At 39.5% G+C, this 61952-nt stretch overlaps 3 protein-coding genes across 5 annotated transcripts; 2 read left to right on the plus strand and 1 right to left on the minus strand.

Moving 5' to 3' along the window:
* Positions 1-23033: 23033 nt before the first annotated feature.
* On the plus strand, positions 23034-26347 carry LOC111565959 (UDP-glucuronosyltransferase 1-2-like). The gene is made up of 4 exons (XM_023266299.3): positions 23034-23141; positions 23388-23686; positions 23794-24507; positions 25615-26347. Exons 1-4 carry the CDS (start codon positions 23132-23134, stop codon positions 26197-26199), a joined length of 1608 nt encoding a protein of 535 aa, XP_023122067.1. The 5' UTR covers positions 23034-23131; the 3' UTR covers positions 26200-26347.
* A 692-nt stretch (positions 26348-27039) lies between these two features.
* LOC111565989 (UDP-glucuronosyltransferase 2C1-like) lies at positions 27040-31423 on the plus strand. The gene is made up of 4 exons (XM_023266329.3): positions 27040-27268; positions 28656-28954; positions 29067-29777; positions 30425-31423. The coding sequence occupies exons 1-4, from the start codon at positions 27265-27267 to the stop codon at positions 31007-31009; spliced, it is 1599 nt and encodes a 532-aa protein (XP_023122097.1). The 5' UTR covers positions 27040-27264; the 3' UTR covers positions 31010-31423.
* Positions 31424-40301: 8878 nt separating this feature from the next.
* On the minus strand, positions 40302-59436 carry LOC111566038 (periostin). 3 transcript variants are annotated; one of them, XM_055017209.1, is made up of 24 exons: positions 59174-59436; positions 58362-58460; positions 53400-53464; positions 53119-53276; positions 52789-52953; positions 52538-52684; positions 52273-52414; positions 50357-50569; positions 50132-50266; positions 49805-49953; positions 49122-49258; positions 47429-47559; positions 47022-47152; positions 45952-46054; positions 45794-45861; positions 45634-45679; positions 45515-45547; positions 43671-43726; positions 43385-43598; positions 43249-43284; positions 41546-41590; positions 41242-41328; positions 41126-41161; positions 40302-40864 (listed from the first exon to the last, which is right to left on the minus strand). In XM_055017209.1, the coding sequence occupies exons 1-24, from the start codon at positions 59290-59292 to the stop codon at positions 40809-40811; spliced, it is 2571 nt and encodes an 856-aa protein (XP_054873184.1). In that variant the 5' UTR covers positions 59293-59436; the 3' UTR covers positions 40302-40808. The 3 variants fall into 3 exon arrangements, with proteins under 3 accessions (XP_054873184.1, XP_023122177.1, XP_023122184.1); XM_023266409.3 differs by having other exon boundaries at positions 43385-43726; positions 59174-59432; XM_023266416.3 differs by lacking the exon at positions 41546-41590 and having other exon boundaries at positions 43385-43726; positions 59174-59429.
* Positions 59437-61952: the final 2516 nt, after the last annotated feature.

Genomic DNA, 61952 nt, shown 5'->3' on the forward strand with positions numbered 1-61952 from the left:
AGCGAGATATAAATGGAATAGATACAAAACACAAAACATGAGCCTAACAATTTGGATTATTATTAGACTGTAAAACACAATTTGCATCATAAACCCCAATTCAAACCGCAGTTTATCAAACTCAGAATGAAGGAATAAAGTTTATTTTTAGAGCATTTTTCATGCACATAAGGCTGCTCAAAGTGTTTTACAGCTCAGTAGCAAAAATAAGTGAGAAGAAATAGTTAAATTAAAAAGTTACATTTTAGGATCTTTAAAATTGTCCACTGAGCTAGCAAGTCTAATAGCAGAGATCTACATATTTTCAGGTGTGTTAGCTAAAACTCTATCACTGTGAGGACCTTGGGAATGATTGAAAGTGCAGCTGTGGAGGAACGATGTGAACAACAATGTGAAAACAGTGTGAAACTTGTACTTCATAATGAAGAGCATACAAACCTACAGAGAATTATCACATGAATCTGCAGCTTCTCTCAGCTTTCTACACCTTCATGCTGGATTGTAACTCATTGTGTAGCTGTGTGCCCAGCGGTTTAGATTCACACTTATGACCATGTTGTTGCCCCCAGCAGCTGTTTTCAGTGAAAAATGTAACAGCACCCAGACACAGTTTAATGACTTTCTAACTAGTAGCAGCTGAAAGGCAGATAAAGAGCCTGATATTTTTCCTTGGAAGTCAGTAAAAACCAAAAAAGACCTAAAAAATTAGTTAATGTTGGACTTAAGTACACAACAATGACTTCAAATTATTTTTTTCAGCCTGCTTGTGATTGTTGATGTGATCAGTTGCAGGCCTACTACTGAGCTTATTACGTTTCTCTTTAAAATGTTACACAAAAGTTTCTAACATAGCATAATTTTAAACAGGAATGTGATCATGATGAAAAAAATTTGCATTCTAATCAAAATGTGCATGTGGCCACAAGGTATATATACTGGTGAAGAGCACATGCTGGCTACAGTTTTCATATCAAGGTTGTTTCAGTTCAACAAGCATAACATTTTTACCCTCACTCAGGCCACACAGAGGTAATGTAAGGAACACTGACCTATGAAGCTTCATGTATCACTGCAGCTGAGTTTCCTGGCAAACGTTTTGTGAGGCAGATCTGAGTTGAAGGTTATACAAGGAGAACTCTAGGTGGAGAGCGCTGGGTTTCCTCCATTTATCTGCAGAAGACATGTAGGTCAGATCTTGTTGGGTGACTGATCTACAGCCGTCCAAGGCTGCTGGAAGCCTCGGATTTCCTTACACCCAAACTTCATAACTACTCTGTGAAATCATCGCTTTGACCCCCCTCTTGCCATAAGTTTGTTGCCTTGATGTTTCGCCCAGGAGATCAGTTGGCCTGCTGATTTATGGATGTGTGATAAGATCACGAATGTAAAGGAGCTTTTAGACCACAGTGAAGTGAGTCACAGTTATCACAAGTTTATTTCAAGCAGGACAAATGTTACTCAAATCTGACTAGATTTAGATTTTTTTAAATGCTATGTTTAATCCTCCTAAATGCTTTTGTCTTTGAGTGTCTGTATGTAAATGTCCAACCTAAAACCCCTCATCAGTACTAGACAGTATCAGACTACAAATGCCAGAGTGGATAAAAGCACAGCACTCACAATGTCAAAACCATACTGAGCCAACTCTTCTTTAAACAATAGTCAATGGCACTTGATCTCATTTTGTTTAATAGTTTGATATTACTTTTAAATTTAGGTTTCCAACACTCCTCTGATGGCCTTGGCTGCACTGTGCTCTTCTTTAGGAGATGGAGGTGGAGGCCAGATTGCCGCTGCAGGATTTAAATATATCTATCATTGGTGTGAGCGTACTTTCCAGCTCCTTTCATCACAATAATGAATACTGCCTTAGAGGAAAGTGTTAAAATGATGGAATGACACACATGCGTGCATAAATACGTCCCCGTGGATGGTCCAAATGCGCATATTCAGTTCCATGTAAAACACATGATGCTTTAAACACACTGCCAAAGTCATTGATTGTCTGCTATCCTGTATGGAAAGAGGATTCTGTCATTTGGACACTGAAAGATTTTACTGGAGTAAACAGTGAATTATCTTTAATAGCGAGTGGGAAGGACATACAGAAACTGGAAAATGGAAACAGCTCACAGAGAGATCTCCTAAACTATGATTGATTTATAAGTGTAAATGGGCTGGTTATGGTTAACCCATGACCAGAGTGTAGAAGGAATGACCTCAAAAGGATGTGTTAATTAGCATTTGTTTGTTCAAACTTTGACATCCTTCTGAGAACAAAGACACATTTGGCCTAAAAAAAAAACTGATCCTACACATGGGGAAGAAAATCTATGCTGAGTTGTAACTCCAGTCTGATTCTTAATACAGCAAAAGCTATTCAGACTGGTAAAAGTAATGCATTAACTTGGATGCTGTAATGGTTCAATGAGGGATTAACATTTTGTAAGTTCTGTTTTATATGTTTCAGGGGGAAATACAGTAGACTGACTCGCCGGTGAATTTGCAGAACACACTTACAAGCTCGACAAAATTTGGCCAAAACAGCACTAAAATGTGTCACAGAGGTTAATGCACCAATTCTTTAAAATAGCAGTTTTGTTTTTGATTCTTCCGGTGCACTAAATTTTATGAATAATTCTCAGTGTTTTCTTCATTTAAGAGTAGCAATGTTGAGGTATGTTAAGGTCACATTAAGTGATCTGTGAAACCTTGATATACTCATTGAGCTACATTTTACACAGTGCTGTAACCTGGACTGACCATTTTTCACCTCAGTTTGGATATTTTTAGAAATAAAAGCAACTTGGTAAGGTCAAGGAAAAAGATCTGGGTTTGTGTTAAAAAAGAAGCTCTTCATCATCATGGTTACAATAATAAACGCATGCCGAAGGTTTTGGAAGAGTTGTGGTTAAAATACACAATGACTTTCATTTGTCAAATGGGAAAGAAACACTGTCATGGTGGCAATGAGAAACATAAGGTTAAGGTCATGGAACAGGCTTGGTTGGCTATTGCTTTGAAACAGTAAATGAATGGTAATCCACCTTTTAAAATGTTTTCTTGACCCTTTCATCCTCTCTGACCTCCTCTTTGCACCAATCCTTGTGACTGTACTTCACGGTTATATAAATGGGGCTGCTTATTTTTTCTTAGTTTTTGTTCACTTTTGCACATAAACTGATACTCTGTTGGATAATTCTGCATCCTGGCATATGGAATAAAGGATAAAGATCAATATGAAGAGATGAAAACCTTGCAAATCTTTTTTTAAAAAGCTAATTCAACTAACAAGCTCCACTCCTGATGAGTAATTACTTCAATTCATCATTCATCTTCTAAAAATGTAAACTAGCTGAGTCAAGTTAACTGAAATTGAGACATTAATTTGAATCATCTGTGTGGGTACTTGTCATCGAGTGAATGACCCGAAAGTAGAAACGCTGAATTCTGCATGACACTGACAAAGAAACAAATCTGGTCACGCTATCTACTTAACAAGATTAGTGAAGACAGGATCGATAAGGACAACAATAAAAGCAGTCAACTTTTACATCATGGGGACATTATGAATAGAATGACAAAAGAATGAGTAATGGTTCCCTTCCTTATGTTTCATTTTAAAAACCCCGTGAGTAATAAAATCCAGGGGACTCAGCAGTTAGAGAATCTCAGCTAGACTATTGTGCTGTGACCTGGTTCACAAAGGCTGTAATGTTGATGATCTTCCATTGTCTTGCATAACCTCGTAATGTTGGATCCACTGGAACAAGTGGAACTGACAGGAAAAGAAGGACAGAGGAAACTGGAACTGAAAAGCAGGTTGCTTTGACAAGGTTTGTTGCATAAATGTAATTTTGTTTTGCCCACTAATCCCTGCTAATATCTTTGCGGGAAAGAGCCACTATCTTGTTTAAAGAACAGTTAATAGAGTGGATGATGCTGTATTTCACAAACGGAGAGTGTACTGTCTTCTGTTTATTGTCTCCAGAGCTCTGGTGTTTAAACAGAATAACTGCTTTATATGATTCTAATGAGCTGAAGTCACAGTTTTTTGGGGTTGCAACACTCAGCAAGTCACTCTGTTTCTTCTCATTTCAACACTTGATCATTTCTCATCTGTTTTTTATTGCATTTTTATTTTACAGTTTGCAAAAGAATAGAAAAAAATGTTTATATGCAAAGTGCAGCCAGACACCCCATGTAGGGCTCGATGCTGCTCTTGTGGGGTGTAAAAATGATTTAGAAGGAATGATGATACTTCAGATAGTGCTGTTGACGGTGCCATTCATATAATAGGATGCAGCTTTAATTTAGAAAACGCCACACTCATGCATGCATGCTCACTCAAACACAGCTTGTCTCAGAGATGATAGAAATTCAGTTTCATTCAAACCCAGTGACACTCCATCAGCATTTAGTTTGTTCTACAGAAAGTACCCATGGAGCTGTTGCACGTTAATTTCATAATCAGTTTCATAACTGCGATTACAGAAACAAGAAACATTCATGGGCACTGAGGAAGAAAATTAAAAAAAATTCAGCTCCTGGCAGAAACTGCCAAGAAAACACAGGATAAATATCTCAAGAAGGCACATCATTTAGGTAAAGAAAAGTTACCATGTTGTGTGCATGTGTGTGTCTCACAAATGTTTACCTCGTGTGCGGTGCAGCGCTCACTACATCAAACAGTAAAAACATGCTGTAGTAATAACAAAGCTCTGTTTGCACAGTAAATAAACCCTGAACCCCTCATTTACACTTTACTTCTGCTGTCACATAACCTCACCATCCAAAAATGTCGTGACTGTTGTCCCACTACCAGCAACAAAACCAGCATGACATGGATGGAGTGGTTCCTAACATGTGCATGTTTGCTTGCACATATTCTGCCGTTTTCAGTGTTTGGTCGGAGCTGGTATGATGTCAGAGCTCAAACAGGGATGATGTAATTTTGCATTGTGCTGGTTAAAGGCTGTTAAAGAACTTTAGTCCTCCTGGTCTGGGAGTGAGAGTAATTAAACAAACAAATGATGTAGGCCTTATATCCATCGCTTTCTTTTTCAGACAGTAATCTGAGCACCGAGGTTTTATTTTATCTGGAGCATCAAAAACTTTTATTGGATTTCTTCCCTTCTGAACTCCACCAAACTCCTTGTTACTGCAGCCATATCTTCATTTCAACAGTTGCTCCCCCTTTCATCTTTGGCAAACCAACCAGTGTTTGCAGGAATGTCGCCACAGAAAGCAAATTTAAAACTCTGGTTTACTGTAAAAGACAATATAGAGGAATTTCCCTGGTTTGGCAAGGGCTTGAATATCATGGATGTTTATTTAAGATCCTGCACCCATATCTTAAGCAAACATTTGATATTTTGGGAAATGCTGCAAAGATTTACACAATTTTAATGCCTGTACAGTAAATGTGGCACTGTAATGAGCAGCTGCTTAGCTTGACTTGGGAGAAAGACATCAGGAAACAGCAACAAAAGTTTCTGTCCAACAGCAACAAAGCTGTCTTACCATTAAAGCGAGCATTCTATTTTCTTTTTCTATCTTTTGCATCTGTGCTTTTATTTGCTCTAGGAGTCAAACAGCACAAATGTAGCACATGCAAACCAGTTTATGGCTTCTGTGCATTTAACATCATTGTAGACATTTGATTGTTTGGGACACACAAGCCATTTCCATTAACTGTAGAGCTAACTTTGCATAGTCTGTGTCAATCTTATTTTTACAGTAGAACTAACTTTTCTTTAAAGCGTGTCATTCTAGCTATTTGAAGCCAATGGATGCCTGAATAAAAGTGGCATGTGGTTCAAAAATGGCTTGGAAATGTAATAATGAGTGTTGCATAAAAATCCAATTTGAAAATGTATACTGTGCTACAAGAGGGTTATTTATTTTTTAAAACTAAAGGTCAAAATAATGCTATTTCAGCTTTACAAACAATGAAAGATGAGACCACAGCAGCAAGTTTCCACTAATGCAATTTTAGATCGTGCATGGACACTTTCACTATTCTTAAATAAACCGGTTCTCTGGAAACCCATACAATTACTGCTTAAAGTCAAATTTGTATGTAAAGAAACAGCTGACACATACACTCCTTGCAATTTTCTGACACCCAGTTTGCCTGCAGCACTGGTTTATTCTAGTTATCATATTTGTGGAAGAACGTATGAAAAGTCTGCTCTTTCTTCAAAATGTATCAGACACTGCATTAATACAGATGTAAAAACTGATATCAGAGATGACAGCAGTGCAAACAGGCAACACTACAATCCTGACAAATACAAGATTTATTCAGGATTATTGAATCAGCCGCATGTAACAGATTTTGCGTAGTGTGTGATTTGACTTAATGCCTTCTCTGGCACTTTCACTTAGTGTCAAAGAGGAGAGAGGTGCAATAGGATAAAAGATTAACGCGTTGTACAAATCCTGTCTGTTAATATGAGTTTGTCCTCTGTGTGAATACACAGTGTGACTGAAGATGTTATTATGAAGTGCTGTGGGCGTAATGCACTTCCTAAGCACTAAGCCAGTGAGCCATTTTGCAAAGATAACTTTTGTAGTGTGAAGAATTTGGCCTGACTGTGACAAGAAAGCTGTGACTGACACAGCACATAAACAGAAGCAGGCCTCCCATCAATCATTCATCAATCATTCATCAACACAACTGAGAGTTAAGGGATTGCTTAACTAGCCAGTTACAGTGAAGCTTAATTGAGCTCTGCATCCTTGTTCGGTGTTTTTCTCTGAAACATTACAAGACAATGTGATACATTATCCATCCAAAACAATGAGGCTGCTCCTCCATCAGCTTCCACACTGAAACTCCAAACACAGAGTCTGGCAAACATTAGTGGTGGTAATTACCTTCATACTTATATTTATTCCTTTTCAGTGCAACGACATCCACAGTCTTCATGAAATATATGATGCACCTCTTGAACTAAGAGCAGATTTGGAGACCAGTCTGGTACATGACCATGAGGAAAATTGTTATTTTTACACTGTAGGTTTTGCACATATCAAACAAATGAGATACAACATGCTACAGTGAGCTTTAGTGGTGCTGGTAGGTGATTTTTGTTACATAAAGACTTGCAGTTTTCCCCTGTTTCCAGTTTTATAAGCTCATTGATGTGAGAACTGTATCAACATTCCCATCGAAGTCTTAGCTAAAGTTTCCATTTGACAAATAACGTTCCATTCTGGATCATCTCCAGACCTCTCTATGCAACGATAGAAAGACGCTCCAGTGAAAACTATCTACAGTGAGGTACTGACCTATCTAAAAATAGCATAAAATAAACCATAATATTCATTGTTACTGAGCTGGCTAAGGAAATCTCATAATCTTATAAACTGAAATTGTCCACATGGCCAGAAACCACAGTGGCATTTGAGAAAAATATAGTATCCTTCTTTACGCTTATAGTAAAATCATCCCCTTAATCAACGTTTAATAGCTCTGCTCAGTTTTACATGTTCAGGTTGATAATTTGTTTTTACTTTTTCAGCCAGAGTCTGTAAATTTGTCATTTATGAGTCATTTAAATAATCTGTCAGTGCGGTTAAATCAGAGCCGGTGTTCTGGTGCATGTTATACCTCATCTAGACTGTAGTGTGTTTACACCAAGCATTTCTCCAAACTCACCCAAACTGTATAAAAGTCAAGATGAGAGTGATTTAAAAGTCGTTTGTCACTTTCTCCACAGCGGCAATTTTTATGTGGACATCCTACACCATAAGTGGTCTCAGCTTTGTATAAATCTGTACTTTTACTGAATACATAAGTAAGTAAATCAGCAACGTGAAAGCTGAGAATATAACATCAGACCGGGGCACATGTGTCGGTTGTTTTCCAGATGGAGACTTGTATGGTTCCCCTTTCTGCTTCATCATTCAGGGCGACTGAGTAATGGAGCTAAGTGGGCCCAGCAGTAGAAGTTCTGGTCTGGGAAAGTCCGTTCTGGCCTTGTGAGCTATGAGCCCCTTTGCCTTACATAATCATTTGCAACTGTACCCAAAGGGAGTTAGTCTTCAAAGGAACAACAGGCCACAGATATATAGACAGGAACAGGCAGGGAAAGGCATGAGGTAGGTTCTGAGCAACTGCTCGACAGTTCTCAGGAAAGTAGGAAAAAAATCCAGCAAGGTCAAAAGGGAATATTTCAGGATTTTAGTGACAGCATATGTAATGTTTGGAAGTTTTTCAGTTTGAGGGGTTATTCAGTTGAAGGTAGTGCTCTCTGCATTGGCAAGTGAGCCACAAAGTTTTGCGAAATGTGTTTTATATATTGTTGCTTCACTTGGATGTTGGACTTTCTCTGGAAAAACAGTGTCCTGTACAGTGTGTGTGAGTTTGACACTGTGGGCTGTTTACACATTCATCTGCAGAAGTGGGAAAGTTTTTCTGTTCTCACTTCAAATCTGTATTTAAGACATGACACAAGTATAATTTTGGGATTTTCCAACCAGTTTTGAACTCAAACGTGACCCAAATGCAACTTAACACAAGTATAGTGATAAAACTCTGGTACACTATGAACGGACCTTTCATTAAAGCAGGAGGCATTTTGTGTTCTGTAGTTAAACTTTTAGAATGAACAATGTTTGCATGCATCTAGTTAGTGAATTTTTTTATAACGGAGGAGTAGTAGCTGCAATTTAAAGCATTTTTACATATGTTATCTGATGTTTTTAGCTGTAGGAGCTCCTTAATTCTGTATTTGACTAGATCATTACAGGTAATGCTAAGCTGCATCTAAATACAAATGTTTTTATATGTTTCCACGACTCTGTTTTACGAGCATGTCTCTGTGTATATGACTGTGTTGTAGCTGCCAATCAAATCCAAAAAATAAGAGCACTGATGAAATTGACTTAATCCAGATGTTCAGTTTCCCTTGGTCCTTGTCTCTGCTCGCTGTGCTGGTCTGCAGAAGACTAAAGCTACAGTGTGTTTCTTGTATCTCCTCCTATAAGCACAGATTTGTCAGTTGCTGCTTTGCACCTGTGGACAAGGAATTTTCTTCTTTGCATTTCATTTTGCTGATGATCACCACTGATTACTTCATTCAGCTGTATAACATTTGAAATGTAAATGTGTATGAGCCTTTATAAAAGTATGACCCACTGGGTGAAAAGTTTATCACGCAGTGGTGAAACGCAGTCTTCTGCACAGAAGAAATCATGTTCACTGGCATTTATGACTTCATCTCCAGACACACTGTATGTGACCACTGGCATGCATCAACTAAGAAGAAAATGTATGTGCCTTTTTGTTCAGGAATGTGAGAAAGCAGCAGTTTTTTGTCCTCGCAGAAATAACTCAGCACTGCAGTATTCTTTCACCATAAAAGACTTAGTATGTTGTTCCTCAATAAAAATGTTTTTACATGTGAAGCGTGTAATAAATATGCTGAAGCAACTACTTTGTATCTGTACAGATATTTTAAATCTGCAGTGTGACTCATCCTCAAACATTACATACCGTGTTTCCACTCTGTTGTGAAGACATCATCTGTCATCACAAACTCTATAGCTACTTATTACATTCCACAATATATAACATTACTATTAACACATCTCTGGTGTTAAATGAACCCCAGTATAATATGTTAACAGAGAAATGTTTGATAGGTAATGTCTCGTGTAGTTTTACGTTACTATATGTTATCACAATGTTCTATGAGAGAGTTTAATAACAGGTGAGGAAACTAGACAGCTTTCTCTCTAATAAATATTTTATCATATTCATCCTGATGGGAGTCATATCTCTGCACAGTTCAGGCACAGCAATGTTTCTGGATGTTTTAAAATGTTGCACAGTCATATTTAATATCGACTCACCATTGTGTTTTAGCACAATCTGAAATGTGGATATTTGTTAGCCTGCCCTGACTCACAAAAAGTTTATTCGTGACTTACAGCTATTACAAGAGGAGTAAGGTCAGTGAAAGGGTTGTTGACTGTGGCAGGGCTGAGTGTGGTGCTGTACTTCAAACAAAACCTCTCTGTTAAAATCACATTTTCTGGTTGGAAGACAGTCCTAAACAGTAGGAAAATATGAATGAACAATAAAACCACGGTGGCCATCCGTTGTATGTTCTTCTATGTCTGCAGCCATTGTTTTGATTCATACAGTATCACAGCCATCCGCCCTCCACAGGAAAAAAATAATCTCTCTGTCAGAGCTCCTCTAGGCACAGTCTTGGAAACATGAATGTGTCTGTCATCACAGCAGAGGTAGGGTGTGCAGTGCAGGGTGTTGGCCATTAGCCAGCTGGCACCTCACCACATTTAGATTGGCAGTTATGAGTTGCAGAGATGGAAAAAAGGTGAGAGTGATGTGTTTAAGAGCATAGATCAGCTTGTGCATTATGCTACTGTGTCCTTTAGGCTGAGCATAGGGCGCAAATGAATTTTGTTTAGCCTGAGTGCAAACTTTGGTTAAGACCTGAATAAACTTGATTGTGCAATATTTGGTTAGTCAAGACACTTTTGACTGTGGAAAAAGTAGCATCACTGGCATAATTGCTTTTTTTGGCATAATCATTGAAGCAAGGAACTCCCTTTTTTTGTTTCCAATCACTTTTTAGGTGACCACTGAACATGCTGTGCTTTAATATCCTGGAAAATGCCAGACATAAAATCAAGGTGGGAAACGGTGCTGAGGCATGTCCTCTTTTTGTTTTATGTTCCATCAGAGGATGGTGCTGAGTGTAATCTGACTCTTTGTTGAGCTGAGTGTCATGTTTGGATGTACAGTGTGTCAGACATTTCAAACCAGCCCTCTGGAGAAAGCCTCAAGAGCTGTCAATCGCTTGGTTTTATCGCAAACCCAACACCAATGAGAGGGATTAATTTTAAATTCCTTACCTTAAAACTACTCAACAAAACTGTCAAATAGATGGGAGGCTGGAAAAACTGAGAGAGGGATGAGAAGCACAAAAGACCAAACAAAGAGAGGGTTGTGCATTATTGTGTGTGTGTGCATCTGTGCACTGACATCACTGTTCAATGTTTGATTATTCTGTCTGCAGACAGAATACTATTCCAGAAACGGCAGATCAGGGGGATTTTCTGTGGGTTTTTTTGAGTCAACTGGCTGTAAAATCAGACTGATACACCACATAAAGTGACTGTGGTAATTTGATAGATGACCAGAAACCACAATAGGTTTATACACTAATGGAGGCCAGAGCCTTATGGAACAATAAGTTTGTCTGCTGTCTAGCTTCCACTCTTAAGAGAAAAATAGAATATAATGCTCTTGTTAAAGACAAATGATAAATAATGATTAGCTGGTTACAAGAAAGAGCCAGAGTTCAACGCAGCCTCTAAGATGCTGTCTGTTTTAAACAAAAAGATATTTACTTACAGCAAACCAAGATTAGTGCTGCAAGGATAGGAAGAATCGAGTTAGAAGTCTCTGTTACTAATGTGGATACAAGTTGTTTCAAGTTGAAGAGTGCCTCCACGGATAAGATAACATCCAGATCCTCAATCTGGTCTGCGTCAAGGAAAAAGTCTAATGTGTCAATCACTGTCCTGAGATCACCATTCCCCTTTGAAAACACTGATTCAGTTACTCCTTTGTCAACTGATAAAGCTTTATAAACTCAGCCTTAAGTCTCTGCTTTTACTCTGAGTGCTACATTACACTGTATGTGTCCATGCATATAAACACGTGTGTTTAAACATGTTTCAGCACAACTGCAAGGCTTTTTTTATTTAGTTATGCATCCCTTACATAAGCAGCTTTTGTTCTGTTTCCTGTTCCGTGTGTTAGGCTTCTAAAAACAAACTTGGGGCCAAAAAAAGGAGACAAAAAAGAAACGAGAAATCTGTATGATACATAACATGAAGTTCACAGACTCAGAGTAAATAGTAGGAGACATGATTATGGAACAGGCCTTTTTTTTTTTTGATTTGATTAGATTTGACTTAAAGCAAAAATGATGGTCACACAATGATCCATGCACCTCTGTTTGCACACAAATACACACACACTTGAAGGCAGAGAGGTGTGTAATACTTTTGACAAGCAGTTTTAACTGCTATTTCCTTCCCAGACTTGTCTCATTGTATTTATATAGTAACCTTGATACTGAAGACACCAGGAAAGAAGAAGAGTTTCCAGTTGATTAAGAATAAATATCAAATTCAAGTTTGAGCTGTGCAACCCAGACAGTACAGATAAAAACATGTAAACAAAGATTAAAACTGCGCTGGTGTCTTGTTTGCCAGTCTGTGTGTAGTGTGGGAGGTTGTGTGAACTGTCTGAAAAATCATTTGAGCATGAATACATGCACAATATATCTGTTTGCACACCCCATGTGACGTATGCAGTCTGTGATTACAGGGTTGTTATAACACTCCAAGGAAGGAGTTGAGACTCCTTTTGAATGTGAGACAGATATTTGGCTCTGACTCGGGAGCTTGAGCTTTTAAAGGTGTTTGACGTGTGTCCAGGTTATGATACAGCGCAGACGACACTGGGGGTGGGAGGTAACAGGTCTGAGTCCGGGGCCTGGGGATGCAATTACAGCTACAACTGATCCTGAGTGGGATTTTTAAGGTGGGTGAGTACAGAAGACAGGCGGCGGAGTTTATGTTTCTCAGACTGGCTCACTGTTAAACTACTCAACAGTTCGTCTGTCCAGAATTTGGACAGTTTGCTAAGCACGCTGTTGTAAATTGAAAAGATGTAAATGTGCATTGAGTTCTAATTTAATATTCTCAGTGCATTTGGCAACTTTTTTTGACTGCAACAAGAGCAACAGCAAGTGGAATATGCTTACAAATTACCCAGACAAATGAAGCGCCGAGACGATACACTGACACATTTCTGTTCATTGAATCTATTGTGAATATATCACACAGCTATGGTTGCTATATTTTGTTATTTTTTCTTTCTGCATTGTTGTAGTTGCACTGATTTCTTTTGTTAGTTTTCTTGCAAACTAACCACCAAACATAATGCCAAGTACGGTGGTGACTTAATTGAAAGCTATGCATTTGCTGCCCACTATTGGGTAGCGGTGGTGGTTTTGGCATGTGTGTGTGTGTGTGTGTGTGTCTATGTGTGTGTGTGTGTGTGTGTGTGTGTGTGTGTCTATGTGTGTGTGTGTGGTGTCATCATGAGTTGACTTCTCCACTGCTTACATCACACTGTGGCCTTAACCTTTCCACTGTTTATGGCTATTTACCACAGACCCTCCAGTGTAAACATTAAGTTACAGAGATCTTTTAACAAGGCGTGACTGAACTACTCTGTGTTCTGCATGAGGTCCTTGTGCCTAAACACAGGCCTGGTTCAGGGTTAGGGTTAGGCAAAACAACATTTCTGACTATAACTTTGCATGGGGCACACGGACTTGAACTCCAAAGCCTAAACATACATCCACACACGACAGCAGTACATTGGGCATTTGTGGACTTATTGGGTTTGCATTTTAAAACGATGTCTATGGAGCCATAAATCTTGATGTGTTTACTGTATATTGTGCTTAATATTAGTCCTTCTTCATAAGATAAGCAGGGTTGTAGTTTAGGAAAAGAATAACAGGTACTACTTTTTGATAACAGTGTAAGACCTCTCACATACGCTCAATGGAACTCTGAATAGTCCAAAGTCTCTGAGTTGCATATTCAGAGTTTGTGCTGCACATGGAAGAGCTCACAAACCCCATTTCAGAGTGATTAAAGTGTTTCAACGAAGTGGAATTTTACCAAAGAGATCAAAATTGATTCCCATGAGGGGTGACGCACGGCAGACATGCCCTTTCCTCTTCCCTTCTATGCTCTTCCTTAGCCAGCAAGTGTTGGCCACAGAGTTTGGTGTTGTCTGTGAAGATTATGGTGTAAAAAAAAAAAAACACAACCTGCACAGATTGCTTTCTTTGAATGGGCTTTTGAGGGATGTTGGTCTGATCAACTTTCAAGTTGTCTTGGGATCATGTTTCCAAGAGGAGGAGACCTACCAGCTTTGCAGCTCTCTTACATTTCCTTTAATTTCAGAGTAACATTTGTGGTTTTGACAGAAATTTCTCAATAATGATTGGGAAACTGGCTACAGATAATCAAAGTCTGTAGAGGATAAATCCAACTTAATGATCTCCCAATTGTTGGCCATTTAGCACCATCATTAAGCTAAAATTTCACTTTCCCCAGTTGGTTTACAACCAAGTATAACCAGTTTTCCCATGCATGGTGTTGATCAGAAAATATTACCATACCAACATGGTAAAGCAAGCGTTGCAAACATTTGCAAAACAAAGTTTTAGCCTTGTAAGTGTGAGATTAGTACTAATTAATGTTTAGGCAACTACAGCTTCAAAGTTGCTGCTAGCATTTCAGTTTTCTCCTTTCCTGTGCTCATGAATGTGAGGTGAACAGACATTTCAAGTCTATTTTTCCTCCAACCTGCTCAGTAATGCATTGTCTCCACTGACAGATGCTTAATTTCTCCATACCTTCTGCTATTTATATATTGTGAACTTTTTGATGATGTCTGTCCTGATTGATCAGCTTCCCGTTGCCACTGTTAGCTTTCTGCTTTCACTTCACAAGACGGAAATCAATAAAATCAGTTATTCTGTACATAAAAACACTGAGGACTTCTTTCCATTGCGCTCTGATGAACACCACTTTTATTCTGTGAGTTTCTGCTGTCACTCATTGATTCCTGATGGATAGTTTGTCCAGCTGCTCAACTTTCAGCTCCTGTATGCTGCTGACAGAACTCATTCTGAGGATGGAGACATCAAAGGGACATTTAAGTCAGTGTAGACTGAGTGGATAAAACTCTTTAGCAGCTCTGAGGGGGCTCAGAATTCTAACAAATGTGTGAAATCTGCCACAACAGGACTACCAGAACCATTTCACATCAGGCAATGTGGCACTATTGTTTGCCGTTATCTTTTTGTCAACATATTGCTAATTTGCAACATGAGGTCCATCCATTCATACATCTATTTTCATACAGTCATCAGGGTCTGGGGGGCTGAACGGTGGTCTTTTTCACTTAAATCTTAGGCATCCCCTGACCAGATGGAATATATAGTCTCTCTAGTGTGTTCCAGGTCTCCTCTCTATTTTGTTTGCAGCAGGTCAATTTGGATTCAAGGACAGAGTTTTCAGAGCTGACATCAAAACTTCTCTTTTTCAGATTTTACCAAGTGGGAGCAAGTTTGCTTGTTGTTGGACTGCTAGATGTGTGAACATAAGGTTTGGACACAAACTGCGTCTTAGAGTTTGTTCTTTCATTGTTCATTTACTACAGCTCATATACAATGTATTTTCTCACATGTATGACCTTTTTTTTGCTGTATGACATAAGTAAGAGATTCCCAATGCCAGCTAATATTCTGAGCCTGCTGGAACCGCTGTTCAACTTAATTAAAATACAAACTCCACTTCAAAACAAGAACTGTTGTTATTGCAAGAATCAGATGTCAGACATAGTCCAGCATCAGGCATCAGTGATTTATCACCCCAGTGCTTAAAACAGTCATCATACTGGCCTGCTTGTATGTGCTGCACATGTGCATTTGAATGCGTTGCCCCCAGAGCTGTCAGTGCTACAGTGACGTTCTCCGTGTCCAGAATGGAAGACAGATTGAGCGTTATGGATGGAAAAACACATTCCCTTGTGTTCACACGTGTGTGTGACTTTGCATTTGTGTGCACACGTGTAGAGGTCACTAAGGTGCTACGCTGAATCATGTTCATGAAGACGGTGAATGGAATCATAAGCCCCGAGGAGGTTTTGATCTTTGCCAGATGGCTGACTGGACACAGCAGAAAGTAAAGCAGACGTTAACATTGTTAAACTTTGGACCTTGATGAGAATGTGGTGGATGTTTTCCATTTTAGTTAATGCTGGTTTTGCTTGTGCATTCAGGTGCTTTCTCTTTTCGGTGGATATCTGCAGCAGAAATATACAGTAGACTCATCAGTCAAATATGCTGTCTCAGACAGTGTGGCCGTGAGCCAAGAGCAACACAGTATGTCTTTGTATCAGTAACTTTTACCTCTGATAGACTGTAAATGATGATAAAGGCCCTGTTACTGTGTGGGATCTTTATGTAAGCTGTTCAAAAGACAGTAATGTTTACAATTGTTAATGTCTTTATGAGGGACTGCACCGTGTAAGACGTTTATTTTTACCCGTTTTCAGTCACTATTTATGAATAAAAGAGAAAATCTGAGGTGGTAGGAAACAACTTGCCGTTGTGAAGGAAAATAAATAAACTTTGTGGAGTTTTTTGGCTACAGCTGTTTGTTACATAAGCTGTAAATGTGAAGATGTCAGGCTCTCTCAGGTTACTACCTTTGTTCACTTTAATGGATCGATATTTTCTAATCAAGTTAATTAGCAGATATAATTTAAAAAGAGATGATTAATAAATTAATTATTATGAGAAGGTCTTCTGGCAAGATATGTTAGAAATATAAGTAGGACATACGATTATTAAAGTTTCAAAAGTTCATTTTGAGAGAAGAAAACTTGCCAACTTCTTACATATTTTAACATACTGCAAATCGCACAGACTTTAGTTTACTGCCAACTGTCTTCCAGATTATGCTACAAGTTTTTAGATGTCTGTTCCTTTCTATGCAGTCGGTCCAATTGCAGAGGCATTCAACTTTATGACAGTTTTGTTGCATTAATTTAGCAGGAATTGCTGTGTCTTCAATTTTCGGATGACTAACTGCTTTCAGAAAGCTTGGACATCTAAAACCCGAAAGACAGATGTGTAACATAATCTCTTATAGACAAACAATGACAAAATTCACATAATTCATTTCATGGCATCCATGTGTTTTTATCATTTCTCTTCTGGGCCGATATTCTTCAAATTTACCTTTCTATTGGAATTGTTTTTGGCAGCTTCATTTCAAATCTTGCTCTCTGAACTTCCTGACCATAAAAGGAGGAACTGCTAAAACAGTCCCTGCTTGCAACTGCATTACACTGCAACAATGCTATGTTATTTTCCAAGTATTCCAGTATAAAATTAAAGACAGGACTGAGTGAAAATTGTTTTTCACTCTGCAGTGAATGCAACATGTTGCAAATCACAAAGACATGTACAGTCTTCTAATACAGACTACGTTTATAAATGATACCTGACCTTACTGTGGTGCAAATGTACAGTTTATGCTGTGTAGCTCACTGTATGACAACTTCCTGACAGTGTCTTAATTGTTTGATCAGATGTCAGTTTATCCTTGTGGTAAATTGCAGATCCCATGTTATTACATAATAAACAGGCTTTTCACTGGTGTCCTATTGAAGTTATCTCGCAAGATGTAATTTAAACGTGTACATTTCAGAAAACAAAGACATATCAAAAGCAGCTGTCTAAGACAGAGCCTGTAATCAGTTTTATATTTTGTCTCAGATTACTTATCTGTTCTTTAATTTACTGGAAGTTAGAAAAATTAAAGGTCAGTTTGCTTGTGTGTATCTGTAAGAGGGATTATAAATAACAAACTGAGGTCTGTTGTGTGAGCAACCAAACCAAAGTTTACCAAGTTCAGTCTCTACTCCTGAAGAGGGTTTTTGTTCACAAACTAGAAAAGAATTTTACATTTTTCGCAAAAAGCTATCCATCACTAAACAACTGAGGTTGCTTGTGCAATACATGTCTTACTTGAGCAGGTTAGCACATGAGAGAGAAACTTCATCAGGGTGTATCTTTGGGTTGTGTTTGTTTTTAAGTTCTTCATCTGTCAGCTAGAGGATCCGGCTGTAACGCGCTGAGATCATCATCATCTCCAGCCCAAGGAAACTTGAGCAGGACTGTTACACACACAAACACACACGCATGCACATATGCAAGCATATATGGTGTCCCAATAATAGGGGAGATATTTGGCAAGTGTGTACCTGCTCACTTTCTGTCTGAAAGTAGGAATGTGTTCTTTTTGACATTGACTGAGATTCCACTTGTCTGATCAGATTGATGTGTTTGTATCAGGCACTTTAAAGGCATGCTGAGTCATTTTCCAGTGGAACTTCTCTTAAAGTGTTTCCTCATTCATAAAAGCATTCCATTTAGAAAAACCTAAACCAATATTCAATTACCCCACATGTAAATGTAACTTTTACTAGAAAAGGTTATGTAAGCATTAGCAACAAGTCTCTATCTATCTATCTATCTATCTATCTATCTATCTATCTATCTATCTATCTATCTATCTATCTATCTATCTATCTATCTATCTATCTATCTATCTATCTATCTATCTATCTATCTATCTATCTATCTATCTATCTATCTATCTATCTATCTATCCATCTATCTATCTATCTAATTTAATGTTTTTGTACATGCAAGTATCCATTATTAAACATTAAAAAGTCAAAAAATACAGATGATCTCATGTAAAATTAAGGAATGAAACAGTATTTGATTATGGAAAATGACAGTATTTTTCAGTATTGTGGTAATTGTAGTTATTTTGTTGATAGTTTGATAAGATTACATTTGATGACTGTAGAACAGCATTAGTAGGCCATATGTAAGCCAAAAGTCCTATTTATACTGTAGCATGTGTGAAACAAGTGTTATCATTTTAAAACTTTCAAAATTAAAAACATATGTTTGACTTTTTACAATTCGTAATTTCAATGAACAATCAAGCTTCACATTCAGCCTTCATGTACTAGTTATCATCATTCTGACTTACGCTGCTTTTATTCGTCATTATGTGATGTACTGCAAATGTGAGAAAGTTTGCCAAAAGGTTATTTTTTTCTACAGTCTCTGGACAGAAATTTGTTACACACAAATTAAAGTAATGGATTTAACATTATTTATTAATGATTAAATAATTCAGCACAACTATTACAACTCGTTTCCTAAATCATGTAGTCGTAGTTTGACAATCGTGTTGAGTTAGAAAGCAAAGCCCTTCCCACTGAACTGAAATTCCAATACAAGCAGGAAAGAATGGAGCTAACTCAGCAACTGAACAAATAAACTGCAGGTGAGAAACTTCTCATTAATTTTTTTGCCCGACAGCTCTTATATTTTGTGGCTTCAAGCTTTTCACGTTCATCACGTACGGGGCAGGAGAGACCCCTCAGTGATGCATGAGTCAGACATCCCTGGGTTTCCACACGGTCATTATCCTGTCCGGAGCCCTACTGAAAAATGAAAATGGCTTGTGCAGACTGTAACAAAAACAACCCATCTGATACTTTGATGGCAACATTTATTTATCCAGATTTAAGCAGTTAGATAAGATGTATAACATTGCGTACTTCTGTGAGAGTGGCCAGGCAGGTTCGCTCTTCAATGCCTTTGTCGTTGTTTACATTTTGCTGTTAATCATTTTGAATTTGTTATTTAATGAGAATTATGTGACAGCTGATGAAGTCTGTCAAATCTGCACACACATTATGGTGGAGAGTGAACTGCCATAGGAAGCACCTGGAAAAATAAGGTCTACAAACTGTAAAAGCTGATGTGGAGCAGTTTCCTGTCATGTCTGCCCATTGCCCTGGAGGGGTAAGTTAAACACCAGCATGCACAAAGTGATTCAGAAGCATCATTTTATCTTCATAAAATGTGCAATTTCAAATGAAAGAAGCATTTGCCAAGTTGCAGTGCAGAGGTGCCTAAGAACACAATCATGTGTTGTTCAGTAATCTCAACTTGAAGTAATCAGTGCTACCAGGTTTTCCTTTTTTTGTGATGTCAATCACAACATCTTTACCCCTTTACAGTATGGGGGATCTTGAAATGCTGCCTGACAGTGTTCTCTCGATTAGTAAGGAAATTATTTTTCATGGAAGAAGCTGGCACGGTTTTTCATCCTCCTCCAGCTAGCATGAAACCACTTTTAACATCATACATGGGGGAAACCCTTCAGTTTTGGTAAGCTGTGGTTAAATTGATTTTCTAAAGACACATGAAAATGTTTGATGTAACTGGAATGGGAGGACATGGGGGAATAAGCAATTCCACATTTCACATGGGTACCAGCATCCTTCCTGTTCGTGCCAAAATAAAAATGTGCATGCTATACACGTGACGAGCTTTTGGGTTGGTTGTTTATGTTGTGTTTATCAGTGGCAAAGTGATATCAGTTTAACTTTTCAACACAGAAAAGTGGGTGTTTGTGCTCATGACATCTATAATAACTCTATTTGTCTCTCATCCAATGCAAGAAATGATAATTTTTGTGGAAAGAAGTTTATCGGTGAATGACTTTCCTCTGCCTCTATATAGTTTGCATCCTGCTGGAATTCGCAAGACACCAGAAAAAGTCAGGCAACAGGACCTGGCAGAAACTGCTCAATTACTACATTGTGTTTACTTGGTAAGAAAAGAGAGATGCTTGTTTTTATATAAACATATAAGCACAATGTAGAGGCACCCATGATTACCTAAACATATCTAGAATGTGCCTGATCACGATCTGTGTCACTTATTATGACAACGTAGTTTTAAAGTGCTTCCTTGTTTTTCCTTGTAATGTGTGCTGTTTTGCTATTTAGGACCAGTGACTGGTTGTCTGCAGTGTTTTAAAGTTTACTGGCTTTATTGCATTGTCACCAAAACTGGAGACATACACAAACAATTTTCTAAATATTTCCAGTGTAATGGAAAGTAATGGACTCTCAGGTAAGAAACAAATGTGCTTCATTAATCAGTGACTTATTAGCCATCCCATGTCTCATAAAAATAAGGGATGATTAAAATTCTTGTCACAAGGCATGCATAACCAGAAATAGTGTAAGATGCCCATAGTAATTTGCAAAATATAATGACGTCATTTAATCCTTAATCCTACTACTGATCCTAAGAGTGCTGTGAGAGGACATGTCTCAGATCAACTGAGTTCACTACATTTGGCACAAAACAAACAAACCTCCAGGTCAAAAACTGCGATAAGATAAAGCCATGATTCCTTTGAAAGGGTTCACAGGTTGGTATGGTGCAAGTACTGATCTTGTCTGACATCAAAATCTCATTCACAGCACTACACACAGTACACTGCAAAGGGTGACAACATTAGAAACAGAAGCGATGGAAATTTGATGACATGACAAAGAAGAAATAATCACTTTGTTTCCCTTCATGCCAAAGGACACAACCTCAATATGATCAGGGAATCCACGAGCTAGTACAGCCCTGAAAAGTCTCTGCTCTACACATCCATTAGAATCGATTTGGAGGAGGCCTTAGAGGTCATTTTTTGATGTCTACCTAAGGGAGCCTATGAAGGCATATCATTGAGGATATAGTTGTGAACATAAATTTACAAACACTTGTAAAGATTGTGCAAATCAATATGGCAGTCCTGAGTTGCCAATGACTCACAAAACTCAGCTTTTCTGCAATGGAATCATTGAAATCCATGGACCTTTGTCCAAAAACAGTTATGCATTTTGATTACTTCAGAGAATTATTAGTCTTTCGGAAATACAACAAAATCTGCTGGGTCAAAATTATACACAGAGCAAAAATAAGATTTGGTTAAATGTTCCTTGGCCATTTTTACCTCAAGTCTCTTTTGCTAGCTGTTGACGAGCGTCTGAGAAGCCTCTGGTTGTATCTCTGACCGCTCCTCTTGACAGAATTGGTGCAATTTTACTACATTTGTTGGCTTTCTGAAATAATCTTATTTCTTCATCACAGGCCACAGGTTTTTGATGGGATTTAAAACAGGACTTTGAGACAGTCAGTCTAAAACCTAAATTGTGGTATGATTTAACCTTTTCTGTCTTTGATGTGTGTTTTGGGTCATTGTCTTTTTGGAACACCCAACTGCGTCTAAGACCCAACTTTCCGTCTGGTAGCTTTAGGTTTTCCTGAAGAAAATGGAGGTAACCCTCCTTCTTCATTATTCCACTTAGTGTAAAGCGCCTGTTTCACTGGCAGACTGATCATCCATCATCATCATCACCCATCATGAAATAATAGTCATAGAAGTCATTGGAAACTCAAGATATACATGGTCTTAACTAGTATATGCAAATGTTTTGTTTGTATTGTGCTCCATATGGGTCATTTAATCATTTATGTATTAAATATTTTCCAACTTAAGCTATGTAAAGGAGAGCGTCCCTCTACGCTGGGCAACAACACTCTCATAGTGGACTGGATGCCACAGAAGGACCTCCTGGGCCACCCACAGACCAGAGTCTTTGTCGCTCACGGAGGAACCAATGGAGTCCAGGAGGCCATTTACCACGGAGTCCCTGTGCTCGGCATACCCTTGTTCTTTGACCAGTATGACAACCTTCTACGTTTGCAAGAGAGAGGAGCTGGAAACCTTCTCTGAATCTGACATGAAACACACTGGATAGCAACACACACTCCACCTTTAAGTTATCCTATTTGTATCTCTTAATTATTTCTGATGTAAAACGGCAATCTATTCATTCAATGAAATGTGTGAAAAGTTCTCTTCCATTTCATATTTGATTGAACAATGATCAATAAATCTTTACTCAAAAGAAACTTTGCTTTTTAAATTATCAATGCTCAATGTAATGCATGAAATTTACCTTCAGGAACACAACACTGTGCTTTCCATAAAGGAAGGACCAGTGCATCCTGTGCTAAAGAAGATGAGAGAAAGCCTTTAAAAACTTTTCGTTAGCATTTAGTGAATTTGGGCAGCTTTTTCATGGCTGCCACTGACATACTTTGGCCCATTTCACAAAGTCAGAAAATTTCCAAAATAAAAAGACTAATCCACTGCATCTCTAGTCATATGTAAGTGTGAGACCTTGTTCAGATTGAGAAACAGCAGGTGATTTGGCAAGCACTGACATTTGAACAGCAAAAAAACAAACAAAAAAACACATTCACAACACCGCACACAATACACTGTAAAGGGTTTTATCACCTGTTTAATAACGTTACTAAACGAAGCAATGGACATTTGCTGACAACACAAAAAAGCACTAATCACTCTGTCATTTGCAGAACATTCACAGCAGCTCCATAGCTTCATGTAACACAACACGTATGTAAATCATTAATCTGTGACGGGACAGATGACCTCTTACACTAGTTTGAAGTTAAATACTAGGGGGTTATTTTTAATTGCAGTGTACGGGTGAGTAGGACTACTGCTGCCTCTCATGAGCATGGGTAAGTGAATTTCAGAAAGAAAATGGTCTTGTGGTTTAAATCACATTATATTTTCTCATCATTATGTGAAATGTTCACTAATTTTAAATATAAAATAACCTACAGGTGTACTTGTTTTATTTAAACAGCAGAGAGGTTAGAGAGTTTATCCATATTGTACTGAACTAAAACTTAGCTAATTTCTTAGAGAGGCTATGTTCACTGATAAGGTGATTTATGTTTTTATTTCTCTCCCTGACATTTTAGGAACCATGTCACTGCACCGTGTGTGTGGAGTGTTTGTATTCCTCAGCTTATGTCTGATTTCCATCCCACCACGTTGCCATGGAGGAAACATTCTGGTGTTCCCTTTAGATGGCAGCCACTGGGTTAATATGAAGATTCTGCTTGAAGAACTTCATGCCAGAGGACACAACCTCACTGTGATCAGGGAGGACAACAGTTGGTACATCCCTGAAAAGTCTCCACTGTACACATCCATTACATTTGATTCGAAGGAAAGCTTCGAAGACATGTTAGGTGCTTTCCTACAGGAGCATATGAAGGTATGAATACATGTGATCCATGTGTTGGGCTCCATGTTGTTCATTTAGTTTAGTCATTTATGTATGAATTAATCCCTTTTTTAACCGCATTCCTTCTGTGTGTTTAGATGCAGAGAGAAGGAGCTTCACCACTGACTTTCTTCAAAGTCACTACACATTTCATGTATCTGCTTTCCCATGCCCATTCACTGTGGGCTGATGCCACCATTAAAATGTTGGAAGATCAAAATATGATGAACAGTTTAAAAAATTCCAATTATGATCTTGTCCTCACTGATCCAGCTGTAGCACATGGGCTTGTGTTGGCCAAATATCTCAAACTGCCCATTGTGCTCAACGTACGCTGGATCACCAGTGGAGAGGGCCACTTTGTGTTAGCCCCCTCACCACTCTCCTATATCCCAGTGCCAGGATCAGGCTTAACAGACAAAATGAATTTCATCCAGAGGGTCAAGAACATGCTTTTCCATAGCATTATACTGTTTCAGCAGAAATTTGTGTTGGAGCCATGCTATGAAACCCTCTGTAATAAATATATTGAGGGAGGATGTGACATCATCTCCCTTCTCCAGGAGGCTGACATTTGGCTGTTCAGGTCAGATTTTGTATTTGATTTCCCTCGGCCCACAATGCCAAATATTGTCTACATTGGAGGATTCCAGTGCAAACCAGCCCAGCCTCTGCCAGCAGACCTGGAGGACTTTGTTCAAAGTGCTGGGGAGCATGGAGTGATCATCATGACCCTGGGAACATTGGTTAACGCTTTGCCCAAAGAAGTCGCAAATGAAATTGCCAGTGTTTTTGCCAGGCTTCCTCAGAAGGTAAATGGTGTTCTGTGATGGACCTTACCATTGCAGTGCTTTGAGTGTTTAGGCATTCATAGGACATGTTTTTGTATCAGCTCATAGACCATATAACTAAACTAAACTCTGAAATATAGAGGAAAATTGGGGAAAAAAGTTTACAGGTGAACAAATCAATAGTTCACTGGATACAACAGATTACAAGTGATGTATAGGGCTGTGACAGACTAGTAGTCTGCCCAGGGTATTCAATGAGTCATAACATGTGGATACAGAAGACAAGGGGTCAGAATGTAGTGGTGAACCCAGGCAGAGAACACACACACACACTCACGGCTGGATCAGGTGGAAAAAAATGAGTTTATTTTAATACAAATTATATACAACCGGAAGAACTAAAAGGGAGTGAGTGAATGAAACTAAGGGCGAAATCAGAGTGTAACTGAAGCCAGGAATAATCTAACTAAGGAACTCACTATGGACTGGGAGGGGGGCGGGCAGGCTACCGGAGACCAGCGGTCCAGGCTTGTTCTCCGGTGGGGTTGGCGAGCGACAGAGAGTGGTTGTGGCGGTCCAGGAGATCCAGAGGCTGGGCAGCGGGGGCATGCAGAGGCAGGCAGGGACAGAGAAACCTCCTCCTCCAGAGGAGAGCGCAGGTTCTGGTTTTCTGGCTGACAGGAGTGACTGGGAACCCGGGCAGCACGGCCAGCAGAGATGCTTAGAGCTGAAGCAACTATCTGGCGAGGTGTGGAAAGTGGAGCCGGCTTTTATTGAAGGAGATGAGGGACAGGTGTGCTGCACTGCGGCTGCCCAGAGTTCTACTGATGATGGTGATGAGATGGGTTATTGCATCCAGCTGCTGCAGAGAGTGAGAGGAGGAGAAGAGGTGAGGAGGAGGAGGGGATCAGGTGGGAGCTGAGACAGGGACTGAGGAAGGGGCCCTGATGCAAAGTGATTGATTTACAAAAGAAGAGAAAATATATTGATGTCATTTAATATGTAATGCCCTTGTATAAATGAATGACTCAATCTGTGAAACATGTTACATTGCATTTCACAGTTTTTAAGAAGATACATAAAACCTCCGTACATGTAGTAACTTTTATTTTTTTGTCTTCTGATCAGGTGATATGGAGACACAAAGGAGAGCGTCCCTCTACGCTGGGCAACAACACTCTCATAGTGGACTGGATGCCACAGAAGGACCTCCTGGGCCACCCACAGACCAGAGTCTTTGTAGCTCACGGAGGAACCAATGGAGTCCAGGAGGCCATTTACCACGGAGTCCCTGTGCTCGGCATACCCTTGTTCTTTGACCAGTATGACAACCTTCTACGTTTGCAGGACAGAGGAGCTGCAAAGATCCTTCAGCTGGGTGATGTTAATGGCAAGACTTTTGAGCAAGGTATTAAGGAACTTCTCCATCAAGACAGCTACAGACAGAACATCCAAAGAATGTCACGTCTGCACAGAGATCAGCCAATGGCACCCATGGATCAGGCTGTATTCTGGGTAGAATATGTGATACGTCACAAAGGGGCTCCTCACCTGCGTACAGAGGCTTATAAGATGCCCTGGTACTCATACTACTGTCTAGATGTGCTGCTCCTATTGCTGACTGCAGTGACTGTGCTACTGATGTCCACTGTGGCTGTTTTTCAGTTTCTGTGCTGCAGAAGAAAACGGAAGGCAAAATCCAAACAGAACTGACTGAGGCCAAATTTTTTTAAGAAACAAGCTTCAATGAGTTCTCTAAAGCCTGTATTTAGACAGCAATATATCTTAAAGGTGGAGTCTGTTATTCTGGACAAAAATTGTAAATTGAAGCAGTGATCAATAAAATTTTACTCATATAGAACTTTGTTTTTTGTTTTCGTTTTTAATAATTCTAATTCTGAATAGTTTGCATGAAAAGTTTTACTTGAGGAACACAATGTAACATGTAAAGGATGGAATAATGTATCCTATGCTGAAAAAGATAATCAAGGAATCACTGAAACACCTTTCCTTAGCGTTTAGTGAATTCAACCAGCTTTTGTCATGGCTACCACTTAGATACTTTTGGCCCATTTCAGTCAGTCAGGAACCTTCCTAAACAAACAAGACTAATCCACTGCAATTACATTTCAGACAGAGAAACACAAGGTGATCTTCTTTCAGCTATTTTCACCTAAAAATAAATCAAGACAGAAATGTATTTGAACATATGCTGCTGTTCTTTGTCTTAAATTACAGTAAAGTTAAGCATTTTAGGCTCTTGGTAGTTATATGAGGCATTTCTTTGTTGACTCTGAAGTTTTAGAAGAAATGTTGCATACATATTAATGCAGTCATTCAGCAGGCATAACATGCTTTAAGTATAACAGTTTAGTCGTGTATTTTCTGAAGGGCACTTCTAACGTGAACAGATGGGTAATGGGTTAACATTACATAAGTCACTCTAATATTCTTATGAAAGAGGTCACAGGTTGGTATGGCGCAAGCAGCACGTTCACAAAACTGTGCACTGTAATGTGTACTACCAGCTGTTTCACAACAGCACTAAGCAAGGTAATGAAAATCAGATGCCATGACAAAGAAGAAAAAAATCACTGTCATTTGCGTAAAATTCAGAGCAGCTCCACAGCTTCATGTGACACGTGTCACATGTAACTCTTTCACCCATAATAGGACGGATGACCTCTGAAGTTGGAGTTTGAACTCAAGCACATAGGGTATCCCTTTCATTGACTGTCAGTCTGTAGACCAGAAGGACTACTGCTGCCTCTCTTGAGCATGGGTAAGTGAATTTCAGAGGTGTTTTCATGTTGTGGTTTGAATCATGCTGTATTGTCTTACCAGTATCCTAGAATTTTCTCCTAGAGGATATATTCACTGGTGGAATGGTATCCCTAATATGCAAAACGAGTAAGCCGGCACTGGAATAAAGGCAATCCTTGATCTGTCACTTTAAATGATAACTTCCTACAATAATTAGAGGGATAGCCCGGGTAGCTTGTCTTGCTCAAAAGACTTGATCAGAAAAGAGAAAAGAAAAACACAGTAATCAGATCTTTTTCAGCATTTAAGTGAGGTTTCATTATTGTAATGGTACTATTATTATTCATATTTATGCCAGTCATATTGGATATTGAATGATAATATGTTATGGTAATGTTTCCTTGCTACTGGAACTACATAGGTGGCAGTTTGCCACTAGTTCCGTTTTTGTACGTTTCTTAGTTGTTATCCCTTGCTGGCTCTAGCACGGACTTGAAAAGTTTATTTGTACTGGAGTTAAAGCTTTCTGCAGCCTGTCCAGGTGTTGCCATCCTCTGCAGTAAAGGTGGATCAAGGTTAAATTTCTTGTTTTGAGTAGTCCTTCCTTCTATAAGCAGACATCTATACATCCCTTGTTAGCTGATGCTAACAAGGGACAATAGAATTCAAATTCAAAATCATGAACAGATTAAATGAATTATAATTCATCATCCTGATAAGAACGTCGAAAGCTCTTTAATTTAAAAATAAATCCAAATATCTGTAATATTAATGATAACTTTACTTCATTTCACTTCTTTCCAGTTCAGTTCAGTGCACTTTAGTTCAGTTTCGAGAGGTGTGTGCGACTTTATGTGAGGTCTGGGAGTGTTTGTGAGGGACTAAGGAGGGTAGGAGAGGTGAGTATTAAGGGATAATGCACCATGAAGTGAGGTGAGGGAAAGGAGGAGAAGCCTGGAGAATTGCAGAGAAAAAGGGAGACTTATCTAACTAAGGTCCAACAAAGACACAGACATCCAAGCAGTTATCACAGTAGGCCAAAGAGGTAGTGGAATGATGTGCATCCAGTTCTGCTGTTGGGATCAGTTCATAGTAAGCAATTTAATATTGGGCAGGAAACTTTCACACATTTAACTGTCTCTGGTTTCTAAAGCCACTTTGTTTAATGTAAAACATTCAAAGTTTGAGCAAAGATGACTAAAAAGCTGACTGGTCTTCCTGAAATCTCCTTTGCTGAGCTCTCACTTCTCACTCTATCGTCCATGCTGCATTTGTATGCATTTCTCAGTTCCGTATGCGTTTCTGCTTTATCACTTCTCATCCTTTCCTGTCGTGCTAGAAGAAAAGACCCGTGTGTTTTATTTATTTCTAACTAACACTGTAGTTTTCTCTTCCTGACATTTTAGGAACCATGTCACTGCACCGTGTGTGTGGAGTGTTTGTATTTCTCAGCTTATGTCTGATTTCCATCCCACCACGTTGCCATGGAGGAAACATTCTGGTGTTCCCTGTAGACGGCAGCCACTGGATCAATATGAAGATTCTGCTAGAAGAACTTCATGCCAGAGGACACAACCTCACTGTGATCAGGGCGTCCACCAGCTGGTACATCCCTGAAAAGTCTCCACTGTACACATCCATTACACTTGAAATTGGTATAGGCATGGAGGATTTTTTTGACGTGTTCCTAAAGGAGCAAATGCAGGTATTTGAATATAGATACATGTGTTGGACTGCATGTGAGTCATTTAGTCATTTGTGTTAAATGCTGATGGTATTAACCTAATTTTTAAACATTTATTTCAAAAACTTTTTAGGCGCAGAGAGAAGGGGCCTCACTACTGACTTTGAAACTCACCATGGATTTCCTTTCTATGATTTCTCTGGCCCATTCACTGTGGGCTGATGCTGTCCTTCAAATCCTTGAAAATCAAAATTTGATTAAAAGCTTAAAAGATTCCCAGTATGACCTGGTTCTCACTGATCCAGCCATGGCACCAGGACTTGTGTTGGCCAAATATCTCAAACTGCCCGTTGTGCTCAACGTACGCTGGATCACCAGTGGAGAGGGCCACTTTGTGTTAGCCCCCTCACCACTCTCCTATATCCCAGTGCCAGGATCAGGCCTAACAGACAAAATGAATTTCATCCAGAGGGTCAAGAACATGTTTTTCTATAGCATTATATTGTTCCAGCAGAGATTCATGGTGGAGCCACACTACAAAGCCCTTTGTGATAAATATATTGAGGGAGGATGTGACATCATCTCCCTTCTTCAGGAGGCTGACATTTGGCTGTTCAGGTCAGATTTTGTATTTGATTTCCCTCGGCCCACAATGCCAAATATTGTCTACATAGGAGGATTCCAGTGCAAACCAGCCCAGCCTCTGCCAGCAGACCTGGAGGACTTTGTTCAAAGTGCTGGGGAGCATGGAGTGATCATCATGACCCTGGGAACGTTGGTTAACGCTTTGCCCAAAGAAGTCGCAAATGAAATTGCCAGCGTTTTTGCCAAACTGCCTCAGAAGGTAAATGATGCTCTGTGATGGACCGTTTCTTTGTAGTACTTTGGATTGTTACACATTTGCTGCATCTGTTGTCTTTGCATCAGCTCATCGACCTTTGAACATGCAGCACCTTATCATTAGAAAACACTGCAATTTGAAAGAAATATTAACTTTAAAATACACAGAAAAAAAAACTTTTACAGGTGGACAAATGAGTATATCAAGGAACAGAACATTTTACATAAGGGATTGAAAATTCTGTGACAAATTGGCAGACTGCCTAGGCCGATTAATGAGTGATAAGTGGTTACAGAAGATAAACTGATTGATTTATAAAGGAAAAGAAAATATTTTCATGTCATTTAGTATTTAATGGCCAATGTAAATAAATGACTCAATCTGTGAAACATGTTAATTAGCATACAATTTTCAAGAAAGTCCATAAAACTTTTAAAATGATTTTATTGTTAAAGCTGATGTCACTCTGAGTTGTGTTGTAATTTTCGAGATTCTTCTGTTCAGTCTACATATTTGAATAGTCTATGTTGAAAAGTGCTTCACAATAAAATCGCATGATTATTAGGTGACATTATTTGTCGCAACATCATTATATTCTCTTTCTGCTGATGTACAAGTGGGAAATACACCTTTTTTTGTCTTCTGATCAGGTGATATGGAGACACAAAGGAGAGCGTCCCTCTACGCTGGGCAACAACACTCTCATAGTGGACTGGATGCCACAGAAGGACCTCCTGGGCCACCCACAGACCAGAGTCTTTGTAGCTCACGGAGGAACCAATGGAGTCCAGGAGGCCATTTACCACGGAGTCCCTGTGCTCGGCATACCCTTGTTCTTTGACCAGTATGACAACCTTCTACGTTTGCAGGACAGAGGAGCTGCAAAGATCCTTCAGCTGGGTGATGTTAATGGCAAGACTTTTGAGCAAGGTATTAAGGAACTTCTCCATCAAGACAGCTACAGACAGAACATCCAAAGAATGTCACGTCTGCACAGAGATCAGCCAATGGCACCCATGGATCAGGCTGTATTCTGGGTAGAATATGTGATACGTCACAAAGGGGCTCCTCACCTGCGTACAGAGGCTTATAAGATGCCCTGGTACTCATACTACTGTCTAGATGTGCTGCTCCTATTGCTGACTGCAGTGACTGTGCTACTGATGTCCACTGTGGCTGTTTTTCAGTTTCTGTGCTGCAGAAGACAAAGGAAGACAAAATCCAAAAAGAACTGACTGAGGTCAGATTTGGTAAGAAATAAGCTTTAGTGAGTTTCCACTGCATTTAGAGAAACCATGTCTTCGAGGTGGAGGCTGTAATTATGGACAATTATTGTTAGCTAGTTCGTGTATTTAGATAGCTAGTATGTGCCAGATTCATGCCTTGTTTCCAAATACCTCTGTCTTTGTATACGAATCAACCATAACTCCATTTATTCCTATGACACCCTTCATAACCTTTGTTGTATCTGCGAGACTCTGCCTTCTATTTTTATTTCCATTCTATAATTTGACTCGAGTATGTTCAGACTTTTGACCAGTGATGGAAAGACTGGACTTTGGGCGCCAGGAAGTTGGAAAAATTAATTAACAGGCTATTCCATTGTGTGACTATTTTGACAATCAAATCGTATAAATGTGTCCAACACACTTTGTTCTTTTCCCATTTATTAAGCCAAGGCCGTATAGCAACACCAACATATTTTTGCAGCACATGCACAGAATGAACAGCTTGGACCAGAATGAAATACTCCACCTTTAGGGTATCTTATGTTACAGTTCTGTAGGAATAGCAACCCAAAGTGAGAGTCGCACAGAGCAGACACAAGACAGATTGGGAATAACGGGTTTATTTTAACAAAAATACAAACAATACCCAAAAAAAACGCCAACTTGGCCAGAAACTCACTAACGGAAAGAGAGGGAGGAAAAGCGGGCTCCCGGGGGTCGGCAGTCGAGGGGGGAGACTCGCGCCGGCGCTCTACTCCTGGGGGGGAGAGCGGCTGCGGCGGCCAGGGACGACGCCGGGTCTTTCTTGGGGGAGCGGGCAGGCCGATCGGGGCAGTCCGGTGGCGGGGAAGGTTCACGTCCACTATCTGGTGATCGGCTGGGGGGGAAACGCGGGCTGCTCTGTCTGCTCAGTTTCCGAGTCTCACTACACGGAGACGGGAAAAGGAGGAGAATGATAAGCGCCGGACTTTATAGTGGAGGAGGATGAGAAATTAGCTGCAGCTGCTCAGGTCCTGCAGCTGCAGCTAATCCTCTCATCAAGCACTGTGACATCTTATTTGTATCTTACCATTATTAGTAATGCAAAACAACAATCCAACAATTTTCTTCACAGTAGCAAATATTAATATGGTTAAAGTAACAGTTTTGCTTTATAACTGTCAAAAATATCTTTATAGACAGAGATGTTGGTTATAAAATACCCTTGAATAATTGGTAATGATATCAATTACTTTTTTTACTTTTACTTTTATTTTTTTTGTATGCATTTATTCTCATTGTTTAACTCCACAAAAGAGGTGTCAACATTATATGAGATTGATGCATATTTTAGTCTTGCAGCCAAATATTTTAATATTTAGTGCATGTGTGCAGTTGGATTGATTTAAACAACTTTGGATTCTTGCCTTCGGCAACTCTGCATTCACAGACAGACTGACATTTCACAGACACCTTAGTGTCACATGCCAAGATTCGAGCAGAGTTCAAATCCTAAACTTGTAAACTAAACGATTATTCTACATAGAATGGAAAAAAGATTACCATGACTGACAATTTCTGGCAATGAGAGTAAATTTCCGCTGGACCGGAGGGCAAGGCATAATTATCAGACATGATCAGGAAGACTGAATAATGTTTAGAAACACATGTGGTTGTAGCAGAGATTGAAAAACCTCACTGTAACAGCTGTGAAACAAACAGTAATCTGTTATGTGTTACAAAAGACAATGCAGTGTTTTCTTTGAGACCCCTGTAGCACATTATTGTGTGAGAAACAGCAAAGTCAATGACAAATCAGGACCACATGTATGTATCGCTACCAGGGTGCCTCGGGCAGTTTTTATGGAAAAAATCGTAGATCAATTATATCCTACTTGTTAGCTTTTGTGTTTATCTACAGTGTATTGATTCATCATCGACTTAACTACAAAAAGTGCCAGTGAGCGGACAGACCTGAAAAATGACTACGGAAAAACAAACACTTCAGAAAACTGACTGTATAAAAAGCATTTTCATTTTCTAAATTAATTCAAAAACAGATGTCTTAAAACAATCAGAGGAAGAATTTAAAGCTGTCTTTGATAAAACAACAGTACTAATGAATATGACTGAAGATGGCTGAGGTTGTCTTGATGAACTCAACTGCTACCTAAACTGCATTCCATTTACTATTCTGTGATGCGAGAGATATTGGAGCCTATTCTTGAGAAAAGCAAATCTGTATAGATATTCCAAGGAATAAAGTTGAGGAAGTGTTTTCTAAATCCTCAAAAAACTTCAGTAGTATAACCTTAGAAAGAAATACTGATGAAGAAACAAAAGAGAGTAGCTGCATGTTTGTGTGTAGGTATTAATTGCAAATGTGTGTATAGGTGCAGTCATTAAAAAAATAGTGACCTTGCTGACATTTACAGTAGTTGATGCATGGAGGTGGACATTTTGATTATCTCCATTTCACTGAAACACATCACCCCTGTAATGTAGCATAAATTCCAGCTGGCGACACCTGCTGTTTACTACCGTACAGGAAATTACAAACCGCACAAACATTTTATCAGTTCGTAATTGAGGCTGACTGTTTCTGGGCAGCATCAAACCTGAGAATTTTTGGCAAAAAACGCACTCTGACTTAAACTGACACATTTATTTAGTGACCTGCTCTGCTTGCCCTGCTCTGCCAGTGAGGCAGTTACAGCATTTTAACTGCCGCCTTTCAATCCTAAAGAGGGGTTATAGATAATCAAAGGATTCTGCATGTCACATGGCATTACCAGGGATAAAAAGACTAGCGGAAAGTTGTACTGAACATGGCAGAGCAGGTTGTCCACTGATTGTAAGGCTGGCGGTTCGATCTCCTCCGGTGCACTAAACCCCAAAGTTGCTCCCAATTGCAAGTGAGCATCTTGCAGGGTGGATCTGGTGCTATTAGCATGAGGGTGTGAATGAGAAGCACATTGTAAAACCCTTATTTGAACCTAGCTATGATTAAAAGACGCTACACTGTAACGCTGCAAACAATTTAGGATATAACCAACAAATCAAAGAACACCTTTAGTGCACAAAATAAAGTTCATTGAAATATCAATGTATCTAAATCCTTGAGGAGCATCATCAGCTACACCAAACCCTCACTGACCCCATCTTTACTTCCTGGCATGGAATGAGCAACTGATTTGCTGTCTTGGAGTAGGAGATCACATGATTTCTTTGCATGCATGGAGGCTTTTACTCTGTAAGAAAGACAAAAGCTCAAAATAAACACATTTAAGAAAAAGTAATACACAAAACCTACTTTGTTACAGCAATTACATTTGTAATTCATCATTTCCATCCCTGAGCACTGCTGTAAAATGGTGTAATTGATGTATTTCAGTGAATCTGAATTGCCCAAAGACCTAAAAGAGTTCTTAAAAACAGTTGCGACAAGAGGGGAAGAACAGATGCAACTGTTTCACGAGAGTAAATCACATTTTAACGACATATGATTAAAAGCCAGAGCAATGAATGTAAACAAGAAACATGCAGGCAGTCCTGACTTTCTCTGTTAAAATGCAGTAGCAAAAATCCCTACCCTGGAAGTCTTTTCAATTAGCTACAGCACTTCAATGCGCAGACTGTACACTCATTGTCTTGCAATTGTGTTTTTTGGCTGAAAAACTGCAATGTCTCTGTCCACACATAATAAATGTTCCCCCAAGGTCAAGTCAACTTTCAGCACTGCAGCGCTGTTCAGTCTGTCTGAGCCGCTGCTCGCTGTGCAATGTAAATGTGTCGTTCTCTACATTATTTTGCCACATGAGACTCCTCAACTAGCCCAAAACATCTGCTGCAGGAACAGCCCACAAGCATACATAAAACAGGTGCTCTGCAAGTCTCTGTATAATGTCACTGGTATCAGAAACTGTGACAGACAGCAAACAGCCTTCCTCCCTTTGTCTTCTCTTATTATCCCTCCCTCAATCTGCTTTCATCTCTGGCTCTTTTCCTCACTCGGTCCCTTTCTGGTTCCTTAGAAAACCCTTCCTCTGATCATTGCCGATACTGGATGATCTCACTGTGCATGTTCTGTATTAGAGTTTGTGCTGGGAAGTCAAGGGAAGCAGCTGTCTCTAAATACTACAGTTCCACTGTGGGTGTAACTTCATCAGTTGGGGAGAGGTGAAATAGAATGAGACTATTGCCAGATAATGAAGAAATGGCTAAAATCTACAGTGAAACTAATTGTTACAGCCAGTATTTGACCCTGAAAGACAAGTTCATTGGCCAGCATTCTGGGCAGCATTCAACTTCAGATTTCTCATCGTAAAACACATTTCATCTTGATCTATTTATTTATTTATTGACTTCCTTGAAATGAGCTGTGCTAAAAATCCTTTTGACAAGAACACAGAGAGGCCTCATTATTTTACTTGGCTGTGTGTGTGTGTGTGTGTGTGTGTGTGTGTGTGTGTGTGTGTGTGTGTGTGTGTGTGTGTGTGTGTGTGTGTGTGTGTGTGTGTGTGTGTGTGTGTGTGTGCGTGTGTGCGTGTGTGCGCGTGTGTGTGTGTGATGCTAAGGAATAAAGACAGAAAAGATAAAAAGTAAAAGGTTCATAAATTAGGTGATACTAAGCTGGACTTTAGTGCTGAAATAGAGCAAAAATCAAGTATTTTTCTCACAAGGCTTAAATGTGTTCGTCAAATGTTCCTCGTGCAAATTCTCACAGTGCTTCATACCTATTTTCTTCTTGCAACAAGCATGTATGTGCAAGTTTCATGCATCCCTGTCTTGTCACTCAACATACAAAGACACACACACACACACACACACACACATAAATTCGGCCACTTTGGCTTGTCCTCCCAACGGGCATCTGTGAGGCGTGACATCATTCTCTCCGTAGACACACAGATCCCATTAATTTGGTCTCCGTGGAGGAACTACTGGCCAGAAGCATAAGTGGATCTGATCTGCACAGCGAATTCTGTGCTTCGGTTGGGCGTTTGCACGTGTTGCTTTCTGTTGAGGCCTGGAAAACATAATCACGCTTCAGCAATGTGAAATTCTCCCAGACAGACCACATCATCCATTCTCAAATCAGATGGTTATGGTGGCCAAAGACATAATGTCACCTTCAGTGTCTGTGACAGTTTTTTTTCTGACTGTAAATGTTTCTTTTCTTTGTATTTCTCTTTAAAGGATTGTGGTTGGAGTTTTGTTTCAGCACTTCATTTGTGACAACAAATATTCAACTATGAATAACTATGGATACAGACAATAAAATGTGCTGTCTGATAAGATGATATTTATTTAAAATTTAAAGATCTGGCACTGTGGGTTGCCCCTCAGTCAAGCTGAGCATGCAAAAAGTTTATGTTAACTGATTAATATTTGTCATAGTTCTGTTTGGAGGACAGTCAGGCTGTTTGCAATTGAAGTACAGGAACCTACTGTTGACCATTCTACAATATGAACCCTATTTTTTTAACCTGTTTGGACAAATGGCACAGTTGAAGGTATTGCCTGACAGCAGTTCCTGTTTGCAATTTATCATTAGGCCATCACACCCAGAAAGCTGTGGCTGTAATTATATTTAATGTTAATAATGTCATCTGTTATCTTGACTATCTCTCTCATTATTTAACCACCGTCTGCTATTTGGGCACAGATACAGCAACCACAGAGCTAAACTCACGACATCATGTGCCTTCTTCTCTTCTTTCTGGGATCTTTATCTTATAGATAGGGTTGAAGGGGAGATGGTGTTTGCAAAAAGTTAATGATTTTTTAGTAATATACTTAGTTAAAAATGGCAGCAAAACTTCTAGAAAGGTTCTCTTACTTTGGCAAGTTTCTCTTTGGTTGCTTGTTGTTAAGAAAACATACAAAAACATGGATGACAACACCTGCAACCATTCTAGTTTCGGGTTGCACATCTATCTTTTTACCAAGTACATTATGACACACAAAATCCAGAGACATTGTCAGAGATTAGCACTAGTGGTGCATTTGGAGTGGTTTGGAATGCTTCTCTGTCACACTACATCGATCATAAATTGAATTCTGGATGTCACTTTACTTTTGTCTCCGCAGAGACGGCCCTGAGGCTTCATAAATTTTAGATCCATAGCTATGGGCAGCTGGTTTTAATTTAGAGTTGGAGGACCAACAACAAAGCTGTCTGGCACTGAGCTTGTAGGGGGAAGTGTGCACTAAACCTCTGGGTCAGACCCTGGAAGGGGATAACGTGCAGTTGCAGTACAGGAAATTTGTCCTAAATGTGATTCCAGGGGGAAGCAGTAGGAGGACATCTACACAGCTGTCACATGCATAGTCAGTATAATTATTAAACGGGCAGGGATATCAAGAAGAGTTTGAAAACTACCCTCTCAGACACATTTATTGTGTATGATAAACAAACTGAGGACAGGGACACAAGAGAACAGCAACCTTATTACACAACCAGCTCCAATAAACTGTATGCTGAAAAGTTCAATTACATGCATATATTTCTACACCGTGACAAGTACAATTATCTCTGATATCTAATTTACTTCCTCACATTCAGGGCTGATTTCCAGTCTTTTTATGCTCATTTACTGTACTCCACTTGTCATTGCATCATTCTGTGGAGAATTGTGCAAGATTAAATCATACCCACACACCTGGTCTAAATGTTTCTTTGTGTAATTCAGCCAACTTTCTAATTTTTTTCAACATTTGAGCTCGTGGAGATGAATGGACAAGTCTGTGTTCATAAGAGGTCAATATGACTCAAAAAATGTTGTTTCTGTAAACATTTATCCACCTTTTTGGTAATATACATCCTATATGTTCCACAACTCAACATTTCTCTAGGTGACTCACACTAGATGTGTCTGCAGCTGACAGACTAATGTTTGTTCAGTTTTACACCTGGTCAAGTCATGAGGTCGACAGGCAACCTGATCTTTCTTTGGACTTCTGAAGTGATGTAATGAAAGGTTGCTGTGTTATTGTTACCAATTTTAATCTGTGAAAATATTGATTTTTTTTGTATCTGCGGCACATGTATTTTTATTTTACATAATTTGGAATGATGGGTATCATGTTATAACTTGGACCTAGTTTTCCTGTAGCTGTAAAATCTCCCTGAAATGAAATAGTAGAAAAGGAAATGGATATTGTATAATGAAATTAACTTCTGCCATTAACCTGTCATAATTCATAAACTAATGTTTTTTTTTAAAGAATATATGCCTTTCATAATGCCATTCTAGAAATATTTAATCTAGCATAACACTGCAAAAATCTTAAACTGTGGTATACCTCTTGGTATGTTTCATTTTTGCTTCTGTATGCTGTTGATTGATTCAAACTGACAACAACTTACATGATTTAATGCTTTGTTTAACATGACAATGTACAGTTACTGGACTATTAAAGTTAAAATGTGTCAGTAACTGCAAAAAGCTGCTGGTAAACTGAAATATATTATTTAAACAAAGGACAGTGCAGAGGCTTGTTTTTGTCCTATGATGACATTACAAACCTGAGGCAAGAAAAATCAAACTCTTGACTTTTCTGGTCCATGCATGCATCTGTCAGTAAAGCAATTTCACAGTTAAAATTTGTTGAGTAAAGGACAGAAGTTTTTTTGCTGTCCACATTCATAATCCACTTTCACTGGCACCATACAATTACTTTGACTGTAACCACTGATTTTAATGCTGAAAGCTTAATTATATCAGCAATATTACATTTTTAAGGGAGCAATGGATGAATTAAGACTGAATTAAGCCAGAAATTAATCCTGTCTATTATATCAAACATATTTAATTAATGATCTTTGTGTAGACTGATTTATATCAGTCTGAAGTTAGTTTTAAAGAACTCAGTCAGACTTTTTAACTGCTGAATGTGAACTGCTCATGTAGGATAAAAGCTAAATCCACATGAACACACCTAGTAAGCTACCATTTACTATGTTGACCTCTTTTCGAGACTTTGTTATCTGGACTCTAAGATGTTAAGCCAGCAGTTCTTACGTCACGTTTAACTCTTTGTTGTGAACTGCCACAGATCCTTTGAATGATATCGCAAAAGAGCTGCACAACACGTGGACATAAAAGTCAGCTCTCTATCCCGTGTTACTTTGCTTCTCAAAAGGAAAAATAAAAATAATGCAGGAAAATATGAGTTCAACAGATGAACACTTGTGTGATATTACATACACATGTGCATGTACATGTGATACAGCAAAAATAGTACATTGTGTCACTATTATGTAATTCCTCCAATCTGGTATGGTTTTGGGTACATCTTCTCAGCATGCAGATGTCCACTGATCAGGAGATGCAAACGATAGATCAAGTCATGTGAGGCACACAAGTGGCTGCCCAAAGCCAGCAGTGGGTCTACAAAAGAAAATGCTTGATTAAGTCTAATGTTATTAAGACTGTTTGTGTTGAGTAAAAGTACAATCTGCTCAATTTGTGAAGATAAAATTTATATTTTTTTCCCCTACAAATATTTCTTCTTTGACTCTGTTGAGAACAGAATATGACAACAGTACAAGATATGACTTTATGATTCTTTTCTTGGACATTTTTACCTGCACATTATCCGATTAGAAAAGTGTGTAATAACAGTAAAATGTGATGAGGAGTGCTATGTTAATACCTTAGATAATGTGAAAGAAAGATATGTGAAATAAAGCAAGTGATATAAATTGTGAAAATTAACTAGAGAGGTTATGACTATTAAAAATCTCATGTTTAGATATTAAAATATCATCTTAAGAAATTGTGGACTCACGAAGTGTATTTTATGTAACTTGGATTAAGTTCTGTATTGAGGATTCTTACAGATTTTTTATTTATTTTTTTTTTTGAAGCTCCAGCTTTGGCGTTTTTAAATTAGTAGACATAGAGCAAAAGAAATAAACTATTCTCTCACTGTTAGACATGGAAGCTGCTCAATATTCTTTACAATTATAAGTAGATTTTCAGTATTTACATTAATATGTAGAAGAAATGCACAGATGGTTTATGTTGGTGGAAGATAAAGCTTCTTTTAATTTTGGCTCCCAGTTCAACATTAGTAAAGCAGATAGTCGTATGGAAAAGTGATTCTTCTAAAAAAAAAAAAAAAGATGAACTATGATAGAAAATAGAAAAAAAGAAGGAAGTTAATATTCTCAACTCATCATGTACACATCACTTGTTTTGAGGTACAAACAACAGATTGCGAAACCTACTTGTATATAATATTCACAAGTCAAGCTCACATTCATGAATGATTTTAGTTTTGTGGAAAAAAGAAATCATGAAAACTGAGGAAAAGTTTTTGTTTTTTTTAATTACCATGTGATAATTTACAGAAGTACAGTACAAAATCTAATGGAGGCAAAACACTGTTTCATTAAAACGCATCCATTGTACTGAATGCGAGCACCATAAAAAGCATACAAAAGTCTTCCCAAGCTATCTGTTTACAAATTGACTGGTTAAAAAACAAGCAAACCTTTAAAAATATCTCTCAGTGGTAGAATATATCTCACCTTTCGCCCACAATTAACCCATGCCAAAGATTCATATTTTACTTGCACACTTACATTACTTACAAAAAGGGTATTCTAATTTCACATCATGCCTATCACACACAGTATGGTCCAGATGGAATAGTAAACAATCTTAAGGGTGGTTTGGAAAAAGAAATTGCTAGACCTATTTGCTCTCTCTCCCTATTGGTCCACAGTTTTTCAATCATCCAGCGCTCAACCAGGAGCGTCGGAGAAGCATTCAGTCTCTGCGGTGAGCCCGAAGGTTTTCTCTCTCTGCTGGATTCACTCCCTTGGTTTGTGGTGACGCCTGACCAGCCTCGCTCTCCTCCTCATTCCAGCTGCAAAAGATGAGGCAGGGTTGACAAAGTTAATTAAGGCAGAGAACGTGTCAAGGTGGAAAGAAATGACAGCAGAAGAATAGGTGGAAGGACTCAAAGGTAGATAATGGAAAGAAGATCCTTGAGTGACAGATTGTGGTTAGATAGCTGACTTTTCCAATCCTATTTTCCTGCTGCAATTATGTAGTTTATGGCAAACTCTTTTCAGGCCCATCCAACATTAGTGTTGATAAAACCGTCATCACCTAATTATGATCTTACCTGGAGCTTTCCTTGCAGCAGCGAATCGACCTCCCTCTGTGAAATGAACAGACAACACAGTCAGTCAGCGCAGTTGGATGCAAAATCCATACAGATCTGCAGGTATGAGCGTTTACCTTGAATGATTTTGGTAATTCTCTCCGATTCCTCATCGATCAGACTTGGGTTGCCATGGATGGTGGTGATCTTGGAGAAGTCCGGACCTGAGTGTTTCAAACAAAACAATTAGGTGCAAAATGCAGGATGAAGTTTTTCCTCACATACAAAACCATATATGGAGTTACATTTAAAGTGCATCATATTCTCCTTCCCACCACACCACACAAGGATAAATACAGATTGAAAAACATGATAATTTCAAGGACGAAACAAATGAAAGACACCTTTTAGGTATAAAGTGTTCATGTAAGGACACCCTACCCTCAATGATCTGAGGCTCGTTCGCCGTGGTGTATCTGGCTCCACCTTCAGACGGGCAGCGGAGAAGGGTGTTGAAAGTCATTTAACGACTTAGCAACTGTACTGACTGACAGACGGACAGACTGACAGGTACATAAGCCCCGTAAAACACCTCCTCCGCCACCGCCAACATAAAGTCAAGCACAAATGTGCAGTATTTATGAGCACATGCACTTTCACACAAATGCACAGGGTGCAAAGTACAGGTGTGCAAGGGGCCCTCAGCTTAGAAAATCTGAGTAAATTCTGTGTCGCAGCCCACAAACTAAACTACAAAACAGCACAGAAGCAGCTGAAAAACCCTGCACCCACAAAAAACCAAAGGCCCAATAATCTGTGCTCACCTCCCCAATTTGCACATTATAATTTGCACCCTGCTCACACATACACATCACATTTGAGTAATGATAGCATTCTTTTCTGAGAGACAAGAACATGGACAATGAAATGAAGTCAGATGGATAAGTGGTGAGATGAACATACGTCCAAATCATGGTGTACCACAATCAGGAGAAGAACATGTACGGACCCTCTGATTTCGCTTTATGTAGTCATGTTCTTAACAATGAGCCCACACAAACATCGTAAACCAGAATGAGTTTGCAATGTTTAAGTTGTGGCTTGCCAAAGCTTGTCAAACTATATTGTACAGATTGTTCTAGTGTTCTTTGTGCCACACATACAGTATGTGCTCGTCTATTAAAGCAGCATATTATTAGAGAGTCGACCAGGATGCAATATATCTGCTCCAGCTGTGATTAAGTATAGGTAACAGAAATTGCAACTGTCAAGAAAAAGAAAATTGAGCTGTAATTGTCATCATAATAAGCTGTTTTTCTTCACTGTGGTTTAAAATGTAGGCAGTTACACTGCTGTAGATAGATACATCCAGCCACAAACACATGGTAATGATGTTCTGCTTGGTTAAATCTGATTTGGCATATCTTAATTTGGTGCAGCAATTAGTTTTTGTTTGTGTGTGTTTGTGGGTTGGTAATGTAGCTATAAAGAATCTTTATTTGTACCACAATGCCACCGACAGTTTTTTCTGCCTTCAGCAGATATGTCCTTTCTGGTTTTCTGGTGCAAACCTGACTTCAGAACTTTGGAGCCAGTCTGTTGTTTCAGTCAAGTCAGGAATGCTGTCGATGCTTATAAAGAAGTCGAGAAATTGAAAAGACAGGCTCAGGCAGCAGCAGAAACTCTGGCTGGCACTTAGCCAGCCGCAACAGCACAGGACGTGAACCATCTGGGTTGTTGGGTTTGTTTTTGAACCAGCAGTGGAAAGCAAGAATTCGAGCATCAGAGATAAAGAAATGGCTAGAAAACTAGCAGTTGAAACCAAAGCAATAAAGTCACTGCTTGTGCTCAAACATGGGCAGTACAGAGATTACAGTGACTTCTGTCAATATCTGTAGTCATACATATTCATCAGAAAGTAGGAATAGTTACTGAAGTACAGCGAAAGTGGCGCATACCATGAAAACGGTACTGTATGTCTGATGAATCAATTGGTGATTACCAAAAAATGTGAAATGCAATGTGAAATGAAATTCACGTGAGATGATGATGTTCAGTGGAAAACAGGACCCTGGATATATTTGTTGAAACAGCGGTAGAAGGTGCATGAAAGTCCTTAGATCTAGACTATCAAATAAACTTACCTGTAACCCTCTTTCCATCGGCATCAACCTCTGTACCTGCAGGGAAAGATACGATGTCGTCAAATCTGTGTCAAAACCTAAGTTGCACTCAAAATATGAACAATTTAAGCATTTTCTTAAAAAGTTCTGAACTTACCATCAATAACTCTTGTAACTTTGGTAATGGTAGACCCTCCCTTAATGACTCTGGTAACTTTGCTGCGTGAAGGATCTCCCTCAACGACCCTGGTCACTGTGGTGAGTGCAGGATCCCCCTCAATGACTCGGGTGACTTTGGTGAGTGCAGGATCCCCCTCGATGACTCGGGTCACTTTAGTGATGGACGGGTCTCCCTCGATGACTCTCGTTACCTTGGTGATCACAGGCTCACCCTCAACCACCACTTTAGTGACTGTTGGCTCTGTCTCTATGACTCTCGTTACCTTGGTGATGGTCGGCTCTCCTTCAATGACTCTGATCACCTTTGTGGAATCGGGGACTGTAGAGAGGGAGAGGTAACATGAGCATCCCTTAAGAATGACAGAAAGAAAGGTTATCTCTGAAACACTCCCGCTCTCTACTGGGAGTGAAGTAGGAGGCTGGAGGCACAGTGTGTGCTGTAATCGAGGCAGATTAGAACATGCAGTGGAACAAAGAGAAGCTGGCTTGTGTAGGATATTAGATTGTATCACTGAAAAAGAAAGGTTAATAAGTGCTGCTTTTACACAGCAAGCTGCTCTCTATGGACAGGTTTTCATTTTCTCCATTAGTCGTCATTAATCATTTTGAATAACTGTATTTTAAATATCACTTACATGTTTTTAGAGTTAAAAAAGTCCTGACTACTGCTTGAAAAATGATACGTGTACATCAGTCAATAAATTCCCATCTGGGGCAGGAAATCTTAGTAAAATCTTACAAATCCCACTTTGAATCAGTTTCAACAGAAGCTTCAGCCAGGAACATTCTTCTATGTATTTTATAGTGTCTGCTTCTGAGTGATGACTTTTTGTGTGACAGTATTTATATAAGTCATAAAGAGATGAAAGCTTACAGATGTGTGTGTTTTATCAGAGGGTTTTTGTAATCTCTGGCCTCAGGTCCCTTGATACGTGGCCCAGTTCAGTAATCAGAGCCTGAATCACATACGTCTTTCAAAGTCATCTAGAGATTGTTGTAATTTATGCCTGAAACTGTTTCGACTTTCCTTGATGAGTGCATATTACAATAAGGATGTATATCAACAGGACAATAAATTATTCCACCTAATGACTGTGCAGTAAAGATAATAAAATGACATACAGGTGTAGATCAAAATGAGGAATAGCTAGTTTGGTTTCCCCAGTCTTCCTACTCAGAAGGTCTGGCTCATCAATCAGTTGTATAATTTAATATTGTGCATCGGATGATATTACAGCACAATTTCTGTATTTTAGAACTTATACTGTAGCACCTCATAAAAAGTCCATGATAAATGATGCATTATAAATCTGCAGTTACCCTCAATTACCCCTCTTTAAAACAGGAACAGACAGGGCCTCTTTAAAAGCAATAAATCTCATCTTGTCGCTCCTGAACCCATATAACAAAATGATGTCTACTTGAAAGCTCTGTCAAAAGTGGATTAAACAAAGAATGATTTTTCCTTTTCCAAATTATGTTTGTGTAATGACACAGGAGGTTTAGAGAATGAATATTAGGATTCCAAAACAGTAGAAAATAGAAACCCAAGCTTTATCAAGCACAGCATTTGTATTTATTTATAGCAGAAAATTGCAAACCCCGGAGTCCAAGACTTCCCGCTCTATAGTCTCAGTAATTTGCCTAATCACCTCTGAAGACTTCATCTCTCCTATGTTACCCAATACATCAATGCACGCTCCCATTTGTGTGGAAGTGCACTGCACACAGTCCAGCTGAATGAGCAAGATCCAAGAATCCTCTATGGTCTCTGACCCTGTTATGCTTTGACAGTCTAATTACAGCATCCCTAAAGGAACTGCTTAAATATGCCAAGAGGCCCAAGTGGACTTAAGCAGTAGAGAGAGTACATAATCAGTGGAAAAAGAAGAGGAGAGACCAGGCAAGAGGCCTTAATGGAATGATGATAAGCATGTAATATGCATGTGGTGCCAGGATGGATTCCATTGTCAGAGCAGCTGCTTATTCCTGAGTGAAAACATCAGGTAGCTTCAGAGAAAGTCATGTTCCTTAGAAAATGCTAAACCTCTTCCATGACCAAACTTGATTCAGATCTTTTAATTGTGTGGTTAGTTGTGGGTCTTACCCTCAATATAATGAGTAGTTGTGATGGTCCTCTCTGTAAAGAAGCAACCTTAGTTAGAATTGTTGCAGGTTTAAATATATTTACATATCATATAGCAATAGAAGCACCGAGAAACTTACTGAGGAAGGTGAGAGGGATCTCAGCGTAAGAAAATCCAGAAACAAACTAAAGAACAAAAAGCATAACAGAATGGAAATAATAAGGTAAAAGAAACACAGACTGTAGTAAATTTCTCTTCGTCCTGCACATATTCACACACATATGTTTTTGCTTCACTACCTGTATCTGGATGTACTTAATCAGCTTCCTCAGGAGAACCAGGAGGTCCTGACGGCCCACAGGAAGGTCTATAAGTGTTACATATGATATGTATCAAACAAACTAGAATGCATCCAAGCGGAGAGAGGACATTGCAAGTTATTGTATAATGTTCTCACCCCCAGGATACAGAACATTCTTCACCACATGGATCACTCCATTTGTTGCCATCAGGTCGCTGTCTGGCACATCCACAGAATTTACATGGATAGAGTTGTTTACCTGGAAAAACAGTGAAGGCATTTGTTTTTCAAGGGCTATAAATAAACCAAAATCCGCAGCACAAGAATCTATTCTAAGTGATGTCTGGGAATTCCATTTAGGATTCATTTCTGATAATTTAATTGTCTCCTGGAAAGTGGAGAAGCTGAGTAGGTGACAGGTTTCACTCCCCCTCTCCCTGACTCACCCACCAAATTGAGCCCTATCACTTTCAGCCTCAGTTCGGTTTTAAAAGCCTTATCGCAAATTTCCATCAATCACTGTCCCCCCTTTTGCTTAACTGATTGAAGACCTAATAGCTCACCCTCCTACTGGTAAAATATCTAAAACAAGCTTTCCTGTGTCCATTAAGGAAGTCTTGCAGGCCTGATTTGAGACCTTGAGGCAAAATTGAGGTAATGGGTGAACTGTTGACAAAGCCGACATGGAGACTGATGAGCAAAGCAGGCAGAAACAAATGGCAGGTAGAGAGTAATAGGAGGGAGGGAGTGGTGGGTGAATACTGAGGGTAGGCGTTGATGGAAATGACAGGAAGCCAGGTTTTATTACTTTTGGCTTTTCTCCAGAGATTGAAGGATATTCTCCAGCTTTGAAGTAGATTAGCACGGGCTCTTTGATGCTATTGTTTAAATGAGAATGTGGGGAAAGATTGAGTTTAAGTCTCACGGTGGAGGCTCAGAATGCATATATATGTGGTTATTTAAAATTTGATTACCAACCGTTGGATATTGTCCTCTTTGCTTGTCAATTCCCTACATTGTTCTATACATTTTTTGGTGGGTGCATTCTCCAAAAATTGCACAGTCTAGTTATAGGGTAGTGGTAATCTAGTAGTCGGCCAAGTACTTTGAGATGTTTTATCGTGGTTAAACTCAGAAGGGAACGTCTATGACCGTTCAAAGTGTGGGCAAATTTAGGAAATAACTTATTTCACAAGACGCAAATACAAAATCAAATGATGACATACAGATAGAACTTGCAGGTTGTTGCCCTGGAAGGTTTTCAGAAGGTTGGTAACTCCTCCCTCTAATCCTCCATTGATGAAGACACCATTACTGATGTGGTACAGTAGAATGGTTCTCAAAGCATTCAGATCACCTGTCAATAAACAAACAAACAACTTTAATTCAGTTTTAAACATATATAGTGCTAATTCATAAGGTCAAGGTCAAGACCTTACAATATTATATTGCAAATGATTTACACGATTTTCATACTACACAGGAGAGTTGCCTTCCTTGATCTTTTCTCCACTTGTTTTTGTGTCATGTAACTACACATCAAGACTAAAAAGCTTGACAGCAATCGCAGAGCTTTAAAAAGGGAGATGCATGAAAGGATGTGGATATGTGTTCATTTCAGCGGAGTACTCACTTTTGAGCAGAGCAAAGTCCTCTTTACTGAGGCCATCAAAGGCATCGTCAGTTGGTGCAAAGATGGTGTAGGAGCCTTCTTGCTTCAGTAGCTCATCCAGACCTGCTGTCTCCATCAGCGACAGGAAAATCCTACATTTATTTAAATGAAACAATAGAAAGGAGAGAAGAAAATCGTTCGATTATTTAATAAGCATATAGGACTTCAGGAGTCAAATGAGGCCTAAACTTAAGAGCAGAAAGTAGATGGATTTTTTGCACTTTTAGATTTACGGAAATGATAAGGTGGGCCACGTTTTTTATCCACAAAGGCTGAAAATAATAACATTAAAATGTAATTTAAGCACATGGTCACTGCTGTCACATTCAGAGTTCTGTGAATGCAGTACATTGTACAGTAGATGTTGTAAGTCTTCCTTTTTTCTACATTAAGTAGTTATATTGTCAGTTTTCATTCTTTTAAATCATGGTGAGTGTTTATGTTAGCGATTGCCAAAACTCCAGTCAGTCAGGATATTAAGTCTATATATATATATTTCCCATGAGGAAAACAGCTCAAACTATAATGACACAATGACTTCTACTACGGAGTCCAGATTATATGTTTCACTTGGACCAAAAAATGGTCCTTTCAGTCATGAGGATTAGACTTTTGGCAGTGAAGGTCAGACTGGGATTTGTGTGACTTGTGTGGTCTCACTGAGTCACTTTCTTCAATTATCCATCATAAGCTTCGTCTGCTGCCTGTATGTCACCATAGAGCCATGAAATGTGACATGCTGATTTTAATTATGCCTATGTGACAACCTAAATTCTCACTTAAAGACTTTCTTTGTCTGCTGCTTTACAGACGCAAATTCTAAAGTGACTGAAAGTGAGAAGAACTTGACCCCAAGCAGGAAGGAACAAAGATGTCCCCTAGTTGAAATGTTTGCCTTGTGTCTGAAGCAACATGTGGTATCTTAAAAAAAACAAACATCAAAATATCAAAACAATGGCTAAAATTTGCTATCATAAACTACCAGTCATACCAGATTGTGATGAACTGAACAATTATGTTTTTAAGAGTTAATTTAGCCAAGCATTTTTTAAAACCTACAAATGTGAAGAAAGCAAATAAATAAACAATAGCCATGTTTCTACATGACTGTCAAGCAAATATGAAACTAACTTTTTAAAAAGGTCGTGGAAAAAAATCCACATGCTACTTAGATGTGTTTCCGTTAACCTGCTTGCAAACTGGAAACAAAACCAGTTGTTCGCCTGCTGCCAAAAAACCTCAAAGAAAGTTAAACAACCAAATCCTTCTATGGCAGCAAATGGAGAAAGATCTTCTGGAATTTTGTGCCAGCGGGCAAGTTGTAATTGTTCTGTCATGCCATCTGGTAATGGGCCATGTTTTGTGTTTCATGTCTTGAAGCGGAATAAGTTGATCAGAGTTAGGTTGGCTACAATAGAGCTTATTTGAAATAGCTGTTTCCAACTCCCATGAAGTGCATTAACTTTGTTTTGAAGAAGCTGAAAATTACCTCAAGCAAGTGTAAAAACAGCTTTGAGGATGTTATTTATTTTTATTTTGCCATTTCTGTTTTTTCATGCAATACATCAATGGAAACTAATGAGTACAGCTGATATGGCTAATAATGTAAAAACGTTTTTAAAAAAAATACTGCAAAATAAGATGTTATTCTTACTTGAAGCGTCCATCAGCAATTAGGAGCTCGTAGAGTGTTTTGTCAGCCGGTTTGATGAGAGACCTCAAGACATGGAGGGCCCCATTGCTTCCCTCCTTACCTCCACGTGTCATACATGCATTTTCTATGCACACAGCCTATGATGAGAGGAACATTTAGAGAGGAAATTCACAGTTGTAAAAGTCAAAGTACAAATCTGGTAACAATTTCTACATGGGGAGGAGGGCTGTCGGACTCCTATTTGATTGCGATCAATCAAACACAACTGTACAGCATTTCTGTGAAGAAATCAGACCCAGATGATTGGACTATCTGAACCACCAGAGGATAAACACACTTCATCTGGACTAATTAGCTGTTTTACTGCATTTGTTTACATTTGAAAGACAGCATAATCATGTTAACACTTGGTAAGGGGCCCGGTAATGGATTTCAGATTTCCAGTAAGCTGTTGCCCTTCCATTGTCTTTCACCTCTAATTTATCTTCTTTTCATGTTTCTTCCTGACTCAGTTTGACTCACTGATGCAACATCACACACACACACACACACACACACACACACACACACACACACACACACACACACACACACACACACACACACACACACACACACACACACACACACACACACACACACACACACACACACACACACACACACACACACACAGCTCTCACAGTGCGGTAAATGAAGACTCTGAGCAGTTTGCCGGCAATTGTTTCCAGCAGCTGTCCGTTGTAGAGCTCGCCGAGGGTGACTTTTAACTTCAAGATGTGGTTTTCCAGAATGACTCTCAGCAGGGTCTGGTCTGTTGACATCACCTCATCTGAGAAAACACACAGTAACATTGATGACTGGGTAATATCAGATCCCACAGATCCTTACTAAAACTTTGTACTGTGTGTGACTTTAAAAACAGTAAGATTTATGTATGAAAGACAGAATGCACCTGCTCTTTGTGCCACTCTGCTGCACATTAGAATGAGTGTAGACATCCAACTCACTAGTGAAAGCAGCGTTGACAGGAGCAAGCAGTGTGTACTCTGTCTTTGCACCGAGAGCAGCAGATAAGCCCAGTTCAGACACCATGTCGCTGAACGTGCTCTGGGACGCTCCCATAAGCTCCATCACTTCCTTGGCTGGTAGGAATCATACAACCATGTCAGGCTGGTGATCACATAAAAAAGGTACAGTCAAATGGTTTCAACAAATTCATGGTTGGGATTTACCTGAGTTTGGGATGAGCACCTGGTCTATGAGGTGGATGACGCCATTGGAGGCCACGATGTCTTTCTTCAGCACCATCTTGATGCCATTGACAGTCAGAGTGTCGCCATCGCAGCCGATCTCGATGGTGCTGCCCTCTGCAGTCTCATACACGGATCCCGCCATGATGGCTTCTGCACACTGGACGCTGTTCAGGAGGTGATAGTTCACCAGGGCTGAGAGAGACAGTGGGAGGCAAATTGAAAAATTAGCTGATCAGACTGCACTCTTTTAGACTTTTCCAGTCATTTTTGTAATCTACATATGCTATCCAAGATTTAAAGTTGTCAGAGAAAACACACTAATATTCTGTCTGCTCATTTTTGAAATGTTTAGGCACCTCTACCAACATTTACATATTGGATTACACCTTCAGCTGAGTCCAGCTGTCATACTAAGCTAGCAAAATTGCTCCATGAAAGCAATGCAACGGCAATGTGCAAGAACGTTTCCAAACCCACAAAAATTAAAATGTAATCAGTGTTGTACAAATGCCAAATTTCTCAGTGGCCCAAACAAAGCAAAGATATTCTCTTGCCTTTGAAGATTGTCCTGTTGCCAACTGTATGAGTTTATCTGAGGATATACTGTGTTTCCCAGAGGAAGCCGCTCGCTGCTCCTTCCCATTACTCAGCAACTAAGCAGATAAGCTGTTCCCTGCTTTCATTGTGTGGTGTCTGGACATTCTTGTGCATCTGTGTGTGGGTGTGTATAGTTCTTTATTTGTAAGAATTTGATGGGTACCTACATTTAGACACAGCATTTGTCAGGAATTTGCAGAATGGGGTTGAAAGATCATTTCAGTGTTTTACTTTAAATTGGACAACAAGCTGTCTGCATGGTTTAAGCTCATTTCATATCAACTTAATGTTGCAGGTTATCAAAACATCAGCAAGAGTCTACTGCCATGGAAGCAGCCTTGTCAGGATGAGGGTATGCACAATGGTTCTTTGTTAACTCTAGGATGTTCACACGCCTTCAAAAAATGTACTAACATGTTGATGTTTATCAGGTGAACTCTCTTTACAGTGATCACCGTCCTAGTTTGGCATGCCAGCAAATCAGCTTGGGCTGGACTGAAGGTCACTAGTGTGTTTATTATTCATATTTAGTATGTATTAAAAGAAGAAAAAGAGGTTTAAACCAGATGATGACACTTGATTACAAGTCAGTGGGCCCTAAATTGATTCCAAATTGTGCTCAAGAGGATATTTGTCTTAGTGAATTTAAATCCATCTAGGAATTGAAACATTTCAATTAAAAACAACAAATGTGAAACTCGGCATGGTGCTGGAGGAAAAGTCATGCACTTCCAAAACTCATTACGACTACTGGGACAGATGATTAACTGTGCAAATATCTGCCAGTTCATCTAGATGATGTTTATACACATTCATCAGCCACAACATTAAAACCACCTGCTTAAAGAAATTGTGTAAGTCCCCTGTGTGCAGCCAAAACATCTCTAAATTGTTAAGGCACTGAGGAGTTTGGAGACCTGGTCAATGTCTTGAAGTTCTTTGGACTGGGTTCTTCAAGTTGCTCCTGAGATTTTTTTTTTACAGTTTGGCAGAATGTATTGTCCTGCTGGGAGAGGCTGCTGCTGTTGGGGAGTGTCGTTGCCATTAGGGAGGTGCGCATGGTTTGCAATAATGTTCAGGTGGTTGGTATGTCAAAGAAACATCCACAGGAGTCAAGGGTTCCCAGCAGAGCATTGCATTATTTTGAAAAATGTTATTCACTTCACCTGGTGGTCATTTTATTGTTGTGGTTGATCAGTGTATGTCACTGTATGTGGGAAAGTTTCAGCTGTTGGTGGAGTGCAAGGAAAAGAATAAGCTCCTTTTCTACATCATCATTAGTGCATCTCACGTTGTACCTGCAATAATAGTCTTGTCTCCCATGATACGCTCCAGATAGCCTGGGCTCAGTTTGTCAAAGGCTTCATTAGTTGGAGCGAACAAAGTAAATTGGCCAGGTTTGTCCAGCTTGTCCATTATTTCAGAAGCTATTGCCGCAGCCTGGGAAGAAAAGCATTTTTTGTCACTCTGAGAGATGCAAAAACTGATGCTGTTTCTTTGCTGTGATTGGTTTTTGACACACTTTGTAAATGTTTTCTCCGGATCAGTGTAAATTTAACATACGCTGAAAGAGGAGAGGTCCTCGTTGACATCCAGTATATCCTTGATGGTGTTACCCACAGCGCTGATCACCCGATCGATCACATGCACCACACCGTTTGTGGCCACCTGGTTACCATGGATGATCCTGGCACAGTTCACCGTCACAACCTTCACAGAGAGGGAACGTTTTATTAAGCGGAGATCATCTGTGACTGTCAAGGCCCTTTATAGACAAAATTCAAGCATTCGTGCGAGTTTGTGCATAAACTGACCCCATTTGAATAGTGATTGATGTAGAGCCCCAGGTCATTGTACATAGAAGTAAGACTCATGCCATTCTTCAGGTCTTTGGTCAAAAGACGACGGTTCACCATGTGGAAGTGAAGAGCGTTGTACAGCTCGATGTTCACGTTGCTCACCAGTGCAGCTCGTACATGCTTTAGAAATCACAAAATTAATCAAAAGGCAGTTTGTGTGTGTGTGTGTGTGTGTGTGTGTGTGTGTGTGTGTGTGTGTGTGTGTGTGTGTGGAGTGTGTGTGTGTGAAATTAATACTGCACTTGGGCTCTTTTAGAAAAGCTTTAAAATGTTCAGTTTACTCACATCCTCCAGCTGATCCCAGGCATCATTGCTTGGTGCAAACATGGTGAAGGAACCTTTGCCTTCGATTTCCTCTCTCAGCTTGGATATATCCGAGTATTGCTGTGTGGTTGTAGCCTTTACAAGGCCCAGCGTGCCATAAACATGGTCAATAGGAGCCACTGTGGGATGGCAGGGAGGTTATTATAAAAGCAAGCTGACATTTTGAGTTGACTTTGAAACAATAGTTGCTACAGAGAATAATATTCCTGGACCAGATTTGGGCTGTGGTGTCAGCCACTTACCTGCAGGGCATCCTCTCATGCCCTCCAGCTTCATGTACCCAGGACAGCATTCATATATGACCACACTGCCAAAATAAAAAGAGAGCACAAAAATGTTAGACTCATATGTGAATCTGTCGATTATTGATCATCCATCCATCATCTACACACCGCTTAATACTCATTAGTGTCACGGGGGGCCTTGAGTCTACAACAGCTGACACACTGGACAGGTCACCAGTCTATCACAGGGCAACGTATACAGACAAACAATCACACTTGCATTCATACCTAGGGACAATTTAGAGTTATCAGTTAACCTCAGAGTGTTTTTGGACTGTGGGAGGAAGCCGGAGAACCCAGAGAAAACCCACACATGCACAGGGAGAACATGCAAACTCCATGCAGAAAGATCCCGGGAAGGAAGGATGTGAACTGCAAGGCGAAATTACTATCCACCAAGCCACTGTGCAGCCCATTATTGATGTGAAAAAGAAAATAAAGACAAGAAATAAATTTTATTCTTATGCACAAGGTACAAAAGATCAATACTGTTGTTGGAGGAGAACTGTACATTAGAATGTTTTACTGTTTTTGCGATGGCATAAGTAAAAATAAAATAGACCAAGATGCAATCTGAATGTATTGCAAGTTGAAAGAACAAAAGACACTTGCCAGATAAACAAAGCAGTAATGACAGCTGTGGAAAAGAAAAACAGCTTTGGCATTTATAAGAGAATGACAAATGCTTGGATTCAGTGAAAACATCCATTATCCATTAATAAATCCATTATCACGCGAAGCCCATTTGGAATTTAAAAGCGAAAAAATGATGGCATAAGAAAACATCTTTGAAAACGGCAATAAACACACAATTAACATGAAAGCGATTCATTAAATGCTTCCACAAGCAAACTGACAGCACGCAACTCCCAACAGGCCAATCACAGAGAAGACATTTAAAACCTGAACAAGACATTTGCTTCAACAGTCAGCCAATATAATTTCCAACAGCTCACACAACAGCAATAAACCCAGCAAATGAAAGGACCTAATATAAGAAAAAAAGTACAGCAACAGCTATTTGTTAGCAACATAATCAAAACAGACCCTGAGACCGTGAATCGTAAATTGCATTGAAAAGCTGTGCATTATCAGTAAGCAACTCTCAACTCCAAACTATTCTGCTGCCTAAAACATGTAAAGAATCACTTCAGTGGGCTCCTGCACATCGTCAAATCCAGCCCCACAGTCGGAGAAACTTTACAGAAACAGCCACCACATTCCAAAGGAAATCAAAGATTTACAGTATAGAGTCCATGTTCAGATACTGTAAGTGTGTTAACATGGAAACCAGACAGAGCTGTCTGCTGACCCCTTTGCCATTTCTTCTGGGTCATTAATCTAATTTCTGGGGAAGCTTTTATGAAAAACAAATCCTGATATACAGTCAGCTTCTTGTGTCCATTAAGTAGATTTAGATTTTGGTGTGGAAGGAGCAGCTTTTGAAAATTTGTGAAAACAGAGCTCAAAGAAGCAGAAACATCCTGGCAGGAAACTGGGAGGAACTGCGAACACTCAGCGTGCCAGATGAGGTGTGCAGTTGACTCACGCTCCTCTATCAGCTCATTCGCTTTGCAGGGACTCGTGTTGCACTTGAAAGGTAGTCTGAGGCGAGAGGAGGCCGATACTGTGAGCCAAAAGTCAGTAATGTAAGTTTAAGGGAGGAGATGAATTATGTTTTTCACATAAAGTTTGGCTTGGACTTTTCCAAAGTTAACACACATCTTCCAAGAAGCTAACAAACTAGGAAGTGAGTCAACATTGGATGCTCAACAGCAATCCACCAGAGAAACAGCCACTGAGCTCTTGAATCAATTTAATTGGGGTCTAACCCGAAGCACTTTATGGGTTCCAGTTGGAGCTTTCAGTGTGTTTACTGAGGAGTTTGTTTAGAGAAGTCTCCTTGGAGCTTATTACACATTCAGTGTATTTGATGCAGAGCCCTAAGCTTTCCTGTTCTCTGTTTTACCATGGAAATACTGTGCTTCTATATGAATGCAGGGCTTTTTGTATATAACTCACATCCAAAACAAATAACTGTTTGCTTTCCTTGCAGGAATGAACAGTAGTGATATATTATGCAACAACAAATTACTCCCCTTATAGCCTACTTCAAACATACACACCAAAAAAAGCAGCATCACTCACTTTCTCCCCTCAACTTCCTCAAATGACTCACATGTTTTGGCTACCGCTGTAATCCACTTTAATGGACATTTGTCTAGTTATGGAAATGTGTGTGATGACACTGAAAACCAAGCTGTTTTATGTGCAATAGCCATGTTGCTTATACAGCACTCATTCTAGGCTTTGACACTAATTTCTATAATGCAAAATAGAAAATTATAAACGCATGACTGGCTGTCAGGAAGTCATGAAGTCATCGCTCCCCAGCTGTGCTCTGACAGGATAATAGATGGCATAGACACCAGAGACATAGCTAGCCGGTGCGCTGCGACCAGACCTCTGACAGGGTCGCTGCATGAAACAGCTCAATGTGGCTTCCAGATGAGCAGATGTGCAAACATAGTGCGCACACACACACACACACACACACACATACTGTAGTTGCACAGAAACACTAGCTGGGGGGTTGTCTGGCATCGCATGAAAACATTACAATTTTTTCTGTTACATAATCAATACTCCAGAGTCTGTCATGTTTGCTGCTCATCCTTCCTAAATACTGTGCAAACATTGTTTACATATATATATATATATATATATATATATATATATATATACATATACACACACACACACACACACACACACACACACACAAGGAAGTGGACTTCAAATTAAAACTGCAAAATCTTACAACTTCTCGGGCATTACTGTGGATCAACTGCAATTAATAATCATACGCTCCATGCGGGTTGAATCCACAACCTAAAAATTCACTGCTTTGAAGAAAATTGCTTCCACCTGAACTTCAAGGAGCTCCATTCAAGAGTCCCAGGTGGAATTAAGACATCATGAAATCCCTATAGTATCATTATATCAAAAGTTAAAAAAAAGTAAATAATTAAGAGAAAATATCGCGGTGTACAAACATCATTTGTCCTTTGTGACAATTGTTTTAAGAGATGCACTGCAGGTACCCTCATAGCTTGTTCTGACACCACCTTGTTTCTGCACCAACCCACTGTGAAGTCTGCAAACAGCCTCAAACACTCTGTCCTAATCTCTCATCAACACCAAATCCAAGTCAGACATAACCACAGCTGGATGGATTTCCTCCACTGCCGCTGAACAATGTCCTCACTGTGACCACAGACAACGGCAGAGAGAGTCAATGTATTGCATTGATGGTCTGTTTCAGTTGTATTTTATTCAAATTGTTATTTGTTTAGTTGTTCGCTGATGGAAAATACGAAAACTTTGGATGCACTTTCATCAGAATATTTATATGATTGATGGTTGATGTGATTTTTTTTGTAGGTTTTTACTGAAGGCATATTTTATTTATTTTTTTGCATTTGAACTAAAGTCTTTTTATACCTGATCTTAGTCAATTTTATTTCAACTTAAGAAACTGTTAACTGGAATTTTTCAAATGTGGTGCAACTTTATCAGGCTTTGCTAATCCCAAAGACAATAAACAATCAAACATATTTGGTTCCTTAGAAACCCTTTTTACCCTCCTGCTTTGTACCCTCATGTGATTTCATCTTATCTTTTTATTCCTGGGTGATTTCATGTAATATGATCTGTATGTGCTGGAGAATATGACACACCCCTACACTCAAATTATGCTTTTATCCATTGTCTCTCTTATCTCCTCTTTTTCAGACTTATCTACACAGTTTGTTCCAGTCAACTGTATGAGCAAGAAAAAGTGTGTGTGTGTGTGTGTGTGTGTGTCTGCATTGTACTCTTGTTTGTGCATGTGTGTTAATGACAGAGACTAAGTGAGAAAGAGCTTATTTCTTCACTCTCTCACTGCACTTGGCCACCCACAAGGCAGATGAGCTCCAGCTGAGCCTTACACTCCACATTTTTTACACTACTAATCAATTCATTCTGCACATTATGTCACAAGAAACGATTACGCCGACTTAAATCTGCCAACAACATGCCCTTCTCTAAATAAATGTTGGCTTTTTAATAAGTTTAAACCAGCACCACTGAGGTCCAAAACTGTATAAATTTTCACTGTAGGACACCTTAACCAGCATCATTCTAGCAGCAGTTTTTTTTACAGCTCACCCAAAGGATGTATCGCCTCAAAAATAAAGAGCAACTTCTTTTCATTCACACAAACGCTCCATTCACACACATGTAGCACAAATCAAGTACTCGCTACACATGCCAAGAACCTAAATCTACTGGAACTAAAGATGAAATATATTATCTGTTCCACCCAACTGCATACAGGCACTAAAGAGCAAATAGACGGATGTTTTCCCTGAGTACCTGAAACATGTTGGATTTCAAGCATCAATCATTGCTGAGAAGCATTTACAACATCAACAGGCCTACAATAGAAGTAAATCCCTGGCCAGCAGGCTACGGAGCATGTCCAGACATGAGAGGAAGGGAGAGGTGAATGAGGACGGAGACTAAGAAAGAGTGCATACAGAGGTTCCATGTGTAGGAAACAGAGTGTGAAATCCAGATGCAAAAGACAAATAAATGTTTATATGTATGATGAAAATGTCCACCAGATCCAGATAAGTGGGGTCAAAACAAAGTTGATGTCTGCTGATTCTGTTATACTAAAAGGTGAGAAGTTAGTGTGGAGGGGAAATCCATCTGAAACATCAAATATTGATGTTTGTCTGGCTGGTTAAGAAAATCATGCTCACTATGGGCATAACGTGTGAAAGCTGGGAATGGTTTGCACTTTGGATTTGGTGCAGGTAATAAGAAAAAAAACATGTCAGTCAGTCATTAAGCCTTTAGGTACAGACTTACGCCTTCTTGCCACAGATGGAGCCTTTGTACCAGTTCCTGCATGTGCTGAAGTACTTCTTTTTGGTGCCCAGGACCTGCTGCAGAGCGCACACATTGGGTCTGTAAGAGGAGGGAGGACAGCGGGATGAGGGAGTGACAAAGGAAGTGCAAAAGCAGGGTTAGGAGGGAAAGGCCAGGATGTGGGAGTGGGAGTGGGTGAGGGCAGGCGAGGGGAGAGGGAGGATGAAGGACAATAAGATGAGAAGATGTGGGGGGTTGTTGAGTGGATGTATGAAACAGAAAATGCTTCATATGGGTAAAGAAAAAATGCAAATGTTTGTGTTCTTAGCAATACATATTAGAAACTGGCTAACTAACAATTAGCTGCACATAATTAAAACTTTTTTCTATTATTTTTTATTATTGGAAATTAATTTCAGCATGCAATAGCAGCCCATGAAAACAGCTATTTAAATTTTCAATTCAGTTAAATTTTTAAATACTGACTTGGGCATATTTTTTTTTTATAGTGGAAGATTGAATGAAAGGGAGAGACAGTATTGAATTTTCCATGTTGGCTTTAATCAATACCTTCATCACTGTGGCTGACCTGTTTGTCAAATTGTGATCAGGTCTACTATGCAAGTTAAAACCACCTTCAAAACTAGCACAAATAGCAAATCTGACATACTAAGGAGTTCACATATCACATATCAAACGCAATTTATGACTTAACAAGTGCACCCTCACAGAAACACGCTGATTAGAAGTGTTAAAAGGATGAGTTATCTGCAAAAGAGTAAACTTTAAATATTGCTCCCCCATCTCCTTACCCTTCATTCCTGGCCCGTATGCGGCTGTGGGTGACGATCTTGTCATAGGCTGAGGAGTCGACGCTCCCCAGAGAGCAGAGCGCCACCAGCACTAAGGTCACCACTGGCAGCTGATGCATCCTGGTCAGTTATCAGTCCTCTGCGAGGGCACAAACGCACACTCCTCTTGTCTTTTAAATAACACGCACACACACCCACACACATACACCCGTTACCCCCCCAGAAATACACAGGAGATATGGGAGCACATGTGAGAGAGGGAGCTTTTATACCAACAACCACCTCTCTCTCTCTCTCTCTCTTCCTCTAACACACCCACTCCCTTGTTTTACTCCCTCACTGTCCTTTCCATACCATTACGTCCTGGTCTCACCCGCACACGCCCTCCTGCTTAGTCAAAATCCTTCCTCCAGCTCTGACTCCAGCTCCGTGCTCATTGTCTCCTCCTCCCTCATGTCGTTTCACGTGAATTTTGCATGAATTTCTTGACCACCATCACATCCCAGAGCACCAAGGACACCCTGTGATTCAAACTTTACATTGCTTCCCACTCCTAAGTGTCAGGCTCTCGTTAAAGTGAGTTACAACTATGTAATACAGAGCATAAGAACAAACAAATTAATACACATAAATAAAGGTAGATGTTTAGTAACTAATTGCAAGTTATGATATTTTGCATTCAGGCCCTTAGGACACCTCTAATATCTGTCCTTGAGACATTTGACAACAAAATCTGTGAATTAAATTGACAGGAATGTCTTAACAGGCTAGAAAATAAAATTGGAAACCATTCTCAAAGAGCCCTATTAGGAATCCGTGTAGATCATAGTTTTGCACTTAACGCTGCGCTTGACAGAAACCAGAATGTATTTTTATCAACTCCTCCTGGGATACCACTCACCTCCCTTTTTACTTTTATGATGTGGATTTATCATTTCGACCAACCTTTCCTCCCTTGGACTCCCATTTGTGCTTCTCCTCTCTTTTCATGCTCCCTGCTGTCATGTTTGGCGTTCAGCATCTCAACTCTTACCAGGTCCCAACATTTCCCCACAGTATCTCATCACGGCAGCCAGATCTGATACAGCTTCAAAGCGAAAACCCATCATGAAACAGGCTCCCCTGGACGTCGCCATGTACAGTCTTGACTTCTGAACATGCTTCACGCTGCTTGTGCATTGAAGGAAGAGCTATCGTTTGACAAATGTGACCACAGACAGAGTGTACTGAGGTACAGGCACATGTTTAATCTAGAATACAGTAAGATAGGGACCTGTGAATGAATAAACTCCTGAATGTAAAGAAACTCTACACTGTTTACTGCTCTGTTTCCTCTAGAATGTGTGGGTCTATATAGTCCTCACTTCTTGCTGTTACTACTCCTCTCCAATTGCTGCAGCTTGAGCACACTAGCCCACCTATGACTCTGCTCACACACTATAAAACTACTCTATGGTACACAAGTTGTAGTATTGGAGTAATTCAACCATACATGTTAGAAATGGAACCCAGCTCTGAAAAAGGAATGGTTCCTTGAACTTGTCTGAAACCCTGGAAGTCTGAATCCACGTTTTTGAGTATACGTTTGCTAGTACTGTAGTTTTAAGGCAGAAAATACTCAACCATGGCATTGACCGACTACTTGGCTCATGATTTGTCTTCTAGCACATAAAAAACACCACATGAACATGTCAACAACTTCAAAACTTAATTGTCAAGGGTTCTTTACTACTTTCAGTGGTTTGTGATCAAAAGAAATGAATTTTGTTCTGAAAATGATCTTTACTCAATCATGGTAAATCACAGATTTACTCACTTCTCATGAACTCACATGACCTCTGCAGTCCCAGAGATGACAGGAGGCTGAGCAGCCTTCCAGAGAACCTCCTCCCTTTGGACACAACTTTTTTATCTTTGAGTGGAATCTAGCATTTAAGAAAAGAAAAAACACACTTAAACTGAGGACAGGGATATTAAGTCCAGACTACAACTGACACACAAACTCGATGAATGTGATCTATTGTGCAATGTGTTGAACAGGTACTGAGTTCCTCTAGCTATCTCTTTTTTCTCATGTTCATATAATTGATACAAACCTTTAAGAAAAAATTTGTGTCACTATTTGCTGCACCACAGTTCTGCCCAGGGTTGTGGAATTAATTGATCCTGCAGACATGCTGGCAGAGAAGCAGACAGCAAGAACTCTATCCTATGTGTGACATCCCCCCCTAGTGGGAAAGACTTGTCAATACGCTCAAGTGTGAAGCCTCTACTTCTCAATGACATAACAACCATCCACTTTATTAGGTACACATCCATCAGCTATGCACGGCTTAATCCTCATTAGTGTCGCGGGTGGGCTGGAGCCTATCCCAGCTGGCTTAGGGCGAGGGACAGATCACCAGTCTATCGCTATATATACAGACAAACAATCACATTCACATTCACACCTACTGAAAATTCAGTTACCAGTTAACCTGAGCATGTTTTTGGACTGTGGGAGGAAGCCGGAGTACCCGGAGGACCCATGCACAGGGAGAACATGGAAACTCCTTGCAGAAAGATCCCAGGAAGGCCAGGACACAAACCGGGGATCTTCTAGCTGCAAGGTGAAAGTGCTAACCACCAAGCCAGTGTGCAGCACTATTAGGTACACATGTGAAACCTAATGTGAACTAATACGACAGATCTGCCACAAATTTTACCTTTACAAAAGATTCTACACTGTCAGTTTTCGATGATGTCGTCAAAAGGGTGATGGGGTTTTTTTCCTCTACAG

The sequence above is a fragment of the Amphiprion ocellaris genome, chromosome 14 (genome assembly GCF_022539595.1).
Source record: "Amphiprion ocellaris isolate individual 3 ecotype Okinawa chromosome 14, ASM2253959v1, whole genome shotgun sequence".
Taxonomy (NCBI): Eukaryota; Metazoa; Chordata; class Actinopteri; family Pomacentridae; genus Amphiprion; species Amphiprion ocellaris.

Excerpts from the sequence above, each read along its gene's own strand:
- LOC111565959 (XM_023266299.3), top strand. Across the intron at positions 23,687-23,793 it reads TCCTACAGGAGCATATGAAG|ATGCAGAGAGAAGGAGCTTC; the intron begins GTATGAATACAT and ends CTGTGTGTTTAG. Across the intron at positions 24,508-25,614 it reads TTGCCAGGCTTCCTCAGAAG|GTGATATGGAGACACAAAGG; the intron begins GTAAATGGTGTT and ends TCTTCTGATCAG.
- LOC111566038 (XM_023266409.3), bottom strand. The coding sequence starts at position 59,292 with ATGCATCAGCTGCCAGTGGTGACCTTAGTGCTGGTGGCGCTCTGCTCT. Across the intron at positions 49,259-49,804 it reads GAGTCTTCATTTACCGCACT|GCTGTGTGCATAGAAAATGC; the intron begins GTGAGAGCTGTG and ends CTCTCATCATAG. Across the intron at positions 46,055-47,021 it reads ACAACCTGCAAGTTCTATCT|GTAAACAACTCTATCCATGT; the intron begins GTATGTCATCAT and ends CTGTTTTTCCAG.
- LOC111565989 (XM_023266329.3), top strand. Across the intron at positions 28,955-29,066 it reads TCCTAAAGGAGCAAATGCAG|GCGCAGAGAGAAGGGGCCTC; the intron begins GTATTTGAATAT and ends AAAACTTTTTAG. Across the intron at positions 29,778-30,424 it reads TTGCCAAACTGCCTCAGAAG|GTGATATGGAGACACAAAGG; the intron begins GTAAATGATGCT and ends TCTTCTGATCAG.